The 70,408-nt window shown below is 45.4% G+C and overlaps 3 protein-coding genes across 3 annotated transcripts in view; 2 read left to right on the top strand and 1 right to left on the bottom strand.

Annotated features, from left to right (window-relative positions):
* Nucleotides 1–7,890, top strand: part of PROSER3 (proline and serine rich 3) — a 10,386-nt gene extending 2,496 nt beyond the window's left edge. Inside the window, exons 5-12 of the mRNA XM_070949892.1 lie at nt 706–767; nt 1,600–1,679; nt 1,819–1,952; nt 3,122–3,309; nt 4,489–4,992; nt 5,704–5,875; nt 6,749–6,830; nt 7,549–7,890. Of these exons, the coding sequence (XP_070805993.1) occupies nt 706–767; nt 1,600–1,679; nt 1,819–1,952; nt 3,122–3,309; nt 4,489–4,992; nt 5,704–5,875; nt 6,749–6,830; nt 7,549–7,615 (1,289 nt within the window). The 3' untranslated portion in view covers nt 7,616–7,890. The remainder of the gene's footprint in view (nt 1–705; nt 768–1,599; nt 1,680–1,818; nt 1,953–3,121; nt 3,310–4,488; nt 4,993–5,703; nt 5,876–6,748; nt 6,831–7,548) is intronic.
* Nucleotides 7,891–22,027: 14,137 nt separating this feature from the next.
* ARHGAP33 (Rho GTPase activating protein 33) lies at nt 22,028–52,909 on the top strand. The gene is made up of 22 exons (XM_070950034.1): nt 22,028–22,039; nt 23,190–23,284; nt 24,454–24,538; nt 24,704–24,787; nt 26,118–26,255; nt 27,998–28,090; nt 29,609–29,731; nt 31,453–31,530; nt 32,877–32,943; nt 34,709–34,768; nt 35,481–35,630; nt 36,479–36,581; nt 38,163–38,307; nt 40,859–40,941; nt 41,098–41,205; nt 42,407–42,552; nt 45,029–45,218; nt 46,813–46,958; nt 47,733–47,807; nt 48,937–49,485; nt 50,984–51,342; nt 51,726–52,909. The coding sequence occupies exons 1-22, from the start codon at nt 22,028–22,030 to the stop codon at nt 52,836–52,838; spliced, it is 4,002 nt and encodes a 1,333-aa protein (XP_070806135.1). The 3' UTR covers nt 52,839–52,909.
* A 6,328-nt stretch (nt 52,910–59,237) lies between these two features.
* Nucleotides 59,238–66,164, bottom strand: UPK1A (uroplakin 1A). The gene is made up of 7 exons (XM_070949842.1): nt 66,102–66,164; nt 64,408–64,608; nt 63,846–63,920; nt 62,574–62,681; nt 60,750–60,929; nt 60,542–60,625; nt 59,238–59,282 (listed from the first exon to the last, which is right to left on the bottom strand). Exons 1-7 carry the CDS (start codon nt 66,162–66,164, stop codon nt 59,238–59,240), a joined length of 756 nt encoding a protein of 251 aa, XP_070805943.1.
* Between the last annotated feature and the right edge of the window lie 4,244 nt (nt 66,165–70,408).

Here is a 70,408-nt window from a genome sequence, read left to right as displayed (position 1 = left end):
GTGACTTTTAACACAATGTGTGAATACAGTTCTTAGGGACACAGAGCTTTTGTCAGACCAAGGCAAAGTCTGAGTTTTCTTGTGGAAATAAAAGTTGCATTAAGCACAGGGATGGTGGCAATAGATGGGAAGAACTTTTCATTTGGAAGTTTATAAATATGGCTGTAGGCACACAGGGTCATGTTATCCTTGGGCAACCTCTACTTTCCAGTTCCCAGTTGGGAGACATGAAGTATTGTTAACAATTCTTAGCAAGTGTGGATAATGAACAGCCTTGTCAAGAGGACAACAAGTACTGCATTGTCTTCATCCACTTTGTAACTATTGGGCATTGGTATTAGGTTTTTTTTTAATAAAAGTAATAGTGAAGGGATCCTGAGAATGGCAAGAGACTTGGATAATGTTCTTGGTTCCTGAATGTTTTATGCATCCTAGCATTTCCTGCAAGTGGTCTGTTCATAGAGTTTTTGTAGACCTGCTGGAAAGGCGTGTAGGTGATAACTGTGGTTCAGAGGGAACTCTGCAGCTCCATATTTCCATCACATCTGATGCAAATATCAAGAATTTCCTAACCCATTGAAGCATCCTGTGATTTGTTTTTTTTTCCTTCTTCTTTGTATGTAAAATATTTTGAAAAGTTATTCCTTTAGAAAGATGATTGCTTTATATAAATCCTTCACTTTTAATGGAGACGTCTCTTTGCAGATAACAGCCAGAGTGAAGTGAGGTCGTCTCTTTTCAGTCCCATCCTGACTCAAACTGCCTTGGTGAGTAACAAGATATTCTCCTAGACAAGAGGCAGAAAGTAACACAACTCTGCTGGCTTCTTTCTTTTCTGTTTTTCCAGCTTATGGGTAGCCTTGGGCCCAGAGAGTTGAGAAAGCTGTATTTGACAGTGGGGACCAATCCTTATCCGCCATAAAGCTCAGCCTACATGAATGACGTTGAGTTGAGGTGGCTTCTGAGCCTTGCCTCCTTCAGACTGTGAGAATAAAAGAGAATGTGCCCATCTTTGCGGCCCTGAGCTTCTTTAAGGGAGGCCAGAATAGAACTGCAGTCGATACATTCATCAGATACATCTGATGAAATGTGGCTGCATAGGCTTTGTCAAATACATACTCTGAGTAATTGCTCTGCTCTAGGTAGAGAAAAATGTAAGATGTGTTACAGTGTTTCATTAGATTTCTCGAGTTTCGTTCCCCCACTCGCTTCCTTGTCTTTTTATCAAGGACTTAAGAACTTTTAGAAATTCTGAATTTCCAGAGGAGGGAAATCTTGCTTTAAAAATGTTCACCTACAATGAGCAGCAGACAACTTTTCATTGCCTCTGTCTCAGGAGTTTTCTGTTACTGATGACCTTATCTCCTCCCCCTCCCCCCCCCTTCTGCCTTTACCTTCTGCCTACATGAGAGTTACTTTCCATGGTCACATTGCATAGTACCGCCATCTCCCTCCATCCCCCAATAATTTACATATTTTGCATTGGTGTGCATTTCCAAAGATGTCAAAAATTCCACTCTTCTCCATCTGGCAAAATCTTGGCATGCTTTCCCCCATAGAGTTCTCTTTCTTTACACTTTCTTTATACGTTCTTTGCAGGGAGAAATGCAAGCCGCTTCCGCATTTGACGCTGAGACAGTGAGCCTGCAGGAAAGAGCAGCTAGGGTCATAAGCAGAAGGTACTGGCCTGATTTATATTTTGTCCATCACCCGATAGACCAATGCCATTTTCCAGTTCTGTTTGGGGTCTCAGGAAATTGATATTCCCCTCTTTCCTTCCTAACGAGATGCCTTTTTCAATCTGTCTTCTGCTTATAGCATCTCACCACTGAGTAGTTTCAGGCCTGTAAGCTCTGAGGGGTTTGATTCTACTGCTACGTCCACCAACCCAAATAGCACCCCAGACTTGCCTCAACATGCTCTACAACATCCTGCAGCACACCAAGTCAAAGGTAGGGCGAGATCTGTGATCTAGAATGATTCCCCCCCCCAAGAGGTATTTATAAGTTTGTCTATATAAGGGAGGCCATGAGAGGGTGTCTCTCTCTCTCTCTTCATGTATCAGTCTCCTCGTTGTGTTCTATCTGCATTGCAGTTCTCTGTGTAGAGCTGAAGAGTGATTGCTTGCCTGGTATGTGCCTACCATGTGAATATGTATATAGAAGTCTTGTATATAAACCACTGTTTGTAAGACAAACCTCTGTGTCCTGTATTTTGCTCCTGGGTTGTCTCAAAATAGTAGTCATGCTGTAAACACTCTGGCAGGTCTAAGTGAAAGAAATGGCTAAAGAGTGAAAGGGGAATGGGAGAACCATGTTCAATCAGAAAAGATCTATGTAAATTTATTTATGAAAATGAATCTGTAACGAAGGGAAAAAATGCAGGACGTAGATAAAAGATGGGGGATTCAGGGCCTGGAAACCTTAAATCTGAGAAGGATTTGAATGTGGTCATTGATAACAAGTTGAACTTGAAACAGCTGCTAGATGAGGTATTGCATTTCTGGGCTGCATTAGAAAGAGAATGATATCAGAGATCTCAGAATAATTATTTCTTTCTACTTGGCATTGGTTAAACTACACCTGGAGTTGTATCTGATTCTGGGTCCACCTTTCCAGGAGATATTGCCAGGTTAGGCAGAGTTCACAAGAGGGAAGTGATTTAATGACATGTCTGGTAAAGATAGGGTGAAGGAATTTGGCATGTTCAATCCCAAAAGAAGGTATAATAGCCATATTCGGGTGCATAAAGAGAAGTCAGAGGGAAGATGATCAAGAATCACATTCCATGTTTACAGAAACTAGGAGCAGAAATAAAGGGACACAATTTTCAGTAACCATAATTTTGCTTAAATATAAGGAAAAATTCCTGATGGTAACATCGGTATAGCAATGGGACAGTGCACCTATAGAGGCTGTGTATTCATCATCTCTGAAGATCATTACAAAGAGGTGGACAACCATTTCTCTTGCTTGGTTTCCCTGAACTTTGTAGATGATTAGACAAGATGAACCTATTGGCCCCTTTTAACTCTACAATTATATGAGACGTTCATGAACCACTCATATAGCTCTTTTGCACGGATGACTTCCAATTCATAACAATGTCTTTTTTTTTCCAGAAAGCTTAGTTCTTCCTTATCATACCACTCCAAGTTCTAATAGAGCCCACTCTTTAAAACCAGAAGATGACATTCTATTCCAGTGGCGCCTGCGACGGAAGATGGAGGAAGCAAGCAAAGTCGTTGCTGCAATGCCTCCTGAAGTTTGGAGGAATCTGTGCTTCCAACCAACCTGTGCCTCTGGAAAAGTAAGGATTTGAAATCAATTAGTGGAATACGTGTAGATTTGGAACTGATGGAATGAAGAGAGGCTTTCTTTCCAGAGGCTGTTTCATTCCATTGAATTGAAGATTTTGAATTGACTGCTGTACAAGCATATGCAAAAGAAACATCTTCATAAAATACCTATTTCTGCAAACCGCACACATGCATCCACCTCCACATCAGTGGTGGGTTGCTACCGGTTCTCCCCAGTTCTTGTGAACCGGTAGTGGAAATTTTGAGTAGTTCGGAGAACCGGTAAATACCACCTCTGCCTGGCCCCGCCCCCAATCTATTCGCTGCCTCCAAGTCCCAGCTGATTGGCTAGAAGGAAAAAAACTGTTTAAACTCTTGCCATGGCACTTCAAAGGGCCGCCCTACAGCTGATCAGTGTTAAAAGGCAGTGTGGTGGTAGACCAGTGCAAACAAATGGGTAGACCAAAAACAAATGGGTAGACCAGTACAGCTCTGCAAGCAGTTAAAAGTCTGGTAGACCAGTACCTCTGCTAAATCCTAAGGAATTGTCACATGACCATCAAACCATGCCCACAAAATAAGCCACGCCCACAGAACCGGTAGTAAAAAAATTTAGAACCCACACCTGCTCCACATATACTCTCCGGCCCAAGAACGTTTAATTTTCATGAATGTTTTAGCAAGCAGCCTAGGTTATGTTTTATCTGAAAGTCAGCAGCGGAATTTAGCCCTGTGTTGCATGTCAAGAAAATTGACAGGGCAAATACAGAATGCTCCATTAAGGGAAAGAACATGGTGTTATGGCTCCTGATAACTTTTGGACTGCTTTCTTTCATCTTTGTGTAACTTCATGGCAAAAGAGGCATATAAGATATCTGATTTTGGTTCAAAATTAACCAGATGTTTATAATGAATATTTCAAATAATGCATATATTGGTAAAATGACTTCTGTATGAGTCAGTGAAGACATATATTAGTTAAAATGGCTTACGGCAATTACATCATAGTAGTATTTAACTTTCTTGTGTAGTAAAACTCAACATCAATGTTAACAAAGGAGACAACAGCTGTGCTGATGAAGGAATTCGAAGGAATTCTTGGTTTATTCTCGCAATAGGCACTTCTTCATTGCGTGCTAGGAACTGAAGGCCAGAAATGCTCTTAAATATTTTTTTATTCCACCTTGCAGATGGAAAGAGAAGTTCTGAAGTCAACTGAGCCAACCCCTCGGAGGGACACAGACCAAAAAGTGTTGTCAACTTCCGAGCCCCACCTAGATATTAAATATACCCAGAGTCAGTGCCATCCTTGCTCCTGTGCAGGCATGCTGAGGAATGGAGTCACTTCTGGGCAGCGTATTGAAATCATTTCCCCCAGTAATGGGATAGTGGTAACTGGAGGTTCTGAAGGCAGAGATGAGCCAATTGTGAAGGATCCGACCCCACAAAAAGACCATATTCCTAATTACCTGGAAACATCTCCCTCAAGACCTGCAAAAGCCAATGAGTCTTTGGGCCGGACAACTTCACGTCATGTTCAACAGGCAGCTCCATCTGACCAGGGAATGCACCTGAAACTCAGCAGAAGATCAGGGCTTTGCAGAGACAAGCAGAGTCAAGCAAAACCAATTCCAGACCCCAGACAGTCAACACGCAGCCCCACAAAGCATTCAGTTCAACATGTACTATCAGAGGTACAATCCCTAATCCATCCATCTGGCTGATTGTTATCACAGAACAGTTCAGTGGCATTAGCAATAGTGTTTAGATTTATATACCGCCCCATAGTGCTTCATAGTTTACAATGTCAGCCTATTGCCCGCAACAATCTGGGTCCTCATTTTACCGACCTCGGAAGGATGGAAGGCTAAGTCAACCTTGAGCCAGTTAGGATCGAACTCCTGGCTGTGGGCAGAGTTTGCCTGCAATATTGTATTCTAACCACTGCGCCACCTCATAAATAGAACTGCAGTGCTTCAGATTCAAAATGTACGGGCCTTCATGAAGTGCTGCATATATGTTTTTAAAGTAGCCGTGTCTTCCTGGGATCATCAAGGTGGCCAACTGAATAATACTGAATTGTAAAGATCCCATGTCATTGGGTGTTTTAGAACAATGATTTAAGATTATGTTCCAAGGAAAGAAGTTATTGCCTCTCTTCTCCAATCTTGGGGCCTTAAGTTCATTAGATTGGCCAGTGTGCAACCCAAATACACTGGACTCGTCTAGTTGGCCTCTTGGCCTGATCCCACAGAAACACTATTGTTTACCTTTGAAAGGAAGGCAACAGGATTCGTAAGAGCATTAAGCAGGTCAGCTTTAGCCTCTTTCGTGTCTACTTTCCTACTCGGGTCCTGAGAACAGAAGGCAGTTTGAACGGGCTTCCTTTTTTCTGTCTTGCCCAGGTAGTTGCCGAAAGGCTTTTCTCCCCACCTGATTCTCCAGCTCTTCCTCGGGACAAACCAAAGAGAAGCTCAAGAACTTTGGGTCCAGAGGAGGCTATTCCAAAGAACGCTGTCACTCCCACCCATCCCCAACTCCTGAGCATGGCTGCTCAACTGCTGGAGCAGGCTGAAGGTATAGTAGAATCCACGGGGACAGGACAGGTGGCTCGAATATCATGGGGATCTTCATCGCAGCAGCCGTTTTGAGAAGGGGGATTACACTGCATTTTGCTGTGCATTTCTAAGTGCAATTTTATTCTTCCCACTTGGGGAGTTTTTCCATCAAGCTGGGATGTGGGTCAAGGTTCTGATTCCCTTGTTGGCTGTCCCGGGGCACGAGGGTAGAGTGCGATCGCTCTGCAGTGCTTCTCTTGGGCAAGGGGTGATTTTAATTTGAACTCTACAACTTAAGTTAATCATACTTGGGAAGAAATAAGGATCTAGTTGGAAATGAGATGACGAACACATGAAAGAGGCATGATACAAACAAACCGTGTCATGTTGCATAGCTGTAGCATGTATGTTTTATTTTACTGGCTTGCTCTGCAATCTGACTGCATTCCTAGTTGGCATAGCCCTGATCCAAGCAGGAAGCTGTTGAAAGCTCCAACCGTAGTGGCTGGATGCTGCTCCATGGTTATTTTAATAGGAACCCTTTCAGCATGTGTCATTCCCTTGCTAGCCAGCGCAGATGGGAACAGAGCCAAAGGCACCGGTCACGTTCAATTAAGAGACAGAAAGGTTTGTGAGATCTGGACAGTGGAAGGGGAAAGGGGGGGAGAAGGAAGTCAAGACGAAGGCTGCAGCAGTTGAAGAATTCTGTATTTGTGAGGGAGTGAAAAAAAAGAGATCCTAAGAAATTGGGCTTAAAGGATACAATGGCGTCCCTAGGAACAGAAATATGGCTTGGCTTTAATGGGGACAGTTAGTGGTGGAATTTAACAGAAGTGGCTTAAAATAAAAGAGATGGTTAAAATAACAGAGATGCTATTTTTCTTTTGTGTAGACTCAGATGGCTTGGAATTTGAAGACGACCCTCTGTTACAAGTGTTGAGAGGTCAGAGGGAATCGTTGCGCAACGAGCTTCGGTAAGTAGCCATCCTTCCCCAAATGCTTGGAGGATTTGGGATGGTGACTTCTTCAGAGGTGCTTCTAGCAACTGTTTAGTCATTAAATGGAATCTGCCTCTCCTTAGTTTCATCAGACCTTCTAATATTGTAACACACAGTGATCGTTATCCATTCCCCTCTAGTACTTTTCTGGGTATTGACAGGAAGGTGTGTATTTAATTCTGAAAAAGCTGCAAGAAGCATCTTACAGGACTGAGTGAATTCAGCTTGATCATCTGACTATAGGGGTTTTCTTTTTTTGGTAGTGCTGTTTAAAATTCAAATTCCTAGGCCTCCTATATAAAATGGAAAGCATGCTCTGAGTGCCAGAGTACAGTATTTAAAAATTCAGAGTTTTAACTGCCAGCTTATTTTTAAAATGTTCAGTAAAGTTTGTCATCTTGCTTGTTCTGGAAAAGGAGAACAAATTTTGCAAACCATGTAAATTTGTCTAATGTACATGCATCTCTTGCTTAAGCTTTGTTGGTTTTTCTCTAGAACCCAGGGTGGGAATGCTCATTGCTTTCTTGTGGGTGCAGTTGCATTGCTCCCTGCTTCTCAACCGTGGTTCCATTCAAGATCTATCGGATTCTGCTGGCTATTGTTTTCTGCTGTTAACTCTGGTTTCATGTTTTATGTTGCTCTGGTGCCCTCTGGCCCTGAAAGTGGCATGCATTTATGTTTCATTTGCTTGCAGAGCTGTGGATTTCCAGATCACTCAGATGGAAAGTAACTCCTTTGATCAGGGCGTCTCTCACCGATGACCACCTCCTGTGCTTTCTTTGTTGAAAGGTGGTTTAAGGTCCCTCCCTCAAGGCATTGCTCGAGCCCAGCATTATCGGGCACTTCAGGATGAATTCAGTCAAAGGGTTTTGAAGGTGCTTTTTATTTATTTATTTTATTAACTCTAGTGGTTTTTGATGTCTGCCTGCCCTTAGCAGGCCAGCATTTTCCTAGAAGATATTTTGGGATTGCAGAATAGCCAAGCGATGATGTGTAGGGATGCCTCCACTTTATATTCAGTGTGCTGTTTCCATGGTTTCGGTGTATATTTCACATTGCATTTAAAATAAATGTGTATTTTTGGATCAAAACAAATTGTGATAATTTGCAGTGTACTCTAGCCAGATACATTGCGTCTAATGAAAAGTGGATCAATGGAGTTCAAACTCATTTGTCTCAGAGAAATGGGAATGAATATTTCCTTGTACAAAGAACAAAGGGAATCTTTTTGGGAAGGGGGAAAAGAGTATTTGTTTTGGAACAGAAAAGAAGGCTAAAGATCTCACCCTCGAACCCAAATTAAGTTTAGCTTGTTCCTTTTTTTTAATTCCATCTTTTCAGTTGATAGTCCATCAAACATCAAAATATTTTCAAAAATCCATAAAACCCGTTATGACATCTTTTAGTAAAATAATTAAACCTGCTGGGAAACCAATATGAGATCAAAAACAGTACCAGAATTCAAGTTGGAGAAGACAGGAAAATAAACAGATGAACAGAATCTACAAAGGAAAATAAATACAGGCCAGCTTCAGTCTGAGAAGGATGTCTCACACAGTTATGGGTCTTTTAGTTACGGGGTCATGATTCTTGCCTGCCAAACTTATTTATATATAAAAAAATTGTTAATTGTCTTGAGCATTGGGTGGGAAACAAATTTCCAAAATGCAGGTTCAAGCCCACAAGTCAGATTTCTAGATACTTTTGCAACTACTGATTTATTGAACGTACCTTACCCAACGATATGCAAGTTAACTTCAGTTGCATTCAAGTGTGAACTGCTTCTATTGTTTTTCTAGACTTTCTCCTTTTATAGCTTACTCAACTGTCCTCATACAATTTTTTAAAAAATTGTTTTATTGCAAATAAACCCGCTTTAAATAGTTGGATCCCTGTTTGGAGATTATGTCAGCAGTCAAAAAGTGACTTCTGCCCAGTAAAGGTAGTCCTCAAGTTACAAACAGTTCACTTAGTGACCCTTGAAAGTGATAACATCCAAAAAGTATCTTATTAACATTTTTCACACTTACAACCAACATCATCCATTTGATTTTGTATTCAAGTGAGGACTTGAAGTTAGATGTCTCAATCTCAATGCTCCTGGACTATGTTGCATTCCTGAAAAAGGATCCTTTCAGTATCAAGCAGATTTGGAAAAGAAGGAAGAAATGGGCTGAAAGATGAGTTTCAGTTGTGCCGTTTCACGTGTGTGTGTGTGTGTGTGTGTACAAAGTTTAGGCTACTCGCATCATCTTCTCCCCTTCTGTTCAATCCTGTCTGATTTTCGAAGATTGGATAAGTCCCTGCAATTTTCTTGGCAAGGTTTTTCAGAAGTGGTTGGCCATTGTTTCCTTCCTAGGGCTGAGAGAAAGTGCCTGGCTCAAGGTCACCCAGCCGGCTTCATGCCCAATCACCCATCATGTGCCAAATTCCAATTTATAGAAACTACCGCTACGGGATGATTTATAGACCAGGACCTTCGGAAAGTAACATTCTTGCTACTCTTGTTGAGAGTAAATGACAACATTGTCCTTTTGCAAACCAAGCACTTTTCTCACTGGATACAGAAAATCTGGAAAATAGCTTTGATAGGAAAAATTGATTGACCATAGAAGAGCATTAAAAGAACCCAGAGAGGCTAAGATGGTTCCAGTGCATTAGCCACAGCAACAGAAAGTTGCTCATGTGTATCCCACAGATGAAATTCTGGGAGAGTGTTTTTGATGATCGAGAGAATATAAATAACAGGATAAGACAGACCTTCTGAGACAGCAAGAAATTCTGTTTGGTTCCTTGAGATGGAGGTTGGGGCCATTTCTGAGCAAAACTTGGATGTTGATCATTTCCTGAGTGTAACACTGCGGTACGAATCAAGCCTAATTTTGTTGGAATAAGAAGGTAGAAAAAAATAAGAGAGATAGGTGAATGGGGATCCCAGGATGGTACAGGTGGGTCCTTGGCTTACAACCATTCATTTGGTGACTGTTCAAAGTGACAACAGCACAAAAAAAGTAACTTATGACCGTTTTTCATACTTATGACCGTTGCAGCATCCCCATGGTCATGTGATCAAAATTCAAACACTTGGCAATTGAGTCATATTTATGACGGTTGCAATGTTCCGAACTCAGGTGATCATTTTTTTCTGACAAGCAAAGTCAACGAAGAAGGCAGATTCACTTAATAACCATGTTACTAATTTAAGAAATGCAGTGATTCCCTTAACAACTGTGGCAAGAAAGGTCACCAAATGGGGCAAAACTCACCGAACAGTCTTGCTTAGCAACAGAAACGTTGCGCTCAATTGTGGTCATCAGTCGAGGACTTAAGCTGTACCGATCAAAGAGAATATTTGCAGCTCAAGATTAATCTGTGGGGTCCTTGGTGCTCTCTGAGCTTGGTGGTTTTCTTGCAGACATTTTTTTTATTATTTTTTTTAAAATTTGATTTATATGCCGCCCTTCTCCGGAGACTCAGGGCGGTTTACAGTGCGTTAAGCAATAGCCTTCATCCTTTTGTATATTTATACAAAGTCAGCTTATTGCCCCCACAACTGGGTCCTCAATTTACCTACCTTAGAAAGGATGGAAGGCTGAGTCAACCTTGAGCCTGGCAAGATTCGAACTTACTTTAATTGCAGACAGCTGGTGTTAAATTACAGTGCTTTTGTCTGCAGAGCTATCCAGGCTCTGGATTTCATTTTCAATGTAAGTATTATCAACACTAGTAGTGGTGCCCCCTTCTAGCACTGAGGTTGTTACCTGTTATTTTGCACTAACTGCATCAGAAAGAGTGGGAGAGGTGATTGCTGATTAATAGGGCTCCCTCAATGCATTCCTGAAGGGACGTGGTGGCTCATTGGCTAAGACACTGAGCTTGTTGATCAAAAGGTCGGCAGTTCATAGGTTCGAATCCCAAGTGCCACGTAATGGGGTGAACTCCCGTTACTTGTCCCAGCTTCTGCCAACCTAGCAGTTTGAAAGCACGTAAAAAATGCAAGTAGAAAAATAGGGACCACCTTTGGTGGGAAGGTAACAGCGTTCCGTGCGCCTTTGGCGTTTAGTCATGTCGGCCACATGACCACGGAGACGTCTTCGGACAGCGCTGGCTCTTCAGCTTAGAAACAGAGATGAGCACCGCCCCCTAGAGTCGGGAACGACTAGCACGTATGTGCAAGGGGAACCTTTACCTAATGCATTCCTGAATCTCAATTGACCTCCCTGTGAGCTACCTGGGAGGATCCATGCTTCAGACGATACAGCTGGGACCCGTATTGAGAAATAACTTATTCCGTTAGGTACTGGAATCTCACTATGTCAGTCTACCTTGGCGTGACCCACTTGTGATGACAGCCACATCAGCTTGTGTTAGGACAGGATTACACCAACGCACAAAGCATTCATTCATGGATATTAAAGATTTGGAAAATGATCTTCTAAACTTCTGTAAGAACGATGGTCCTTCTGGCCTTCGTAGGATATTTTTGATGCGTACCGAGAGAAGACAGGGGGAGGGGCTTTGGGTTCAAATTGGCAGCTTGATCCCAGTTAGCTTGTTCTCTCCTGTTCCTTCAATAGTTAGGAAGGAAAGTTTTTCAGTCCCTCTCTTCCTGAATTCCAGAGGTGATGGACTTTGCTCCACATAATCCCCAACTAGCCATTAGGCTTTTGGGAGTTAGTGCCCATCACATCTGGAGAGTGACCTTTGGGCGTGAGAAGGGGCGAGGGCTTCTGTGCCTCCGTCAATACCTCTGAATTGTTTTGTCTTATTCCTGGGTAATCACCCAGGCTTGTTTTTTGTATGTGGACCTACAAAAATGAAGAGTTTGGAGGCAGGGATGGGTGTGGATAATGGGGGACACAACCTATTCCTAACGGGGCCTGCCTCCACCCAGGTGAGAACTCTTCTGGGGAGCAACACCAGCGCTTTCAGCTCTTTCCTAATACAGCCACTACCAGCCCTAGAAAAGGGAGGTGGCTGATTTACACAAGGACCGGGGAATGTGGGAAGAAAGAATAAATACATTTTTTTTTAAAATATGTGCTAAAAAGGAGGAGGGAAGTGAATTCTCCCCAGACGCTGGGCTTCTACAGGGCACGGCGGGCGGGCATCAGCGCGAATGAACTGGACCGAGGACCTGGCAAATATCGGTGCCTCCGGTCTCCGGGGGTGGGGTGGGTTGGGGGGGGGCAGTAGAGAAAGTGTCGATATAATGAACATTTGAGGGAGGGAAAGTGCTCAAGGTTGCTTCTGGGAGCTGCGGTGGGGGGGGGGGGGCAGATACAGAGTTGCCGGCTGCGCTAACAGAAGCCCCTTTGTGCAGCCCCTTCCAGCTGCTTCGCCGGCCGCCCCTTTTGTTTTTTATATTTTATATACCTCGATCTGTAGATTTATATCGATACTTTGCAAAAAAAAAAAACAAAAAAAAACAACCCTTTCCCCCAGGGGTGGTGGGGGGCGATTGCACTAATAAGCAAGAGCTGGTGTTGCATGGGGGGGGGAGGGAGGGGGGTGCAGAAGGAACGATCTGCTTCCCCCACTATCTCCACCTTCCCGGCCGCGCCGCTACTGCCGCCGCCTTCTTCGTGGGCCTCGGCTCGCATCCCCTTTTGTTGCAAGCGACCGATCGATCCCCGCTACTACTACTACTCCGCCGCCGCCGAAGCCTCCTCCTCTCCTCCGCCGCCTCCTCCTCCTCCGCTGCTCTTTCTCCCGAAGGCTGAGCCCGCCCCCGCAGCCAGCCAGCCAGCCAGCCAGCGAGAAAGCGAAGGCAACGAGCGAAGCAGGCACGAGTGCGCCATCCCACGCCACCTCGCCTCTCGCCTCGCCTCCGCTCGCCCGGCTGCCTCGCCGCCTCGGGGGCCGGCTGGAGACCAGGAAAGGAGGACGGGCCAGCAGCATCCGAGGGGCCGGGCCGGAGCGGATCGGGTGGCGGCAGCGGCGGCGTCGGAGTCGAACGGCTGCGCTGCGCCCTCCCCTATTGTCTCCGCTCCGGCTCGGGACTGGCTCGGGCGGCCGTCGGCGCGGCACAGCGGGCTCGCGGCGCCATGGTGGTGAGTGAAGGCTCGGGGTGGGCAGGGCAGGAGGGGTCTCGTCTGTCGGTCCGCCCGGCTGCCTGCCTGTCTGCGGGGGAAGAAGGGGAGGGGGCGACGGCGGGGGCGGTGGGCAAGCCCGGCTCTCTCCAGCTGCCGCGACATGCACCTGTTACCATCGAAACCCAGAAGGGGCGCCCCGCGCGACCCAACCCCGGCCGCCGCCGCCGCTGCCTCGGCTGCCTCCCCACTCTCGCGCGTGGTTGCATAAGCGGCCAGAGATGAAAGTCTCCGCCAACCTCAACCTCAGACCCTGCCTCCTCCGGACCCCCCCTCAGGTCAGGAGTCCGGGGAGGGGTGCGGGGAGGGGTTTAATTCCGAGGGGATTTCTCCCCCCCCAACCCCTCCCCGAATCGCCGATGCTTTTTCTTCCCCCCCCCCCCAGCTCCAGGCATAAGGAAAAAGTCTTTGAAGTCGTAAGATCTGGGCGGTGAACGGTTTGGATGTCCTCAGCAGACCCCAACAACCCCCACAAGGCTCAAATGGCTCTGCCCAGGAAACATTTTTTCAAATTATTATTATTTTTTTTTTTTAAAAAAAAGGTCCCTCTGGGACATCTCCAAGCCCTCCTTACCCTGGGTTAGATCGGATGTACCTATGGTAAATATTAGATGTCACCCACATTATCTTTTCTTCACTTTACATAAGCTCAGTTCTTGGGAAGCTGTTAAGATGAGTTCCCAGGGCCTGGTCAGCTGGATTTGCACTCTAAGAAGCAAAAAAAAAAAAAGGCAGAAGTAGGCCATGGAAGAGGAGAAATGGAAATGTCAGTGATGCCAAGTGGAATATTATCCTATTTTCTGGCTGGAGACTTTCTTCCAGTGTGTTATCTTCAAAACCAACAGGCAAAGTTTCCTGATATTTGGGGGTTGATAGAAACACCCAATATAAAAAAGGCACTTCCTTCCATCTACCTTAACCCAAACAGGTCCAAAGGCCACATTTTTGTTCTCTTCCCATTCTGGTGAATCACCTCCCATCATCCACAGCTGAGTGGTAATGGCTTATGAGAGCTGGAATCTAATACTTAAAGAAATCTGACATAACGCTGGCTCACATATCCTATTCAGTGCTATTTTGCTTTAGTTATGGTTGTTGAATAAGCCTCGGTAGCTTCAACACATGGGCTAAGCTAAAGCCATAAACCATGATTTGTAAACATCAGTAGCTGGATATATGTAACCTACATTAAACCAGTCATATAATGGTTTTAGAGTGATAGATGAATCTATTTATTCATATCTTGTTCTATGTATACTTTGGCTGAGTGGACAGGAATAATAGTGGGTTTTTTTTTAATCTGTCCAAAACGAAAGTAAAACATGGCTTAAGATAGGCTTGGTTTCACAGGCTGTCCTCCTACTATTCAACTAATCAAACAAGTTTTGCAGGTTTTTTTGAAATAGATCCAAAAAACTGTAAAGCTTTCCCCCCCCCACCAGCTATGACGCATGTATATATCATAAGGAAGGGTCATTTTCTTGAATTTTTTTCAGAACTGTCCACCCTCGTAACTACTTAGCTTTATTCTTTTGAGCAAAGTGATATTCTCAGCTATCCTTACGATTGTTCCTATGCTTTCTCAATGCAACCCCCCCTTGCCCTACTCCCTTTGTTCCTATCCTATCCCCTTAGAAATAATGTCCCCCCCACCGCATAAATGTGAACCCACATAAAAAGGTTAATGTCATGTTTCATATTTATTCTAAAGCAGGAACAACATCCTCTATTCCTGCATATATATGCACAGTGAAAATGCAAATGTTGTAAAACAAACAAACAAAGCCTTGCTTAAGATCTAGGTCAGTGTTTCTCAATCTTAGCAACTTAAGTTGTGTGGACTTCAGCTCCCAGAATTCCCCAGCCAGCATAGTGAGAATTCTGGGTGTTGAAATCCACACATCTTCAAACTGTTGAGTGTTTGTCTGGTGTTAAGAAACACTGGTCTAGGTGCAGAAGACAATGGCAATGAGGTTCAGTGGTAACTGGGATCATTCCTAGAGTAGCCTTACCATTGATTGATTGATTGATTGGTTCGATTTATATGCCGCCCTTTTCCGGAGACTCAGGGAAGCTTACAATACTTTAAGCAATAGCCTTCATACTTTTGTATATACCTGCTTAGTAGGGCTTTCGCCCCCCCCCCCCAAACAAAGTCAACTTATTGCCCCTATAAATCGGGTCCTCATTTTACCTACCTCGAAAGGATAGAAGGCTGAGTCAACCTTGAGCCTGGTGAGATTTGAACTTGCAGTAATTGCAGGCAGCTGGTGTTACTTAACAGTGCTTTAGTCTGCTGCGCCGCCAAGGCTCTTGGTGCTCCATTGAGATGGGCAGCAGCTTACTCATTATATGTGGGTGCATTTGTATTCCTTATGTTGGAGCCAAACAACCAAACCTATGTTCACTAAATTAACATTAATCTCCCCCTCCAAAAAACCCCAAACAAACCATAATGGACCATTTTGGCCTACTCCCCTTAAAGTAAGAGCCATTGGCCAGTAAAGTCAGTATAAAACAAATAGGCCTATGGGCCACCTCTAGACGAGATGGGCAGCACATAAATCTAATGAATAAACAAACAAACTTGGCTACAAGGTAAGCAAGCTCTTTTTGGTTAACCTTGGCTGTTCTAGTTACATGTTGAATGCCATATTCTGACAACCAATGCTGCTCAAATCTTAGGCCCATCGGGAAGGTGCAAAGAAGAAATGGATGTCCTGACCTGAACAATTAGGATAGGAAAAAAAATGTGCCTCTTATTTTATCATTGTTCAGTATTTTGCAAGCTTTCCTAGAAATGTGCACCTGATAGTTACATCGATTTGAAATGACAGGTTTTTAGATAGCATAGAGAGACCATAAATACTTTCTTTCCCAACTGTGAGAGATGGAGAAAGATACCCAAGTGATAAATTTTGCACTGCTTTTTAGAAACCTTGGTTGAAAAATTCAGCTTCTTAGTTTGGGTGAAAGGGTGATGATCATATCAGAATATCGTTGTATGTTGCCCACGTGAGAGTAAGTTAACCTAGTACTAAGGATAGAAGAGAATAATTGTAACTCAGGGTAGAACTTGTGGCGTTCTTGGTGCTATCTGAGCCTGGGATTTTTTTTTTTGCAGACATTTCATTACCCATCAGTGCAACATTAGTAATTTACTACTCTTCACTCCTTATTGTTTTGGTTAGTTCCATCACTGACTTGTACAGCATCTAATGGGGTGGGCACTTATTTTCAACATAATGGATGCTTTTGGTTTGTGGTGTCCTTTGGGTTATGTTGCGCCAATTAAACCTAATAATTCTGCTATCTTTTGGACTGTGAGCCTTTGGTTAACTGTTGTGAATGTTAATTTCAGCACAAGTGGGAGCTGTAATAAAAATGTTATAGTGTTCAGTATACTAGCCAGGTAGCCAATTAAGTGTGACCTTTTCGTTGTTGTGTCATTACTTCCTATTCCTTGGTTTTCTATCCTATTGTAGGAAACATTATTCTGTGGTCACTAAGCATGACGCTTCAACAGGATTGAATTGTTCTATTGGGTTCTCTCTCAATCTCTCTCTTCCCACAATTGTTACCATTCTCCACACCTATGTTAAGCTCTATTATAGTAGAGGATTTTTAAAATTTTGCTTTCATACAGATTGGTCCTCTGGGAATTAACTAGAATTGGGCAACTTACAGATTTCCAGATTTAACCCACTGATGGCGAACCTTTTATGCACCGAGTGCCCAAAGTGTGCATGCACGCCCAAACTGCAAGGCGCGGGTGCATGCACAGACACCCTACCCAAACTGCATGCATGCCCCCCTGCGCATGCACAGCAGAGACCAGCTGGCTGGCGGGAGGCACATGCACATGTGCGGCAGAGAACCCGAAACAGAGTTGGGGCGATGGCGCGCGTGCCCACAGAAAGGGCTCTGTGTGCCACCTCTGGCACGTGTGCCACAGGTTCGCCACCACTGACTTAACCATTCACTCTACTGATTGACTTAGATCAGGGGTCTGCAACCTTAAACACTCAAAGAGCCATTTGGACCTGTTTCCCACAGAAAAGAAAACACCGGGAGCCACAAAACCCTTCCCATGCCTGACTATTTCTTGAGCGGCCACAAAACTAGCATATGAAGTTGAATTAAACGTTCTGTTTTCTTCTGAAACTTTTCTTTTCTTGGATTTTCTTGGTTGGCCTACCAGGAGTTGAAAAGCTCGATAAATTGTGGGCCGGTGGGTGTCGCACATTGGCGGTTGTGACGCATATTTTGAGTGACAGGGAGTCACAGCAGAGGGGTGAAAGAGCCACATGCGGCTCACTTAACAACAACAATGCAGAGTTTGGAAAAGAAAGGAGCCCTAGGTAGTTTAAATTACTTCAAAGACATTTGAGTATAGTGTGAATTTTTGCAAAGACTTTATGAAATGCTTTTTTTAAAAAAAAAATTACACCTCTTATGGACAATATCCAGAATGTGATGAATGTTGACAATCGCAGTTGGTTCTTCTACATAGAGTAAATACTCACAGCCTCGGCTACACATGTCACATGTGAACATTGACAGTCCTCTATAGCTTTCCAGATAACATTTTTTATTGCCAGCTTCAGCTAAGACTTGACTTACCCCAACCTTCTAGTTGATGGGAGAAACCAGGTGCTGATGTTAGGTGCAATCAGTTTCTAGCTTTTCACAATCTGTAATGAAAAGCTCCATGGGGGGTTTGAGATATTGCTTTAGAAAATTGATGATGGAGCAAGATTAGATATTAAATGCAGAACAAGTCAGAGAGCTACTTTCTGTGAAAAGGCACACAGTAGGGAAAAACAATTTTAGGAAGAAATGATTGCTTTTTTGAAGATCGATAGTGGCCTTGCTTATCAGTTTGGGGCATAATTTTATGGGTAGCAGCAAATAAAGGGAAGTCGCCACATGCTACGCAACAGCGGCATTTAAGAGGCAGTTCCTTTTTCAATATCCACACCAGATTTCCAAATAGTACACAACATTTGTTGCAATGCCTGAGGAAATAAGCTTATTGTTGGAGTTTTCATGTAGCAACATGGCTTGCGAAGGATTAAGGCAAAGAAACTCAAGAGTTTTGATTAACAAAAAGGTTGAGAATATAACTCAAGAATTCCAGCAAGAACTCTATTTTCAGATGAGAAATCTATATATAGATAGTTCTCGACTTACAACAGTTCATTTAGTTGACAATAGCACTGAAAAAAGTGACTTATGACCATTTTTCACACTTACGACCTTTGTAGCGCCCCCTGATTATGGAGTCAAAATTCAGATGCTTGGCAACTGGTACATACTTACGACCATTGCTGTGTTCCAAAGTCATGTGATTTACCTTTTGCAACCTTTTGACAAAATCAATGGGGAAGCCAGACCCACTTAACAACCGTGTTACTAATTTAACAATCTCAGTGATTCACTTAACAAATAAGGCAAATAAGGTCGTAAAATGGGACAAAACTCACTTAACAAATGTCTCACTCAACGACAGAAATTCTGGGCTCAATTGTGGTCGTAAATCGAGGACTACCTGTATAGGCAATTTAAAGTGGCAAGATTCTGGGTTTTTTCTGCATTTTTTGATGTATAAGGGTTGAGTCTTTAGGAAAGATGGTGAAAGGCATCAAGTATCTGTTCTATATTTACTAGATATTTTAACAATTTGCATATTATGCTTATGATCCAATGTCGACTTCTAAGTATAAATCAGGAGTTTGTAAATGGAAACTCTCAGTGATTCATTTAAGATCCTTAAATGAATTGAATTGCATTAATGTATTGATTTGGCTAAATTTACAGAGATTTGGGCTCAATTGCTCATTAGTTATAGCACTTATTGGGTGATCTTGGCCAGAAAGCATATCTCAGCGTATTTCCATGCTCTGTAAATGTATTTGTTTATTTTCTGTTTAATATCTTGTAAACATGTGTGAGCAAGATACCAACATTCCCCAGTTCTATTTTCAGCAGCTCCTATGGAAACATGATTATTATTTAAAAGTCTTCTCCTCAAATTTTTTAGCTTTGCTAAAAGTGGATTCTTAGCATGGCTTATGAGGCAAATTAAATTAGTGTAAACAATTTTTAAAAATTACTGTAAAGAAGTAATTAGCGGACAGAGCAAATCCAATTTTCACCTGTTGCTCCAGAGATGTCAAACAGCATCAGGTGGATTTGAGGATAGAATTCCAGACTTGGCTATTTCCTTCCAAACAACCCTAAACATATCCTAAATTCATGCATCGTACTAAATTATAATGTGAATTTCGTGGTTCTGACTTGAGGTAGATACTTAACATGTAGTGTGGCTTATAAACAATGGGGTCTATAAACCAATTGCAGTTGTCCAATAAACTATATGTAGCAACTCCCTTCCCCCCTTTTTTTTCCTTGGGGGGGTGGCAGATGGACTTTTGCCTGCTTGATTGGAAACTGGGATGATTTGGAGGGATAGTTCGTTTCCTTTCAAGTTCCATTCTCTTCGTCAACTAACAGGGCCCTGTAGACACATCTGCCTAGTCTTTGAAGGCCAAGTTGGAGGATGGTTTTTGTTCTCTGACCACGCTCCCAGGAAAGGAAAATTAGAGGGAGAAGGGGAAAAAAATTATTCCATTACATTGCAGGTTCTTTTCATGACAATAACGTTGAATAGCTTAATTAATAGTGATCCACTGAAAATTTCAAAGCCACTTTGAGTCAGAAACCCTACCTACATCATCCAACAGGTCTGCCGGCTCATATCATGGCCTCCAGGGTGGTGGATATTTTGTCCCACTTTTGGAGAAGGTCTCCACCCAAAAACAACTCCTTGTGCTGCTTCCTCTTCACTCAGGTGCTTCTCTCCCATAGAAGTAAATGTGCAGTTCCATAGGATAGATGGTAATTCCTTATCTCGTCTAGTCCTGGCCTTTTAGAGCAGTCAGCTTAATCCAATTAGGTGTTTTGAGTCACAATTCCTATGTATCACCTGCCCAAATTGGGCATGATGTGAGTTGGAACTCAAGATGTCTTAAGGATGCTCAGGAACAGAAAACCAGTTTAAGGTTGGAAGAACAAAACCAGTTCCTGGAGCACTGTATGACTTGAAGATCCTATAGATTTTGGGTCTGTGCTTAAACATCTAAAAGGTTTAAGACCCAGATGGTGGCCTCAGAAAGCGTTCTTTTTCTCCAGAAATGCGTAGTAAATACAACACAGGAGGTGACATCAACACGCTTCACCACATAACCCACTAACAGCCTGGAAGGAGGAGCTGGGGAATGGCAATACCAATAGACACATGATTTTGCAAACCTATGATTTAGAAAGAAGAAGGAAGCGTTGGTTTGAAGTTTGCACAGCGATCTGTCAATTTCCAGTTATACCGTGGTTTACATTAGCAACAAATATAGTTTTTGTATCATGAAAGGAATGGCTGTGCTCTTTGATCCCCACTTTAAACGGAAGTTTTTCTTCAGTTATTAGCACTTTAGCAGTTCATCAGACTCCGCAAAGTGGGAGGAGATGCAGAGATGGCGAGAAACTTGGAGACAAGCTCTGCAAGGAAGAATTGGAGGGTAGAGTTAAGCATCAATTTGACAGGTGGTTTCAGCCATATGTTGGTTACTCATAATTCATTTTATTTGGTTTTACTTCAGGATAAGCCTGGTTTCAGGATAGAGTGTTTTGATTTAAGATGTAGAACACTTTATTGATTATCCAATGTATCTCATTGTAGAGCAAAATATTTTACAGCGGTGTTTCTCAACCTTGGGAACTTTAGGATATGTGGACGTCAACTGCCAGAATTCTCCAGGCAGCATTGGATTTTGGGAGTTGAAGTCCACATATTTTAAAAGTTCCCAAGGTCGAGAAACACTGTTTTACATGATAGTAGACTAATAGAATAACAGAATGACAGTTGGAAGGGACCTTGGAGGTCTTCTAGTCCAACCCCATGCTTAAGCAGGAATCCCTAGGAGGCTTCAGACAAATGGTTGTCCAATCTCTTCTTAAAAACCTCCAGTGTTGGAGCACCCACAACTTCTGGAAGCAAGACTCGCCACAAGAATCTCAAAGCAGTCTCCGCAATTGTTTTTATTGGGTATAACAACGGATTGTACAGTATCAGAGACTAAATTGATTTTGAACCTAATAACAGAGCCTTGATAGTACAAGGGTTTAGTGCACCCTGTTATTAACACAGCTGCCTGCAATTTCTGCTGGTTCGAATCTCTCCAAGGCTCAAGGTTGACTCAGCCTTCCATCCTTTCTAAGGTAGGTGAAATGAGGACCCAGTTTGTGGGGGCAATAAGCTGACTTTGTATAAGATATACAAAAGAATGAAGGCTATTGCTTAAAGCATTGTAAGCCGCCCTGAGTCTCCGGAGAAGGGCGGCATATAAATCAAATTAAAAAAAAAAAAAAAAAAAAAAACAGCAGCAAGACTGTTGATAGCGCAACATTGGAAGAAAGACTTCTTGCCTACTATTGAGGAGTGGATATTGAAAGTTGCTAATTTAGCTGAAATGGCAAAAATTTCAGCATATCTGAAGGATTATACTCAAGAAAGATATATGTTGGAATGGAGCAGATGGATTGATTATATTCAAAATAAGTATCAGACTAGAAAATATCAAATAGCTTATGAGTGAATGTTAAATCTTAAAATTATGTTACTTATGGTGGAGTTAAGGTGTCAAGGGGGGGGGTTGTTAGTTTAATTGTTAATTGAAATACCTTGTATTTTGCTGTGGGAAGTCGGGGAGGGGGGGACGGGTTGGTGGGGGTGGGTGGGTGGGAAAAGGGGTTGGGGAAAATTGTTGTTTTTCTTTAAAAAACTTTTCAATAAAAAAAAAAAGAATCTCAAAGCAGGAATTGCAGAAGTTGGATTTTAAAGGAGTAGATCTCCTGCAGGACGAGATCACCTTTCAACTCTTAGGATTCTGTTCAAGACAAATTGTGAGCTTATCCACAGTACCATTGGAATCAAAATGATACTATTGTAGTATTGTATTCCTCTTGCTGGTTCTCTTCCATTTATAGTTTATTGGAGGACACCTATATATCTTCTCTTACGCTATGCAGAAGTCAGTAAGCAAATCAGCTACTATTGGGTATAATTGTTGGCGCAGTGGTTAGAGTGCAGTACTGCAGGCTACTTCTGCTGATTGCCGGCTGCCTCCAATTTGGCAGTTCAAATCTCACCAGGTTCAGGTTCAAGGTTGACTCAGCTTTCCATCCTTCCAAGGTTGGTAATATGAGGACCCAGATTGTTGGGGGCAATAGGATGATGATGTAAACCGCTTAGAGAGGGCTGTAAAACACTGTGAAGCGGTATATAAGTCTAAGTGCTATTGCTACACTGGGAAGTACCAGCATTAGAAACCATCCTTGCATTGCAAAGCTCACTGCGTTTTGAGCCATCCTCTTTCCTTCAACCTCGCCTCCCTCACAGGGTTCTTACAAGGACAAAAGGCGGGGTGGGTGGTATCCATATTTTTTGTGCCACTGAGTTCTTTAGAGGATGGTTTGAGATAATTGTGACGTTAATAATTTTAGTAGTTAGCTTTCCCTGGAGGTATATTCTGCTAATTAAATATACATTCTTGTCTGTCAGAAACACTTGAATTGGACGCTGCACCACACAGCATAAACTTTTTCTTTTTTGCTGTAACGCATTTACTCTTTAAGGTGTTTAAAATAACTTTTTCCTGTTTGCAGCAGTTTATGACCAGAGATATCTAGAATAATTAACGCCTTTTCCTTAATCTTCCCTGAAGCAGATTTTGAACATTTAAAAAAAATCCCAAACAAAGACATGGTCTAATTGCTTTTGATGCAGGATGGCAACATTGGAATTGGATTTTTGCATTTTTGGAGGCTGTTTGGAAGAGAAAGAAAGAGAGAGAGTGGATGTGTCAGATAAATGTATTTCTTCCTGTGCAGCCACTCAAGACTTTCTGGAACATATTTGAGGAGTGGAGAGGGGGAAGGGAAGAAAGGGAAATTCTGTTGCATAAGCGGAAGTCTACTCATACCCACATCTGATAACAATCCTTGGGATTAGCTTCTTGAGCCCCCATGAAATTTCTCTGACAGCTATTTCTCCTCTTGGTTGGTGTGTGGAAATGGAGCACAACAGTTGAGCAAAGACAAGTGACCTCCGGAAAACGTTTCTGACCCACCCGGCATGTGATAAATTAAATTTGTGCAAACTTTGCTTGTTTTTTTAACCGTGCAGGCTCGGAGCACAGACAGCATTGATGCAACAGGCGAGGGACAAGTCCGTAATTTGGGCAACGCCACCAGTAACCTCAAGGGAAAACCAATCAAGAGGTAACTCGGAGGCAGAGGAAGTGCTGGGGAGCATGGGCTTGTGATGTGCGAGCAAATTGAGTTTTGTCAGCTCCTCCCAGCTGGAGGGCTTTTAACATCTCCCTCCAAAGATAATCTGCAGTTATTTCCTCTTTCTGTTCTTAATGGATTTGCCACAGTAGAAAGAAAAATAGAAGTGGTAGCAAAATATAGAAGAGTCGTAAAATTTAGTTTAGTTCAGTTTACTCTACTTTATTGTCGTTGCACCTCGTACAATGAAGGTGCAGTAAATTCAAATGCTCTCTATGGTGCAGCGGTAAAAGGTCACCAACAGTTTTTCATTCAGCTGTTGTTTCCTGAGAAGTCTCAGATAGTATAATCTCTAGTATAATAAATGAAGGGTGCAATCTTGCTGATATTTAGTACAAGACATGAGTGTGTCTTTGTGACCACGTCATAAAGTCTGAAAATATCTTGATGATGAAGAAGGCTTCTCCAGGCATCCAGCATCCCCAAACTTGGGGCCTTCCAAATGTCTTGGGACTTTCTTCAGAATTCCTGGCCAGCATGCTAGGACTTCTGGGTCTTGCAGCCTCATCTGGAGGTTCCAGGAGGCAGAAGACTAAGGGTGAAATCCAGCAGGTTCTAACAGGTTCTGGTGAACCAGTAGCGGAAATTTTGAGCAGTTCAGAGAACCGGCAAATTCCACTTCTGGCTGGCCCCAGAGTGGAGTGGGAATGGAGATTTTGCAATATCCTTTCCCCAGGAGGGGAAGGAATGGAAATTTTGCAATATCCTTCCCCTGCCACGCCCAATAAGCCACGCCCATAGAACCAGTAGGGAAAAATTTTGATTTCACCCCTGCAGAAGACTGGTCCAATCAAGCAGTGGAATTAAAATGGAGATAAATACAAAGCAATTAAGGAGAGAGAGAGGCTCAAGAGTTCACAGTAAGGCTGGGCTTAGAGTGATTGCTTTTAATATTTTCTCTAAGATAGAGACGGAGAGGTTATGCTTCCCAGAAGCCCTAACCAGCATGACCAATGATGAAGGGATGCTGATAGTTGCACAATTTCACAGTTTCTTCACCTTGGCCATGGATCATAACGCTTTGGCTTCCTGATGAGATGGAAAATTTGGAATTTTCAATTTCCTCAATTCATTTCCCGCACCTTTTCCTTGCTCTGCAGGCTTTCCATTACACGAGGCCATTTTCCCAAGCTGACCGAATGTGCCCATTTCCACTATGAGGCCGTGGACTTTGGACACATCCAGGTGTGTGAATGCATTCCCCAACCCTTTCCTTTTCCAAGGACATGGATATTCCTTGGAGCTTGGATGTCTTTGGCAAAAAGGGCATTTAGCAGCATATAGGTGTAATGATGTTAAAATTGAAATATATCCTATAACTGTTTTTTTTTGTTTGTTTGCTCTTTCCAGCTTCAGTTTGCTCCTGATCAAAATGAAAACCTCAACAATTTGGAAGAGGGCAGCCTTTTATTCCCTGTTCAGGTTACCTGTCAGGTGAGAGACAAAAACGGTAGGCAAAACCTGTTGAGTTAGTTTCTTAGAGTTACACTCTTCTCATCTAATGCAGGGTTTTCGACTGATTAGTTGCTACTAATCCAAGAAGGAAAGATTACACATATAATTAACTACTGTGCAAATTACCGAAACTCTGCTATAGATATAAGGCCTGGTCCAGTGTAAGGCTATTTATTTATTTGTGAGATTACTATGCCACTGTTTCTGTAGAAGATCAAAGCTGTGTACGAAGGGCTCCTCCCTCTTATTTTCTTCAGCCATTTGTTCACCATAATATAACTATGAGATACGTTGGGCTGAGAGAGAGAATCGCTAACTCAAAAGGCAACTGGACTTCGTTTTTCCTTGAAGAGGTTTTGCTTCGCATCTGTTGTGGTCCACCAACAGCCTGTGGAGCTGGCGGCAGAGTCGGACAGTGAGGAGGCTGGGGAGGAACATGGGCCAGTCCTGGAGGCTGGGGAAGGCCCGGACAAGGGCTCTACGTCGGAGGCAGAGAAAGGGCCATCTAGGAGGTATATGCTACCTCCGGAGCCTCCAGAGTTGGACCTCAGCAAGGCAGAGGAACAGGGGGAGCCTGTTCCTAGTGTGTATGTGCAGAGCTGCCAGAAGACAAGAACAGTTAAAACAAAAGGGACGACTTGGGAATAGGGCTTGGTGATGATTGGCCCCTCCCATAAGACTTAAAGGAGGAGCAAAGGCATGTGGGCCTTTGCAGGAAGCAACATTGTTAATTCTGTGCAGTTTAAAGTCTGAAGCTCTGTTTGATTCCGGACTCAGTGTGGCTTTGCCAATTAGGTCTTTGGCAGCGTGTCAAGGGAGATAAAGGTGGGTGATTATCAGCCTTATCCTGAAGGATTCTTTACAATTATTTGGGACTCATCTGTGAATGAACTGTTAAAATAAAACAGGTTTTTGGAACTACTGGTGTGTTTTATTGAGTCAGGAAGCCTAGGTCAGAACAGCAGATTCCTCAGTTCTGTCAGTCAGAACTGAAGAAGCTTCTTGGATGAGAAGCGGAATGTCTTCAAGGAAAAACAAAGTCCAGCTGCCTTTTGAAAAAGCACCTTTGGGACAACCATGACGTGGATGACTGAGAATCTCCATAGACATTTGACTAACTCAAAGTTTCCATGGCTGAAGCTGGACTCAAACCTTGTGTCTCGTGATCTGAAATCACCTACCACACCTTGGTCTCATAAGAACTAAATGCATTTATACGTGTTGGATTTGACATACAAATTGGCATAGTGTTGATAGGCTTCAGTCTCACTGATAAAGCCACTTACAACGTTTCCTTATTTTGGTCCAGGGGAAAAGCTGGCAGGTACATCGCAGCTATGAGGAATTCCGCACCTTGGATGCTCACCTACATTGCTGTATCTTTGACCGGCGTTTCTCTCAGCTTCCTGAATTGCCACCCCTCAGCCACGTGCAAGCTCATCCTGAGGTGACTGTCTGGGAACCATTTTGCAATTTGTGTGTGTGTAAGGGAACACTTTCTGTGGCCAGCTAATACTTCCCAATCATTGGGTTGACCCAGAGGTGGGGTTCATTTACCTTCGCTACCGGTTCGCAAATGTGAGTGCATCTCACAGCCTCCAAAACGTGGCTAAAAAAGACAGCATTACCTCCGGACAGGTGGGCGGGGCCTACTGCAGTCGGCGCTAGCGGTTCACCCGAACCGGACAGAACCGGCTGAATCCCACCACTGGGGTTGACCTTTAAGTTCAGCAAAGATGAAGGTTGCTCAACCTCTTCAGGTTTGTTGCTTGGGAGCAACCGTAATATGTCATCTTGTATGATGAATAATGGAAGAATAATCAGAATGGTCTCCTATTACACTAAGAGCATCAACTTTTCTGTCAAAAGTTTGGAGGAAAAACCTCACCTGGAATACAGGAATGGGTTGTAGCTTAGAAGTTGCATAAATTGCAGCCAGAAGATGTTTGATATTGTCATTTGAGAGGTTCAAATGGAAGGTCATTTGAAAGCCATCTACAAGATTCTAGAACAGTGATGGCTAACCTTTTTGCCATCACGTGCCAGGAGGGTGTGTGTGTGTGCGTGTGTATGTGCCCACACCCATAATTCTATGTGCCCTGTCCCCACGCATGTGTACACAACCCTCCCCGCTTCCCCTGCTCCTGGCACGCGATGGCACAGTAGGCCCATTTTTTACTCTCCCCAGCCTCCAGAGACTTTCTAGGAGTCTGGGGAGGGCAAAAATGGCCTTCCCCATTCACCCGGAGGCCCCCTGGAGGCAAAAATGGCCCATTTGCCAACTTCTGGTTCCAGAAGTTGGCAAATGGGCTGTTTCTGGGGCCTCCGGGGATGGTGGTGAAGGCCGTTTTCACCCTCCCCAGACTCCTAGAAAGGCTCTGGAGGCTGGGGAGAGAGAAAAACAGGCCTCCCCCTACCCCAAGGTTCTCCGGAGGCAGGAAACAGCCTGTTTCCCTATTTCTGGTGAGGCACGCGTGCCATAGGTTCGCCATCACGGGTTCTAGAACATTGTTTCTCACCTTCAGGAATATTAAGATATATGGATTTCAATTCCCAGAACCTCTTGCACTGCATGCTGTCTGAGGAATTCTGGGAATTGAAGTCCTCACTTCTTAAAAGTTACTGACCTTGAGAAATACAGCTCTAGAAAATAATTGCTATTCAGAGTAGACATTCCTGGATAAGATGAACTGCTGTGAAGAAGTTTTCCAAATGGGGAGGTTTCCCAACTTCTCTCTCAATCTGTTGTTGGTTCTTCTTGAGATTTGAATTTGGAAAAGACTATAGCTATTTATGAGGGACGCGGTGGCTCAGTGGCTATGACGCTGAGCTTGTCGATTGAAAGGTCGGCAGTTCAGCAGTTCGAATCCCTAGTGCCGTGTAACGGGATGAGCTCCCGTTCCTTGTCCCAGCTTCTGCCAACCTAGCAGTTTGAAACCACGTAAAAAATGCAAGTAGAAAAATAGGGAACACCTTTGGTGGGAAGGTAACAGTGTTCTGTGCGCCTTTTGCGTTGAGTCATACTGGCCACATGATCATGGAGACGTCTGTGGACAGCGCTGGCTCTTCGGCTTAGAAATGGAGATGAGCACCGCCCCCTAGAGTCGTGAACGACTAGCACATATGTGCGAGGGAAACCTTTATCTTTACCTTATAGCTATTTATATTGTTTATTTCTCTCCTTTACAGCTCCTGGTGCCCATGCTTTCACAGTATCTTGAGAAGCTTTCTGCTATTGTGGATAGCAATATCAATTGCAGCCCAGTTCTCACCTGGATGGAGGTGAGACCCCAGTGAATGTTTTGTTGGCTGGAAGCCGGCAAATTAAAGATAGGGGGTAGGGAGTGGGGAAGGGAGAGCGATAGAAAACATGGCAACTTACTTATTTATTTTATTAAATTTATATAGCTACCCAATTCTATAGCAACTGTTGTAGTAATATAAAACTACTACTTCAGTACAATATAATACAATACAATGGCTACTTCAGCTTCAACCGGAATAATACACGAGCACACAATAGATACAAACTCAAGGTAAACTGCTCCTAACTCAATTGCAGAAAATACAACTAATTAATTAATTAATTAATTTTACATTGCCGCCTATTCGCCCATGGCAACTCAATATTCTGGCGACAGAATATAAAAAATACATTTAAAAAACAGTAAAAATAATAATCAAATAAATTAGTGTAATAAAATCATCCTCCCACCTCCTGCCCCAGCGACACAAGAGCCATTTAATGGGCTCCATCCTGCTCTTGGTTCCCCAACGAGGCCTACTCGACAGCAAAGCCTTTACTTACACTGTCTGCGAATGATGTAAGAAGTTTTTCAATGCATCTGTTGAACACCAGATTGTAGAAGGTGCCTTTGTGTATGAAAAGTATTGTGGAAAAACTTGAGGAGGACATTATTGCCAACCTGTAGATGTTTTTAGGGATAGCATCAGTGATGGGATTCAAATAATTTAACAACCGGTTCTCTGCCCTAATGACCAGCGGGATGGGCGTGGCCATGGTGGGCATGGCCAGAGGGCGTGTCAGGCAGCACTTGGCCCGTTGCACCCCCCTGGGAGCAAAAACGGGCCGCGGGAGGGACGCGTCCACCTGCGTCCTGTTTTGGGCCTAGTAGACCTCTCTGCAATCTCCTGGGAGAGAAAACGGGCCGCGGAGGGGGGCATCGCACTCGCATGCATCCCGTTTTGGAGGGTGTTTGGAGGGGTTTAGGAGGCCTCCCTGCACTTACCTGGGAGCCAAAAGGGGGTGCATGGGGACTCCTGGAAGGGGCGAGACGGAGAGGGACAGGGCCACCCAGCAATTTAACTATCGGTTCGCCCAAACTGGCCCGAACGGGCTGAATCCCACCATTGGGTAGCATAGTTGAGCTGAACTCCTATCTTGAAAAGCAAAGTTATCCTGCCAGAAAATAGATGACAATCCTACACTTATTCTACAACCCAATTTTAGAGGCCTGAAATCCAAAGGACATTTTAAAGCTGAATCCCATTAAGTTGCCTATCCCAAAGGTGCTTTTTTTAAAGGGTCCACTGGACTTTCTGGTTTTTCTTTGAAGACATTTTGCTTCTCATCCAAGAAGCTTCTTCAGCTCTGACTGAATGGTAGTGGGGAATGGAAGGATTTATATTCCTTGCAGACAGCTGGTCATTTGCATCCTTTTAGCGAGACGTTAAAGCCACCTGGAAGTTTATCTATGTCGTCAAAGTCACCTGAGTGCAAATGGGTGTGGAGAATCTCCACAGACATTAAGTGGCCTACTTCCGGTTGTTTTATTTCAGATTGATAATCACGGCAACCGACTCTTGGTAAATGAAGAAGCTTCTATCAATGTCCCTGCCATTGCAGCTGCTCACGTGGTTAAACGTTACACGGCACAGGCCTGTGATGAGCTCTCTTTCGAGGTGAGCCTTGCCAGCAACAACATGTTACTTTTATCAACTTACCTTTGTAGGTTCATGTCTCTCTAAGCTTCAGGGGTGGGCTTCAGATCCTTTAGTAACGGGTTCGCGGCCCTGTTGCTGGGTGGGCATGGCCATGGTGGGAGTGGCCTAGTCAGCCGCCTGCACCATGGTGGGGGATTGTGGGGATTTCGCCCTCCCCAGGCTCTGGGGGCTTTTCTCGAGCCTCCGGGAGGGCAAAAACAGCTACCCTTGGGGTCCAGAGACCCTCCAGAGGTCAGAAACAGGCCCGTTTCCGGAATTCCAGAACCTCCTGTAGGCCTGTTTTTTCCCCTCCCAGACCCTCTGCGCGGCCCCTGCACTTACCTGGAATGATGAATGGGCCACGTTGCGGCTCAGGGGAGGGGGGGAGGGGGGCGTGGCCAGCCAGGGGTGGCATTTGGGGGATTGCTATGCCCCGGCGATCCTTGCCTAGAGGAACCCTGCCGAACTCCCAGGAGCCCACCCCTGCTAATCTTGTTAGGCAAAGTACAGTTCCATCTCTGTTCCTAGATTAAAAAAAACTATTTGGAAATCTATTTTCTGTTCTTTAGCAAAAAGAAAGCAATACCCTGGCCTAGTGCAAAGTTTCTCAACTTTAGCAGTTTTAAGATATGTGACTGGCTGGGGAATTCTGGGAATTGAAATCCACATATCTTAAAATTGCTAAGACTGAGAAACACTGCCCTAGTGCACTGCTTTTCAAAAGATGCACTGGTAGTCCTCAACCTAAGACCATAATTGACCCTGAAATTATGGTTCTAAATCGTTGGAGTCATTCAGCGGGTCACCTGATTTTATTACATTGTTTTGCAGTGGTTGTTAATTGAATGCCTTGGTTTTTAAGCCATCTTACTCAATGGGTGTTTTTTCCGGAAACTGGAAGAAAATACCAGTCACTGGCAAAAAAGTCAAAAAATATGTGACTGTGGAAACTGCAAATGGCCATAAAGGTGAGCCAGTTGCCAAGTGCCCAAAAATGCAATTACATAACCACAGTGAATGTGTGGTTGTCGTAACTTCAAAATCAGACCTGCAAGTAGCTTTTGGCAGGTCCTTCGTAACTTCAAATGGTCACTAAGTGACTAGTTGTAAATCAAGATCTATCTGTAGATGATTTTCCTTATTTGATGTGTTGGCAATAAACTAATATCCATCCATGTGATGTTGAATCTCTCTGCATGGTATATACCGTATTTTTCAGAGTATAAGACGCACCTTTCCCCCCCCCCCAAAAGGGGGTGAAAATTTAGGTGCATCTTATACACCGAATGTAGCCCCGCCCACCCACTCGCCCCCATCTTTTGGCCTCTGCTTCCCAGCAGTTTATCTCCTTGCAGCAAGCAGCAAGAAGAAACAGCTCGTTTCAGCTTCAGCACAGCCTAATTAGCACAAGTTGATTGTCCGTTTTGCGCGGGCCTCTGCTGCTTGCTGCAAGGAGGTAAATTGCTGGGAGCAGATTTCTTTTTTTTCTTGTGCTAATCAAGCTATGCTGAAAACGAAAACGAAAGTAAAGTAGGCTGTTTGCTGTTTGCTGCAATGAGGCAAAATTGCTGGGAGGCAGAGACAGATTTCTTTTTTTTTTTTGTTTTCCTCACCAAAAAAGGTAGGTGCGTCTTATAGTCCGGAGTGTCTTATACTCTGAAAATACGGTAATCCTTTTTTAAAAAATCTGTTTATCGTAGGTTGGAGACATCATTTCCGTGATTGACATGCCCCCCAAAGAGGACAGGAGCTGGTGGCGTGGGAAGCATGCATTCCAGGTTAGACTTGATGAACAAAGTGGCTCTGTAAATGAAGCTGGGATGTTCAACCAGCATTCATGCATTTCACACCCACTTGGGCTTGAATGGTGGTTCCCAATGTGGTTAACTTCCAAGGGTATGGATTTCGGGCACTGAATCCTGCAGCCAGCATGGCTGGATTGGAAAACAGTGGACAAGAACTGCCATGTTCACATTTTATCTGGAATAGAATAGGCCAATTATGACAGAGAATCAGCAGGATTCTGAACCTTTTCTCCTACTCATCGCTTTCCCTTAGACCTTTCTCCTGCTTGCTGTTATACGAATTCCTTTGGAAGGAAGGAATCAGTGGGAATCATTTGATAACTCTAAAATATTTCAGCACAAATGAAACTGATTTTTTTTTTCTGAAAGCGCAATTTTCCTTTCCAGTTTTAGCACTGTGCTCTTTTCCCAGTCTTTTAATTAAAGCTGAAATCGTTTTAGTCTCCAGTCTCTTAGTTAATGTGAAACACGTTTTAGTCTCCTTTAAAAACAATCACCATCATTTAACGACCCCTTAATCCCTTGCGGGATGGAGTCTGGGCAACTGAATGGAGCTAGCAAAGTGTTTTAATGCAGAGTTTTGTTCAGCAAATATATTCTCATTTGGCCAGAGAGAGAAATATCTGCTGCTATCTAGGATCAAACTCACAGCCTCCTGATTGTGAGGTGAGAGCTCCACCTCTAGGCCACTGCACCACTCTTATCCTTTAAAAACCAATGATTAAATGAATTGTTAAGCGGTATTGAAAAAAGTGTTGATCAGTGCATAATCAGTACAGTATATGTTTAAAATAGGATCTGGCTGGATTTGTTCCTGTGGAAGTTCTTGCTTATTCACAAAGAAGGAGTGTAAATAGGGACAGAGTTGAGTTATTCCCATACAGGTAATCCTCAATTTATGGCCGGAATTGGGACTGGAACTTCCATTGCTAAGGGATGCTGCTGTTAAGTGAATCCTGCCCAGTTATACAACCTTTTTTTAACCATTGGTTGGTAAGTGAATCAACGTGGTTGTTAAGCAAATCTGGCTTCTCCCATTGACATTGTTTATTGGAAGCTCCCAGGAGGGTTTTAAATGGCAACCAGTGACTTATGACACTACAGCCATCATAAATACATGCCAGTTGCCAAGCACCTGAATTGTGATTGTGTGACTGTGGAGATGCTGCAGTTGGTCATAAGTGTGAGAACTGATTGTCAGTCACACTTTATTATGCAGTTGTAAGTTTGAACAGTCGTTAAGCGAATGGTTAAGAGTTGAGGACTTCCTGTAATGGTGGGGCTTTGTACCTAGAGGGATTTTGTATTTTTTTTTCCAGGTGGGTTTCTTTCCCAGCGAATGTGTGGAACTATTCTCAGAACGTCCTAGTCCAGGAGTCAAACCAGGTGAGTGCCTCCTGTGCTCTGGACTTCCTGCATCAATCTAAGGCAGGGATCTGCAACCTTAAACACTCAAAGAGCCATTTGGACCCGTTTCCTACAGAAGGGGAAAAAAAAAAAACAGGAGCCACAAAACCTAGCTGGGCGTGGTCAACTCCATATCACTCACTCCCACCCAGTCACATGACCCCCCCTAGCCACACCTACCCAGCCAGTCATTAGGGCAGAGAACTAGTTGTTAAAAAACACCGGGAACCACAAAACCCCTTTCTCTCTTTCTCCCTCCCTCCCTCTCTTCCCCGCTCTCTCTGTATCTCTGTATGTCTCTCTCTCTGCCCCTCTTTTTCTTCCCCTCTGTCCCCTTCCCTCTGTATCTCTCTCTCCCCCCTCCCTCTCTCTCTCCCCCCTCTCTCTGTATCTCTCTCTCTCTGTATCTATGTCTCTTTCTCCCCCTCTCTCTTTCTCCCCCCTCTCTCTGTATCTCTCGGATTTCCAAGGCCAGACGAGTGACTGGAAGGGGAGGGTGAGGGGTAGGGCCAGCCAATGATGGTACAGGGAGCCGCAGCAGAGGACCCAAAGAGCCGCGGGTTGCTGACACCCAATCTAAGGCAAGGGTATCAAACTCAATTTCATTGTGGTTGACCTCGGGGTGCCGGGTGGGTGTGGCTGACTGGGTGGATGTGGCCAACTAGGTGGGCGTTGCCAGCTTGATGTCATTCACTGGGTGTGGCTGACTGGATGGGCATGGCCGAGTGGGTGGGCGTGGCCAACTTGATGCCACTCCCCAAACTGCTGGCATGTTTACTCTTTGCACTGGGTAGACCGGGCCGAAGCCAGGCTGGTCCGATGTTTCCTCTTCACATTGGGTACACTAGGCTGAAGCAATGAGGGCTGGCCCTTTACATTTTCCAGGACAGCCCCGCAGGCTGGATCCGACCACATCAGCTCACGGGCCTTGTGTTTGACACCCATGAACTAAGGGAATGAACTAAATGGTCTACAGTCCCTTTTCATCCTCCTATCTACCAATGGAGTAATTTATAGTTTATCCCTTGATAAAGCAGATGACCCTATGGAGAACGCTACATAAAGCAGTAGCCGCCGTGGAAAAGTTCTCCCTTGGGGTTCTCTAGTTTGAGGTGGTGGAAAGATCTGAAGAAGAACATAGGATCTTGGAATTCAAGAGCCTGTAAGTGGTCATTTTAGATCACAAAGACCTACTGTCAGCTTTGGAAGCCATATTAGCACCAGAAGCTTCCACGCTGCCAACTTCTTGCGCTTGGGAAAGTAGGAGGGGGGATTCAGGAGACCAATTGTAGTTAGACGTAATAGCATTCTTCCCTTCAGTCAAGGTCATGGTGTTTCTGCATCTGGAGGAGGAGTGGTTTCAATGATGGCTCAGGTTGGGACGGATGATGATTGGGCCTTGTGACGGACTGATGGGTGCAGGGGCTGGATTTGGGGTTTTGATTTACTGAGGGAAAACCCAGAACTCTCAGATTCGGGGTTTCCCAGATGTGCCAGTTTACCTACTCTAATAAATGGGAACTTTGAGAAATGCCTGCCTTGGAGGTCTTAATTGGAGTTGGGGTTTTCTGGAATGCTGACACCTACGCTTTGATTAGTGTCTATGGAGATTCTCAGTCATCCAGGTCATGGTTATCCCCAAGGTGTTTCCTTGGTTTTCTTATCCTTTTCCGCCCAACCTGGTCATGTGGATTTTTTTCTTCTCTCTGAATTTTTGTGACTTTCTTTGTCTCTCCCTGTGTAGATGCAGAGGGGACAAGCTGTGTCCTTCCCAGGACTCCTGGCCTCCTGTCCCCAACCTCAGGTAAATTACAATCTAAAAATAGGGGAAGATGGGAGCTACCGTATTTTTTGGACTATAAGATGCACCTGAGTATAAGACGCAAGATTTTGAAGAGGTAAACAAGAAAAAATAAGTTTTTGCCCTCCCTGGCTCCCAGGAGCACTCTGCAGGCCTCCCAAACCCTCTGCACGTCCTGTTTTCCTGGTGGCTGGGGAGGGCAAAAATGTGACACGTGGGGGGTTTGGGAGGCCAAAAACGGGCCCGATTTTTGCAAAAATGGGGCCTGCAGAGGGTTTGGGAGGCCTGCAGAGTGCTCCTGGGGGCTGGGGAGGGCAAAAACGCCTCCGTTTTTGCGAAAAATGGGCCCATTTTCGCGAAAAATGGGCCTGTTTTGGCCTCCCAAACCCCCTACACATTGCGTTTTTGCCCTCCCCAGCCCCCAGGAGCACTCTGCAGACCTCCCAAGCCCTCTGCAGGCCCTGTTTTTGCAAAAAACAGGCCTGATTTTGGCAAAAATGGGACGCGCGGGGTAGGGTTTTGTGAGGCCAAAAATGGCTATATTCGGTGTATAAAACGCACCAACATTTCCACCATCTTTTGGGGGGGGGGAAGTGTGTCTTATACTCCAAAAAGTATGGTAATTGTCAGCTGGGAGGAATGCTGATTGTAAAGTTTGTCTCCTGCTCCAAAGCTCAATTCCTGGCCATCCTCCCTATTTTTCGTTCTCTTCCAGTGTCTAAGAAACATGGCAAGCTCATTGGGTTCCTTCGTACTTTCATGAAGTCTAGGCCCAGTAAACAGCGCCTGAAGCAGCGGGGAATCCTCAGGGAGAGGGTTTTTGGCTGTGATTTAGGAGAACACCTTAAAAACTCAGGCAGTGATGGTAAGTTGGCTCTTCTGTAGTGGCTACACCAATAACCACCAACCTTTTGGGAGCTACGGACTGGTTCAGTGGAGAGCGGTTTTTCCGTGGACCGGTGGGGGGTGGGCATCGTTTCACACTCTGCCTGAATCCTGTGCATGCACAAATGGGGCTTTGCTTGCTTACGTGGCCCTGTTCCTGGCAGGCCGCGGACGGACCGATGCTGGTCCGTGGACCAGGGGTTGGAGACCCCTCTTTACAGGATGATTACAACTCTAGAGGCTGCATTCATACCCCATGCTTGGCTATTTTTAACATTGGTTCATGTTATTTTGTGACTTAGTATATGTTGCATGAATCCAGTCTGTTGGAGTTAATTAATAGTTGAGTGTTTTGCAAAAATTCAGGGGATCAACTAATCATCAAGAGCATGTCTGTATGTGTGTTCTTCTTCTTCTTCTTCTTCTTCTTCTTCTTCTTCTTCTTCTTCTTCTTCTTCTTCTTCTTCTTCTTCTTCTTCTTCTTCCTCCTCCTCCTCCTCCTCCTCCTCCTCCTCCTCCTCCTCCTCCTCCTCCTCCTCCTCCTCCTCCTCCTCCTCCTCCTCTTGCTTTCAACAACATCATCATCATCCTGAGTCAATCCATTGCAGGATGAATCCCTCTTCACGGAAGGTTATTTAGAAGTGTGTGGGTGTGTGATTACACATTTTGAAAGGTACACATATGTTCATGCACGTACACATTCTCTCCCTCTCAGACCCCCTGCCATATTCCCAAATGATGTAATATCATTAGAAACATTACTCTTCCATTGTCTTGTTTTTTTCTAAGAATTATGAAAATTTATATGACATTTTTTTATTATGTCAGTCCCCCAGGTATTACGTTCTTGTTCCGATTTCATCGAAAAACATGGCGTCGTGGATGGCATTTACCGTCTCTCTGGTGTCTCCTCCAACATCCAGCGTTTGCGGTGAGTGTAGACCATGGGAAGAACAAAAGAGAGAACTTGTAAACAGCAGGGCAGAGAACAACTAACAATACATATGTGATGGGGAGATTTGCCTATGCATATGCCTCATACCTGCCTCTTTTGTTGCAAAGTCCCACCCATATTTTGTGGCAGTGGTGAAATGAAATTTTTTTTTACTACCGGTTCTCTGGGCGTGGCGTGGCTTGGTGGGCGTGGCAGGGGAAGGATACTCCAAAATCTCCATTCCCACCCCACTCCAGGGGAAGGATACTGCAAAACCTCCATTCCCTCCCCACTCTGGGGCCAGCCAGAGGTGGTATTTGCTGGTTCTCCGAACTGCTCAAAATTTCCGCTACCGATTCTCCAGAACCTGTCAGAACTTGCTGGATTTCACCCCTGTTTTGTGCTATACATAAATTAAATGTGAGTGGGTATCTCGCCACGTACTATACATCACAGATGAACAGCCTAAAATCTACTTTGTGGCTCCTTTCCAACCAGAATGTCTGAAACTTCCCATTTGAGGCAAAGTCCAAGAAAAATGGTAGCATCTATTCTCTGATAAGATTCACCATCTTTTTCTTCCAAAATTCAGGAAAAACTAGGTTTTTTTAGTCTGGTGGTAAGGGTGCTGGTCTAAGAACCAGGAGACTGTGACTTCTAGTCCCACGTTAGGCATGAAAGCTGGCAGGGTGATTAGGGTCAGTCACCAGGAGACTGTCATGTCTAGTCCTGCCTTACTCATGAAAGCTGGTTGGATGACTTTGGGCCAATTACCAGGATATGGTGAGTTCTAGTTCCCCCCCCCTTAGGCTTGAAAGCTGGTTGGATAATTTTGAACCAATCACCAGGACACAGTGTGTTCTAGTCCCACCTTAGGCATGAAAGCTGGTTGGATGACTTTGAGCCAATCACCAGGCTACAGTGAGTTCTAGTTCCCCCTTAGGCATGAAAACTGCTTGGATGACTTTCGGCAAGTCACTCTCTCCCGGTCCAAATAACCTCACAGGGTGGTTGTTATGGGGAAAATAGGAGGAGGAAGGTATATTAGGTATATTCACCACCTTGAGTTATTCATAAAAACAATAATAAAGGCAGGATCAAAAATCAAATAAATAAAAACTAGAAAAATCCTAATAGCATAGACCAGGGGTGTCAAATTCGATTTCTTTTGAGCGCCGCATCATTGTGTTTGACCTTGGGGGGCGAGGGGGGGCGTGGCCAGCTCAACATCACTCGTGTCGGGGGCCCCTGTGGTTGCCCGAGCACTCTCCCAGTGAAAACGGAGCTCAGGAGGGCCGCCTGCTTTGCTGGCAGAGGCACCACGGGCTGGTCTTTTGCTGTTTTCCAGGGCAGCCCCGCAGGCCAGATCTAAGCACCCGGCAGGTTGGATCTAAACCCTGGGCATTGAGTTTGACACCCCTGGCATAGACCATGATCCCACCTGCTTTGTATCATTGAGGTGCCTACTGTTGTCTTTCTACCAGAAAAGTTTCTCCACTGGAGTCCTCCCTGGATGTAACAATGAATCCATGCAGCCTATCCTGCTCCTTGATGAATTCTCTTTGTCTCTGTCCCCAGGCATGAATTCGATAGCGAGCGGGTACCTGAGCTCTCCAAAGATGTTTACTTGCAAGACATCCATTCCGTCAGCTCTCTCTGCAAGCTCTACTTCCGGGAATTACCGAACCCTCTGCTCACCTATCAGCTCTACAACAAATTTGCGGTAGGTTTAAAAAAAACAAACATTAGAGAAGATTCCCTTGTAGCGCTCGCTTCCCATGAGCTGTACCTTAGCAGCTCACCCTCCTGTGCGTCCGGTTGAAGGGAAGCTGCTTCTTCATTGCATTGAGTTTCATGTGCCTTTCGTGGAGGGTTCAGTTGTGCGAAAATATGTCCTTTTTTTTTTTAATTGGGGAACATTTTGCATGTGCCTTTGATTTTACTTACTCAGTGAGAGAGTAAGAAAGATGTTCTCAGTGTAGAACATCTCCTTATTTATTGTAATTGTTGATCTTCCTTCCTTCCTTCCTTCCTTCCTTCCTTCCTTCCTTCCTTCCTTCCTTCCTTCCTTCCTTCCTCTCTCTTTGTTTCTTTTTTCCTCTCTCTCTTTTTTCTCCTCCTCCTCTTCTTCTCCATCCATCCATCCATCCATCCATCCATCCATCCATCCAATATTACTCTGAAAAAATTGGTAACAATAGACACCTTTCTTAAAAGCTACCCAAATGATAACAAGAAATGCAAGGTGGATCCTTGGGGGTCATAAGTTAATCTTGGTGCCACAAACTGAAAAGCTCCATTCCTTTATCAATAAGACAACCCAGAGGAAGGTGCAAATTAAATTGGTTAACAACACCCACCAATGAATCCACATTTAACGTCAATAAGAAGACTCCCCCCCACCCCCCACTACTCATGTGACTTTTATTACCTATCTTAGGGAGCCTGTCATTTCTCCACACCTTCTAGTGACTCCTGTGTGCACCTACTGGAGATGCAAATGATGAAGAGAGCATTGGAACCACATACTCAACAACAACCTGAGCTGCGCAGCCATTTTTAGGCGGAACAGTGGAAGTGGGAATTGTAGAACAAAGAGAGGGAGAGGGAGGAGGTGGAAGAATGGAGTACAATTACATTGCCCTCCCACGGTTGTGATGCCCACATAACAAGCAGCAATTTCTCCTGCTCTATTATTCTTTTGTATTACCTGCTCTTTGTGTGGTGCTATTTTAAGCTGAGTTAACTCCAATTGCCCTCCCCTTTTCGTTTCCTCCTTCCTTTCCATTCTCTTTGAACTATATTTCTTTTACTTTGGTGGCATTCATAAAGAGGCCATCTTGCAAAACCCAGAAGTTCAATTTTATTGCTCAAGGATAGTCTTTGGAGCACCTGCTCCTTCTCATCATGTTTCAGACCCCTTTTCTGAACTTTCACTTTCATTGAAACAAAGGAAACGTCATTCCCCTTCGTGGCTCCATTAAACATAGCAGCTGGCAGTTACAGGCAAAGAAGAACCTTAGTTAGGCTTTAGGGAAAAGTGAAGACTCTTTTGAGTTGGACTCAAGTCTTTGTGAGTCCATGGACGTGTCCATTTTGATTTCTTTTCACTGTAGTTAGAGTTGGAAAAAAGTTTCCTGAAAAAAGTTGCCATTTTGTTCTTCTGCCCCATTCAGGTTTTAATCCTAGTAATTTTTGATAGTCTCCCAGCCAAATATTTGTCAAATCCAGGTGTCTGCAACCAGTGGGGAAATCTAAAATTTGTTACTACCGGTTTGTGGCCGTGGCTTGGTGGTGGTGGAGTAATGTGACTGAGTGGGCGTGGCCAATTTTTTTTTTTTACACTTTTAAAACCATTTTTTCTACAACCTCTTTGGCGAAGAGGTTGTAAAAAAAATGCTTTCAAAAGGCTCTGACGATCCCAGCTGAATTGCCTGATCGGCAGAGAGTTTTTTAAAAACCCTTGGATCGTCAGAGGCATTTAAAAGAAAAAAAGCCTCTGATGATCGCACGGCTCAGCTGGGCATGGAGGGGGCGGGCAGGGATTTTTGCTACCGGTTCTCCGAACCACCCGCCTCCATTGCTACCAGATCGGGCAATCCGGTCCGAACCAGGAGCATTTCACCCCTGTCTCCAATCTTAAACACTCAAAGAGCCATTTGGACCCCTTTCCCACAGAAAAGAAAACCTATCCTTGCTCTTCCCCGTTCCCTCTTTCCCCTCCCTACTCACTGCTCCTCTATTTACTTTTGTATTTTGTATTTTATAATATAACTCAATAGCTCTCACAGAGAGGGCCTCCTCAGGGTGCCGTCAGCCAGACAATGTCGGCTGGCGACCTCCAGGGGGAGAGCCTTCTCTGTGATGGCGCTAAGCCTCTGGAACGATCTACCCCCAGAGATACGAGTGATCCCAGACCTCCGGACTTTTCGTCGGGCCATTAAAACCTATTTCTTTCAGTTAGCCAGGCTGGCCTGATTTTATATTGGTTTTTAAAATTGATACTGATTTTAATTGAAATGTTTTAAATTATGGGCCAAACTTTTATTTAATTATTTTAAAATTATTTTAACCTTTGTGTACAAATGTTTTATTTTTGGCTGTTCACCGCCCTGAGTCCGAAAGGAGAAGGGCGGTATAGAAATTTAAATAATAAAATAATAAATAAATAATAATAAAAAATGCTTACAATCCATAGAACTTATAAACATCCTGACAGTGACATGTCTCCTTCAATTCTCTCTTTTCTTTTTCCCCCCCTCCCCTTTTTATAGGAGGCTGTCTCAGTTTCTGGGAACGAAGAGCGCTTAGTGAGGGTACATGATGTGATCCAGCAATTACCCCCACCGCATTACCGGTAGGTATTGTTTGGGGACATGGATAAATGCCCAGAGAATGGGATGAAATGGTTTGGGGAGGTGTTGGATGGAGGAGAAGCCACTGAAGGGTGGGAAGAGGGCTCAGGGTGTTGACGGAGACTCTCCCTGTAGCAGCTTCTGCTCTGTCCCAACAGGACTCTGGAATTCCTGCTACGGCATCTGGCACGCATGGCTATGCACAGTCAAAACACCAGCATGCACATCCGCAACTTAGCCATCGTTTGGGCACCCAACCTGCTGCGGTGAGACGCCCAGACCAATGGCCCTGCCCTGGCGCTCCCTCCGCGACTCTGCCTTGCACCATCTTCACTGGCCTCTGCGCCGTTCTCCAGATAGTCTTTGAGTCACCATCAGCCATTCTTCCCTTGCACTAACCCTTAACCCTCGGTGCTAACACGGTAACGTGTCGCTCAGCCTTTCTGCTGGAGTTGCAATTTGACCAAGCAGCCATTTTGGAAGAGAAGCCTTTTCGCAGGCTTTCAAAGCATCTTCTGCAACTCTGTCCTGCATCAGGACAGGTTGGAAATCAGCGGAGCGGGTTTCCTGCCATTTTTAGAACGTGTTTGATTTATAATAAGGTTAGGGTGGCTTAAAAAAAAAACCCAGCCCCACCCCACCACCAAACTTGAAAAAATGTTTCAGAAAACCTTGGTTCCACTGATTTCTGTAATGTGGTCCTAGCCACATTATTATCATCACTGCTGCTTCCCCTGTAACATCGATCGCTCTCCTCAAAAGTTGTTTGTTCTAACGAATCTTGAAAGCATTTCATTTTTCCCATCTGCCTGCCTTATTCTGCCCGTTCTACCGTTTTTACCAGTGGTGGAATTCAAATAATTTAACAACCGGTTCTCTGCACTAATGACCAGCTGGGTAGGCGTGGCTTGGTGGTCATGTGACCATGTGGGCATGGCCAACTCGATGTCACTCACGTCGTTGGGCGCTTCGCCTTAGCTGTTACAATGTAATAAGGGTTAACCGGAGAGGCAGTTTCTGTAAGTAGGGCAATGAAGATTAGGCTAGAAACAAGACCAGAATATTTCTTTCCTGCCTTCCTTACAGGATTAGCCCCGTAAAGTGGAAAAAAACAAAATAAGATTTCTTCCAACAACCGGTTCTCCGAACTGCTTAGAAAGTTAACAACTGGTTCTCCCGAATAGGTGCGAACTGGCTGAATCCCACCACTGGTTTTTACCCATAATGCCCCTTCATCCTCATTTTCTCATAACCCCCCATGGTGTGCTGCTCCGTCTGCACCCATGAGGGTCTTCAGTCATGATGCTTTTTTGGATTTGGGATGCCCTTCCTGCTGTCACAGGGCTATGTTGTGTGTCCCCTTTATGCCATAAAGATGGCTTCCTGAGCCTTGACTATCATTTTCTTCCTATCTGAGCCTTTCTGTTGTCTGATGAGGCTAATCATCCGTTCCCCTTTTAATGCCAGGTCGATGGCTCTGGAGTCAGTCGCACAGTGTGGAGCCGATGCCTTTCAGGAAGTCCGAGTTCAGTCCCTCGTGGTCGAATTCCTCCTCACCAATGTTCAGGTTCTCTTCAGTGACACCTTCACCTCCATCGGCAAGGACAGCACAGGTACCTCAAGAAATGGGCGAATACTTCCAAGGTTGCTTAGAACTCTTCTAGCAACTCCATGATGTGACCTAGCCTTACTGAGTCATTACACAATTAGTCCCAAAAAACCTATTTTATTGTAACAGCTGAGAATTACGTTCTTACGTTCATTCCCAGCTGAGTCCCAGTTAGTTGCAAAACAAGTCCTTCAGAAGAAGTCCTTCGGGATAATCACCAACCTTTATCTTCTTTGACATCATGCCAAAGGCTTTACTTGGCAAAGCCCCACAAAGTTCAGAAACAAACAAGAGATGCCGACTGGAAACAGAGTTAGCAACGTTGCTTTCCTGCAAAAGGCCCAAGTGCCTTTGTTTCTCTTTTAAGCCTTATGGGAGGGGCCAATCATCTCCTGGCCTTACTCCCGAGTCGTCCCTTTTGCTTTAGCTGCTCTTGCCTTCTGGCAGCTCTGCGCATGCATGCACTAGGAACAGGCTCCTCCTGTTCCTCTGCCTCTCTGCTGTCCGACTCTGGGGGCTCCGGAGTCCGTACATCACTCCCAGGTGGCCCTGGCCCCATCTCTGCCTCCAACGCGGAGCCCTCATCCGGGCCTTCCCCAGACTCCAGGACTGGCCCACGTTCCTCCCCAGCCTCCTCATGTCCGACTACGCTGCCAGCTCCGCACGCTGCTGGCAGACCACAACACCCCACAGCACAGTTTCTCAACCTTGGTAACTGTGGACCAGAGTTCCCCACTGCCAGCATGCTGCTCAGGGGATTCTGGGAGTTGAACTCCACACATCTCAATATTGCTAAGGCTGAGAAACACTCTTCTAGAGCTTTGTGAATTGCTTTCAAATTATCTGCCACTTAAACCTTTCAAATGATAATACTAAGGATGTTCTGGCTGCAATTCATGCAGCTTCTATGCTGTTCTGACCTAGGCTTCCCAAAAGCACGAAGCTGACTCCTCATCCCGATAAAACCCCTTTTATTTAGTTTAAAGGGAATTCCTCTCCAGCAAAAGTTTCGGCCAACAGTCTTTCAAGAGATTTCACAACTACAAACCTTTATCAGGCTTGGAGAGCTGCCAGGCCAATATCTTCCAAACGCCACGCTGTGGCAGACAATACTTGGCAAGAGGTCAGGAACAAATCTTCACTCTAATGAATTGAACTAATTGCCTCCTGCAAACGCCCCTCCCCTTTCGCTCCTCTTTATTCCCTATGGGAGGGGCCATTCACTGTGCACCTGTGGCTTTACTCCTGAGTCGACCCTTGTTCCTTAGCTGTTCCCTTCTCCTGGCAGCTCTGCACATGCGCATACTGGGAACAGGCTCCAGCTGTTCTTCTCCCCACTGACATCTGACTCCGAAGGCAACTGATAACTGTCAGACGGCCCTGGGCCCCTCTCTGCCTCCGATGCAGAGCACTCATCAGAGCCTTCCCCAGACTCCAGGACTGGCCCATGTTCCTCCCCAACCTCCTCACTGTCTGAGTCTGCTACCAGCTCCGCAGGCCGCTGGCGGGCCACAATACTAGCTGCAGCTTCTAAGATGCAACCTACGATTAAACAAATGCATCTGGTCCAGTGTTAAGTCATGTGCTAGTCTTCATTTTCCTCTTAGGAACCAAGGCAGGTTGTTTTTTAAATCGGCAGATGCTTACTCATTTCTGCGTGTTTCACTTTTCTGTTTTTAAACTCATGAAACATTTAAAAAAATACTTGGCAAATTATTCAAGATTTTTTTTTAAAGGGAGAGAGAGGGATGTGTTAGCGACAACACATGAATCAGCCAATGATTTCACAAGTGGCCTTTCCATCATCCCAATTAAAAGATGGTACGGGTAGTCCTCGATTTATGACCACAATTGAGCCCCACATTTCTGTTAAGTGAGACCTTTGTGAAGTGAGTTTTGCCCCGTTTTACAACCTTTCTTGCCGCAGTTGTTAAGGGAACCACTGCCGTTGATAAGTTAGTAACCCGGTTGTTAAGTGAATCTGGCTTCCCCGTTGGCTTTGCCCATCAGAAGGCCACAAAAGGGGATCACATGACCTTGGGACACAGCAACGGTCATAAGTATGAACCAGTTGCCAAGCGTCTGAATTTGAATCACATGATCATGGGGATGCTGCACTGAGGGATGCGGTGGCTAAAGACGCTGAGCTTGTCGATCGAAAGTTCAGCGGTTCGACTCCCTAGTACCACGTAATGGGGCGAGCTCCCGTTACTTGTCCCATCTTCTGCCAACCTAGCAGTTCGAAAGCAGGTAAAAAAATGCAAGTAGAAAAATAGGGGCCATCTTTGGTGGGAAGGTAACAGCGTTCCGTGCACCTTTGGCATTTAGTCATGCCGGCCATATGACCATGGAGACGTCATCGGACAGCGCTGGCGCTTTGGCTTTGAAACGGAGATGAGCACCACCACCTAGAGTCGGGAACGACTAGCACACATGTGCCAGGGGAACCTTTATCTTTACTATCCCGTTTCCTCTAACAGGACGTTGCTTCCTTTCTCGACCCAAATCCCAGTTGGTCAGCTGCCCTTCCACCCGCTTGTTATCTCTCGAAGAAGCCCAAGCACGCACCCAGGCCCTCTGCAAGATCACCAAGCTAGAAGCCAGACGTGGATCTCCAGATCCACAGGACCAAGGGAAATTCTCTGCTGTTTTGGGATCACCTAATACCAGGTAAGTGCTGTATCCATGGACCGAGACACTGAACCTCTAGATCAGAACTGGAGGAACTATGACCCTTTTATGCAAGGGTGGACTTCAAAAATTTTATCAAGGAGTTCTCTGTCCAGTTGCTGGATGGGCGTGGCCATGGTGGGCGTGGCGTCAGCCTCCTGCACAGCCTCCTCCCTCCTGGGGAGGGGACTTTTTTGCCCTCTCTGGGCTTCGGAGGCTTTTCTCGTGCCTCCAGGAGGGCAAAAACGGCCTCCCCAGGTTCTGGAGGCCGGAAACGGGCCCAAACATCCATAGACCTGTTTTTCACCCTCCCCAAGCCTCTGCGCGCGCCCTGCACTGACCTGCATCCAAAACAGGCTGCGTGGGGACTCCTGGGTGGGGCTGGGTGGGGCCAGTCAGGAGTGGGATTTGGGGGTTCTCCGAACAGCACAGAATCTTAGGTAGAGGTTCTCCCGAACCCCTGTGAACCCCCAGCAGCCCAACCCTGCTTTTATGACTTATGGACTTCAACTCCCAGAATTCCTGAGCCAGCTGGCTCGGGAATTCTGGGAGTTGAAGTCCATAAGGGGCCATAGTTCCCCACCCCTGCTCTAGATACTAGGAGCTGGAGAAGATTTTAAAGATTAAAGTACAATTGAACCCAGAGATGCTTCTTTGGAGACTAATGAATAGGCAGCTAGAAAAATAAATGGAACTTTGTTCTTGTCTATGACAACTGCAGTGAGATTATTGTATCCTCCAAAGTGGGGAAGTTTGACCACAATAGAGGAATGGTTGGTGAAGAGGATGGAGCTAGCAGAGATGGTTCAATTGACATCTTTGATTAGAGAAAGAACAATATCTACATTTATGACTGACTGGAAAACTCTTTATAGACTCTTCGCATGAAACAGAAAAAAATGCACCTATGATTTGTGGTTTTGATGATTAGAAAAAATATATTTAACGGAAAAAGTGAGTTAAGAATAAGAGATAATTTTTTTAAAAAAATTTTTTTTTGATTTATATGCCGCCCTTCTCCGGAGACTCAGGGCGGCTTACAAGGCGTTAAGCAATAGCCTTCATTCTTTTGTATATTTTATACAAAGTCAGCTTATTGCCCCCACAAACCGGGTCCTCATTTTACCTACCTTAGAAAGGATGGAAGGCTGAGTCGACCTTGACCCTGGTGAGAATTAAACTCGCAGTAATTGCAGGCAGAACATATTGTATATTTGCTGTAAAGAAAATTGGAAACTTTTTTCCTATTGTTCTCTCTTGTTTCCTTTTTCTTTCTTTGTTTTCCTCATGTCCGTATTAGTTTTTATTAGTTTTCAGTGTGCTTTGTGCAACTTGTCATAAAATTTATATTAAAAAGTAGAAACTAGGTGCTGGGAATGAATTACAGTTAATTGTTTATTAATATTTGCTCTTGAAAGAATATGGTGATTATGGTGAAAACAGAGCTCGGGAGCTGGCACGAGTGACACTGAGCTGGCCATGCCCATCCTGGCCACACCCACCACAGCCCCCAAAGGTCAAACACAACCCCGATGTGGCCCTCAATGAAATCAAGTTTGATACCCCTGCTCTAAGATGACCTCTCACTTTATAGGCAAAAGACAGAAAACAATGGCAAGCTGAGGAAAATATCTGGACCTAGTTGGAAGACGTTCTTTGCCATCGGCAAGGCCCCCGTCCCGTTCCGCAAAAAATCACATCGCTTGGGAGAGCTTTTCGGACTTGGAGAATCTTTACCAGGTAGGAAAACTACACGCCGTTTGTTTGTTTTTTATCACGCTTAACATCACAAACACATACGTATTTCCGGAGCAAATATGGGAATTTATGGCCTACTAAGTGTGGCTCAACTACGACTCCCAGAATCTCTGTGGGTTTCACGTGTTGTGTCAATTTACTCATTATGGCAGAGTTTTGATATGAGCAGAATGCGACAGAACCAGATGAGCAGTATATTCCGTTACCTTTGTCCGTATATTAAATAGGCAAGATGACCCCCAAATGGGGTCAGAGTTGGCTTGCTGCCAGGGTTCTGAAGGATGCCCTAATTAAATCATGAGCTTCAAGCCAAGCTTCAAAAGAAATCCAGTTATTTATTAGGAGCTTCATGTTGTCACATTCCCAAATGAAGCCAACTCTGACCCTACGTAATTTACGGCCCCAATCATGACCCTGTTTCCCCCCCTCCCCCCAGGGTGTGTCATCAATCACATTCGCCAACGGAGCAATTTTGCGGGTTGTAGAGATCACTCCCCTCTAGCCGCTGTGGGTAACCCTGGGAGACAGCCTTGAGAATGATATGTCTGGAATGTGCTCCTGTCTTTGGCTGCCATGCTGCTTTGTCGGTTTCCCATCCCCCTTGCCTATGGCAACTCGAGAGTAGGCCAGGTATCCTTTGCAAATAGACATAAGATTTTTGTTCCATGGATTCAAGGTCAAGGAGAGATTGCAGATTTGTGACCTTTTTTAAGAGGGATAACGCTCATCTATTTCCTTTGTCCTCTTTCTCTGTAGGGAGCCGTGGTGAGACGGTCACCTTGCGATCCGCCAAAAGTGAAGAATCTCTAACATCTCAGGCTAGTCTAACAGGTAAAATGGCCCCTTTGTCTGCTGACCCCCCCCCCCCTGGTGATTTTGCTCTTATCAAAATGGATTGCATGAACTTAAGGTGATCCTCCCAAAACATTGCTTCAAAGCGCTTGTTTCCCAAGTGTAGTGACTTCTAGACAAGTAGGGCTTCAGTTCCCAGCATTTCATAGCCAGCAAGGTCATCGCTGACAGTTCCAGGAGTTGATGTCCAGTTAGCTGGAACTTGTCAAGGTTCTGAGAAAGCTGCCTTGGGACAACTGCAGATTTTCTGAATTTTCTCATTGCTCTTAATTACCTGGGTTTGGCATTAAACTAGATGTGTAAGAAGCCAGATGTTAGAGTGATTTCATCACCTGTTACCTGATCAGGTTAGGCATTAACCTTAAGACCCTCTGAATGTGAAGGATGTTCTTTATTGAGTTATAACTCCTGCAGTGAGAATACAGACACCACCATCTTTTTCTGAAGCTCCTTTAGGGTAGGGTAGGATAGGATAGGGTAGGGTAGGATAGTAGAGTAGAGTAGAGTAGAGTAGAGTAGAGTAGAGTAGAGTAGAGTAGAGTAGAGGAATAGAATAATAGAATAATAGAATAGAATAGAATAGGAGAGGAGAGGAGAGGAGAGGAGAGGAGAGGAGAGGAGAGGAGAGCTAACCTTGGCAACTTTAAGCCTGGAGGACTTCAACTCCCAGAATTCCTCAGCCAGTTTGCTGGCTGGGGAATTCTGGGAGTTGAAATCCTCCAGGCTTAAAGTTGCCAAGTTTGGAGACCCCTGGAGTAGAGTAGAGTAGAGTAGACGACTAGACTAGACTAGACTAGACTAGACTAGACTAGACTAGACTAGACTAGAATAAGAGCTGGAAGGGACCTTGGAGGTCTTCTAATCCACCCCCCCTGCTCAAGCAGGAGAACCTATACCTTTTCAGATAACTGAATGCATGCAGTTAGACAAGAATCTGCTAAGCACCGACTGCCTTCTACTAAAATCTGAGTCCATGCAAGCAACCTGTTCTTCAGAGACAGAAATATTTTCTTCACACTGTTGACTCTTGGACATCTAGCATGTTGAATAAACAGTTTGGAGAACTTTGATCCATGTCGTTTCTTTTTTTTTTTTTTTTGGCCCTTAGGTCTCCCCAAATTGCCTTCCCTGAGACGTCCACATTCCAGCAGCGATGCTTTCCCTACCCTCAAACAATGCCACTCATGTTCTTCTCTGGGTTCCTCTGTGTCCGGCCACGGTGAAGGCTTGGCCACTGGGGCAGACGATGTGGCTTCCCGTCGGCGTTCCTCTTGGCTGGAAGGTGACTCAGAGCTGGACTCGGAGTTGGAATTAAGTCCTCCCGGACTTCGTGGTCTGGACTTTGACCCTCTAACTTACCAGTGTAGCCCTCCTGTGCAGCAGCCATCCCTCTCGGACGACTCCAGCTCAGCGAGTCCTGTTGCGGCTCTCTCGCCCTGCTCACATCCCACCGTCGGCCAAGATGCATCAGAAACGTCTGTTTCCTTGCCTGATAAAGTGCTGGAGATGTTTGCTGGTGGGGAGTCCAGAGGGTTGAGCTCCCCTCCTCATATGATCTCCATGCTCCTGAGTACGGCAGGTGGACAACTCAGCAACTCTTGTGAACGGGAAGTCCGTGGCAAGATTTCTCAAGCCCAAGATCATTTGTCTCCACCCAGTAAGTACTTTTTGACGTTCTTCACTGTTATTGCTGTTGTTACACTTAACACAAAGAGCGGGTAGAATAAAACGTAACTTCTGCCTATAGGCAGACTGCAGTTCCCCAAAGGTTTGTTTTCCCATCCCCAGAGTTCCAGGGATTGCTAAAATGTCCTACAGATTATCAGTGAAAAAAAAAACCCTTTTGGAATGAACACACTACATACTTCCCTTTCCCCTGTCATCAGTATCTTCCCAAATTCTAGTCCTGCTATTTTTGGGATGCTCCCTAGGGTTGGGGATGGGTGGGTGAGCAGGCTATGGCCTCAAGAGTTTGCTGAATTGAAACATCCAGCAGTCTGTGCTGAGGGGTGCTAGGAATGTAACAGAGCAGTGGTGGGTTCCTCCCGGTTCGGCCCAGTTCTCGCGAGCCGGTAGTGGTGACGATATGACGTCACCGAATCGGTTCTGCCCCCTGCCCACCCCCCACTCCTCGCACCCACCCCCCACCCCCCACGTTATTCTTACCTTTTATTTGGCCCACCCCCAATCTATTGCTGCCTCCTGAGTCCCAGCTGATGGCTAGAGGGAAAAAAAGCTGTTTAAACTCTTGCCGTGGGGCTTCAAAGGGCCGCCCTACAGCTGATCAGTGTTAAAAGAAAACAAATGAGTAGACCAGTGCCTGCAAAAAATAAATGGTTAGATTGGTACAGCTCTGCAAGCAGTTAAAAGCCTGGTAGACCAGTACCTCTGCTAAATCCAAAATAATTGTCACATGACCATCAAGCTACGCCCACAAAATAAGCCATGCCCACAGAACCGGTAGTAAAAAATTCTAGAACCCACCCCTGATCTGGAGGATCATCATTTCCCCAACTCTGATGAAGTTTCCAGCATTCCAGCCTAGATTAATAATAATTTATTAAGTAATTAAAAAAAACTTTATTATTACGTTATTAAGTAATAAAAAGTGTGTTATCTGGAGGGCCATTGTTTTCCCAACTCTGATGAGTCTCCCAGCCCTCCAGTCTAGATTAACAATATTTATTAAGTAATTAAAAAAAACTAGATTAAGCTTGCACTTAGTTCTCCTTCCTACAAAGTTGGAGTTCCCGTTTTCTAATGCAAGGGGGTGCAATAGCTCAGCAGTTATAGATGCTGAGCTTGTCAGCTGGAAAGCTTGTCAGCTGGAAAGCTGACAGCCAGGTTCGACATCTGAGCACCACGTGACGGGTAAGTTCCCCTTCTTGCTTCTGCCCTCCTAGCAGTTGGAAAACATGCAAATGTGAGTAGATCAACAGGTACCACTTTGCTGGGAAGGTAACAGCATTCCATGTGCCTCGGTGTATAATCCTGCTGGCCACATGACCACGGAAGGATCTTCAGACAATTCTGGCTGAGAAACGGAGTTGAGCACCGCCTCCCTAGAGTGGGAGACAACTGGACAGGGGAAACCTTTGCCTTTATTTTTATCCTAATGCAATCCTTATGCTGCCCTCTTTCTTTTCCCAATTCAGGTCCGAAGTCTGAAACCGCTCCCGTGTCTCCTGGTGCATTGTCCCTGCTGCGACATATCCCGCCTCCTCCTCCACCCAAAAACCCGGCTCGCCTGATGGCGCTGGCACTGGCTGAGAGTGCGCACCAGGCAACCTTGCAGCAAAAGCGACAGGCCAGCCTGAAGCAGCGGGAACCCCGGACGCATTTCCGGCGCTCCCTGTCACTGGAGTGCAAGGCAGGGGAGCTGACGAGCGGCGCACAAGCGCTCTACTCCATGGTGCGGCCGAGCCCCAAGGCGCCTGGCCTCTCCCCTCTCCAGGCGCAGGCCAGGGGCAGGAGCATCGGCAGCCAAAGCCGCAACCTAAAGGGAGGCAGCCAGGTGAGGGATCAACTCACGAAGGGCTGGGACCGAGCTGGGATAACTTTGCCATTAGGCAGGGTGCAGATTTTGGAATATTTCTAGAAGGATTTTTTTCCCCTCCTCCCGGTTATTCTTTGCTGCAATTTTCCCGCTATGTTGCGATCTGGACCAAAAGATAAAAGAATACGATAAAGAGCCCCAACTTGTCCTGAGCTTCCTCGCGATCAAGAGGAAACCCGTCCTGGCTCTTCTGGCCCACTTGATGGAGAGATTTTAGCTACAGGAGGAGGATGGGATGGAGTAGAACAGGAAGGGGACGAAGGGAGGGACGAGGGTGGGAGGTGTTTGCCTGCTTGAAATGCCTTCTTGCTGCTCATTCAGTTTGCCTTGTTTCTCTGCAGGTGCCTCTCAGCCAATCTTCTCCCTTGGGTAGCTCGGATTCCTTTTCCCCTTACAGGAGGTTCCTCGCTGAGCTAGACCCGAGAGACCCTCAGGCACTTCCCTTCTCGGATCCCTACCACCTGTCCTCCCCATCTCCCGCCTACGGTTTGCATCCCCCACCCCTGTCTGTCCCCTATCCAGCTTTCCGCCAGCCTCAAGATGCCTTTCCTTCCTCCAGCCCTTCGGCTGCCCCGCCTAAACCCCCTCCCCCTCCCCACTTTCCCATAATGACCAGTCACTTGCCTCTCAAAACGAAGTCCTCCACTTTTCAGCCCTGCCTCACGGACCATCATCTCCGGCACCACAGCCACTTCCCAGCCTCTTCTCGCCTGGGGGTCAATGGGAGTCCCCCTTCTCAGCTGGAGCATGAGAACCTCTATTACGAGATTGTGGGGGAGCCTCCTGCCTATCCCGGCCTGGCACGCCCGTGGCCCTCTTGTCCACCCCCCGAGTATCTGGCCACTTTCAATGCCTCCTACGGGGTCTTTGAGAGGCCCTGGCGCCAGACCCATCTTCCCCCGGCTGCCTCCTCTCTTCAGCCCATCTTAAAGAATTCCCAGCTGCAAATCCAGTCGATACCACCCGCGGTCACCCGTCAGGAGCCCATCTACGTCAACGTGCCCTTCCCCGAGCCCCCGTTGGTCAGCCCCACGCCGTCCCCTCCCCCCGAAGCAGCCCATCCCCGTAGTCATTCGGACCCGGGAGCTCCTCAGGCTTTGCCCCAGCCCAGCAGACCTCCCCTGCCTCAGAAGCAGAAGCTGGCTTGGGGTTACACACCTTCAGGGCAACACCGCCAACTGATGGACGTTTTGCCTTGCAGTCGTGCCGTGTGGCAGTTCTACCGCCCGCCCTCTGCCTGTTGGGGTCATCCCTCTTACGGTCCGGAACCCATTATCACCTACGATGGGGCCGCCCCCCACGTGGGGAGCCAGGCCTCGGCACCCTTGCAGAAGCTGGATGAATCTTCCCCACAGTACGGCAATGTGGAAAGGAGAGAGGGCTCTCCATCCGGGTGCTACCTCGGACCCAGCTGGACAGTGTATGCCGAGGGCCAGACGCACAGCTACTGCTGAGGGACACGCGGTGAGCAGATGCACAGTTTGGATCCTCGGGGCTGGGCTCCGGGTTTCTCTCCTTTCCTCTTCCTTGCCAGTATTCATGGAATTACATGGTATGGATTGCTGTGAAAAAAATAAAAGACTTCGGAAGGATCTATCCGACTGGGTTACTCAGAGGTCGCGTCTTCGGCTCCCGCGTCGGGCATTGTGCCTGCCTCGTTTGGAGAACCTCTTTAAAGTTTGGAGAGCACACGAATCTTTCAAGGCAGGTCCTATGATCCCTGCAGGAGGTTTCTCTCCAGAAAATCAGCATGGACATCACACCGAAGAACTCAGCATGGCATCATTTCAGCCTTTGGGGGCACCGTAATGCCTCTGCCAGTTCCATTGTGTGTCCCATCCTTCCTGTTTCGGTTACGCCCCGTGTTGCTTTGTTCCACCTTGCCCTCTTTCCAACCATGGACTTGTAACTTCAGAGGAGAGGGTTTGCTTCCAATGGGATGACTGCAGCTGATTCCTTCTGGATTACATCATTTCGACCGCTTTGGCAACATGAATCACAATAGGATGCTTGGAATCCAGCCAGGGCTGCTAACCGTGTTCACGTCATGTGCGCTGAACTGACACAGAGAGGCGCTGTTGACCGTGTTTTGCTCACCGCTGGGGAAGACTGCAGGCTTTGGAGGGGAAGAGAGTGAGCGAGCCGTTAACAACTACCGGAAACCCTTGTTCCTCTTCTCTTCCAGCATTCAAACCAAAATAGTTCTAACTTGTCATAAGCATCCCTTTTAACCCAATTAAAATATTAACCACCTTCCCCTGCTGGTTTTCCCAGAGATCAAGCCAATTCCTGGAAGAAAGCCATCTCCTGGGCTGGAACATAGATGTCCAAGGAAAAGTATAAGATGCCCCCAAGGAAGGCAGACGGGCACATTCGCAAGCTCCTTTTACAAGAGCACACACTCTTCGTGTGAGGTTGCAGCTAGGCAAGCGTGGCATGTTGAGAAAAAGCTAGGGGGAGCATGTTGGTCTCGTGCATTTCTGTATTTATTTAGGATTTCGGAATGGGTGTGTGTGTGTTTTACAAAAGGACCGAGGGGTGTGTGGGGGAGGGGAGAGGATACATACGGTACGTGCCTAGCATGGGAGGGCTCTGTGTGACTAAGCTGCAGGCTTGATGTGTGCTTGAGAGCGGGATTCATGTCTACTTGATATGTACATTCATGTCTGGAGTTGGCGCATGTGTGAGCGTGCGTGTCTGTGAAAGTGATTGTGCATGTTCCACAAGACAGTATTTTAGATAATACGGGGTAGGAGGAAGGGAGAGGCCTTTATGCCGCCTTCCTCTTGAGCAGTCGTTGGGGACCAGATTCGGTGGGGTTTCTCAACTTTGGTGATTTTAAGATAGCACCAGTAGCAGTAGCACTTAGACTTATATACCGCTTTACAGTGCTTTATTACAGCCCTCTCTAAGCGGTTTACAGAGTCAGCCTGTTGCCCCCAACAATCCTCATTTTTACCCACCTCGGAAGGATGGAAGGCTGAGTCAACCTTGAGCCTGGTGAGATTTGAACTCCCAAATTTCAGGCAGTCAGCAGAAGTAGCCTGCAGTACTGCACTCTAACCACTGCGCCACCCGTGGCTCATGTTTAAGATGCATATGCTGGCTGAGGAATTCTGGGAGTTGAAGTCCACGCGTCTTAAAAAGTCACCAAAGCTGAGAAACCCTGAACTGGGGAAAGAAGAAAATCTTCCCCACCCACCCACCCTCCGGTATCTCTAGCATCCCCCCCTCCTCCCCAAAGCACTTTTCTTAGGCTCCTTTTCAAATTATTATATTGTCAGATTTCTCTTGAAAAAAAAAAGTGGGGGGAGGGAAGAAACAAAAGAAGCAACAATGGATAATGCATTGTGGAGAAGGAAATATATATATATTTCCTGAATGCAGTCCAGGTTTTAATTCAAGCACTTTGGGATCCTATTGCTTTCAGAGAGAGCCAAGCACAAATTTTAAGTCTCTTTCCCCTGAAATCCATAGCCTGCTCCTGGGCACGCTTGCTTGGATGTCAGCCCCACAAAGGAATGCAAGACTGATGCCTAGGTTTGTGCACAACAAGACGACAGCCTTAATTGCGTTATTTTGAAGCTTCCCGTGGGATCTTTTTTTGGGGGGTGTGGGGTGTGGGAAAAGGGGTTGAATTCCTCCAGAGTTTGGGATCTTGGCCACCCCAGCTGGCTGGCACTCTCGTGTGGCAAGATCTAAAAGGTTCTTACTACAGACGTTCCCGGCTTAACAAGAACTTTATTCATCTCTCCATCCGAAGGATATGCAATTGAATCCGACATCTTCAACTCCTCCGATAAAACAGCTTTCGGCGTAGAAATGTCTCGACCTACGCTAAGAGTTTTAGATCTGGGATTGATTCCCTCCTCCAGTTCCACATCTGGGTTTAAACACAGAAATTGCACTAGCTTGACCACTTTTTGTAACGAAACGAAACAAAAATACCACCATGGTAAAAACAAAACAAACAAAAAAAAACCTTCCCAGTTGTTCCACATTTTCAATAGCTTATATAGCTTGTTTTTCCAGGAACTTGAAAAAACATTGGAAGCTGTTTCTCTTGTGGTTTTGCAAAGACACACTGGGGGTGGGAAAAGGGGCTTAATGATCCATGAAAGAAAATAATGATGTTGGAACTTAATCTGTGTTGTTGTTGGTTGGTTCAGGCTGGGGAGACAGAGCAACCTTGGGGATGGTTAACTTATCGTTAGTTCTACGTAAGGTTTAATGTCCCAAGATCTGGAGAGCAGCCAGGTTCACAAGTAAATTCTGGCCATCCTAAACGAACCTTGAAATGATCTGAAAATAGATGTAGGTTTCTACCCGCTTTCTACTACAATGTAATAATTATGGGCGTGCTAAAGGGATTGCCAAACACTTTTCTTTCAATTTCATGAACTTCTAGCACTTGGCTAGGCATTTCCACCTGAATATCACCAAACGTTGGATATTTTACAAGATCGTTCCATCAACACTTATTTGACCAGAGAGATTTAAGATACATATTTTGCAGTTCCGACATTATGTGCGACTGGATTCGAAGCATAAATGCAGCTTGTGGGAGGCTCTTTTAATGCTTTTGACTACAGAGATAGTCCTCGAGTTACGTCTACAATTGGAACCAGAGCTTTGGCCGCTAATGATGCAGTAGTTAAGTGAATCATGTGACTGGACCCAAATTAACCATTTTTGCTATTGTTAAGCAAATCAGAAAGTCATTAACGTGAATCGTGCGGGCAGGATCTAGCTGGGAAGCTTGTAAATTGCAGTCACATAACAAGATGCAACCATTCTAAGTGTGAGCTGGTTGCCAAGCAACCAGATCACAAGCATGAAGCAATCATCGCAGGGATGATGTACCGGTAGTCCTCAACTGTTCAGAGTTACAACGGCACTGAAAACGGCGACTTACGACCATTTTTCACTCTTAACAACCGTTGTGGCGTCCTCGTCACGTGATCAAAATTCAGAGGCTTGGCAACTGAGTCATATTTATGATGGCTGCAGTGTCCCCGGGGTCATGCGGTCCCCTTTTTGTGACTTTCTGGCAAGCAATGTCAATGGGGGAAGCCGGATTCACTTAACAACCCTGTTACTAAATTAACCACAGAAGCGATTCGCTTAACAAACGTCGCAAGAAAGGTCGTAAAATGGGGCAAAATTCACAGAAGCACGTGTCTCTCTGAACAACAGTGATGCTGTGCTCCTTTGTGGCTGTAAATCGGGGATTATTTAACAGTGATGGAACGGTCATAACTTTGAGAGTGGGTGGTAAGTCACTTTTATCGTGTCGATTGTAACTTTAAACGGTCGTTAAATGAATGGCTGTCAGCCGAGGACTACGTGCAAAGCACGGTGCAGCTCAAGAGGACTCCGATCTGGGAATCTGAATAGAACTGGTTCCATGCTGATCATTTTTTCCCCCCGGCAGGTTAGCTCTGTCTCTACCCATTGCACAAAATTGGATGTTAGATTTCTGAGATGGAAGAATGGGCCATTCCTGCAGCCTGCAGTTGATTTTTGAATCTTCCTTGACTGGGCAGATTGTGATGCTTTGTTCTTAACCATGTGTGTTTTCCCCTCTGCAATTTATGCAGGAGCACCAAACCATCCTATTTGCAGCTGTAGCTTAAGTGGCCACAGTTGCCCCTCGCACGCCGTGGCTTCCTGCCACCTTATTCTGCCGCATGTGGGCCAGCCACGGCTTTACACGATGCCTCCATGAGAGAGGCAGTACTTCGAACGGGAAGCAGATGACGTGACCGTCCCGTGTTCCCCCGATACTGTGAAGCGATCACTGCCATACTGGCATGTCTTATCTATATGTGCCTGTGTTTTTTTTAACAGCCCATGTTTCCTTGTTGCCTCTGATGTGCTGCAGTTCTTCTTTTTTGGATATAAGTTGACTTCCCTTTTTTTCTGGGATTCTTGTACTAAATGGCTTAATTCCAACCAATTAACAAATAAAGGCAAACTGGCAAGCTTGGGTCTGTGGTCTCTCACTGTTGGCAGAGGTGAAACGGGATGAAAATTTATGTATTTATACATCATATGTAAAAAAACAGCCAACAGACCACTTGGTTTGTTCCTCATTTAGTATTTGTATGAGTAATTCTTGGATCTCACCTCTGCTTAGGAGTTGAGCCATTTGATCTGAATGGCCTTTACAGGGGAGATTAGTTGCTGTCCTGGAGTAGGCACACCAGACAGGAAGCTAAACTATGTTGTCTTTCTAGCAAGTGCTAAGAAACTGCTGTACTAGTTATAAATTCCTTCTGTGTCCAATCATACTTGACCAATAAGAGTCTATTCCTATTCCTAATCCTAATCCTATTCTATCCCATCTCCTCCTCCTCCTCCTCCTCCTCCTCCTCCTCCTCCTCCTCCTCCTCCTCCTCCTCCTCCTCCTCCTCCTCCTCCTCTACTACTACTGCTTCTGCTTCTGCTTCTGCTTCTGCTTCTGCTTCTGCTTCTGCTTCTACTTCTACTTCTACTTCTGTGCGAGTCATGGGTCCACTAGAGACTAGATTCTTTGATGAGACTTCTCTACACAGTTGGCTACGTGATTGGTAACACCAATGAGTTTTAGCCACAGTTAAAAGTGCATATAGTCCAGGCTATGGTTTTCTCAGTTGCAATGTTTGGCTGTGAAAGTTGGATCATAAGGAAGGCTGAGCAGCACAGAATTGAGGCCTTTGAACTCGGGTGCTGGAGAAGACTCGGGCGAGTCCCTTGGACTGCAAGGCGATCCAACCAGTCAATCCTAGAGGAGATCAACCCTGACTGTTTTTTAGAAGGCCAGATCTTGAAGATGAAACTGAAATACTTTGGCCACCTAATGAGAAGGAAGGACTCACTGGAGAAGAGCCTAATGCTGGGAACAATTGAGGGCAAAAGAAGAAGGGGACAGCAGAGAATGAGGTGGCTGGATGGAGTCACTGAAGCAGTCGGCGTGAGCTTAAATGGACTTCAGAGGATGGTAGAGGACAGGAAGGCCTGGAGGAACCTTGTCACGATGGGTCGGAAACGACTTCGCAACTAACAACAACAACAAAAGATAGGACAGATGGACAGCCATGCATGGATGAACAGAGGACAGAAAGTTGGACAGGCCGATGGATGAACAGATGGACAGACAGGACAGAAAGATGGATAAATGGACAGACTGATCTACCTTGAGCACCAGCCTGACCTCTCCTTGCCAATCCATTCCAATCTGTTGGGACTGGGACTGGGACTATTCCCAGTACAGTATTGGGAATTATCTAACATATGAAAAATGCTCCATGTCTGAATAATTTTCTAGGTCAATGCAGGGTGAGTTTTTATGCCATTTAAACCTTTGTAAATCCCACTGGCTTAGTTATATATGTAGAGAGAGGGGTGGAGAAGGAAAAAGAGAGAGAGAGAGAGGGAGATTATAGGATTTTGCTTTTTATCATTGCGATCCTATTTTTAGAAACCCAAATTGAATTGTCAGATTGAGTTGATTTGAATTCCTGGGGCATTCTTGGTGAATACACACAGCTCAGACACAGATCAAGTTCCTTACAGAATTTCACAAAATTCTTTTTAAAAAAATCTCACACCTATCAGATAACATTTACTATACATTTTTTTAAAAAAAAGGTTTTATTAAAGTAATTGAGATGATTTTTCCAGAGATGCCCAATAAACCTCTACACCCAAAGCAATCTTAGAGGAGTAGCCATGACTTGGAGAACATGTTATAGTATAGAGGGAATCCATAGAGGGAGATTTTTTTTCTCACTCCTCAAGGAAGGGCTTCATCCCTTTGCTCATCTTCTTCCTCTTCTTAGGAAAAATTCCACTTACTTGGCTGGAATTGTTCACATTGTGGTGTAATGGTATATAGCCAGAAGAACGATAGGACACTGGGGGAAAAAAAACACAATAATACTCTTTTATTCCAAGCCCCTATTTAATTTTTTGTAATGGTGTGGTTCCCTTTTCTCATCCTGAGTAAAGGTAAAGATTTCCCTTGCACATATGTGCTAGTCGTTCCCAACTCTAGCGGGTGGTGCTCGTCTCCATTTCAAAGCCAAAGAGGCAGAGGTGTCCGAAGACGTCCCTGTGATCATGTGGCTGGCATGAATAAACACCAAAGGCACACGGAATGCTGTTACCTTCCCACCAAAGGTGGTCCTTATTTTTCTACTTGCATTTTTTACGTGCTTTTGAACTTCTAGGTTGGCAGAAGCTGGGACAAGTAACGGGAGCTCGCCCCGTTAGGCGGCATTAGGGATTCAAACTGCTGATCGACAAGCTCAGTGTCTTAGCCATTGATCCACCACATCCCCTTCTGAGTACCTCAAGCGAAATTATCTGTCGCATCCCACCACCACCTCTTGTTTGATTTTATCCTCACACACTCATGCAGCATAAGGACTGGAAGGAACCTTAGAGCTCAACCGATCCAATCCCTTGCCAAGGGTAAGCAACCACAACCTAAATTAAAGTTGGTTTTGAAATGGAAAACACACCAATTTAGGAAAGACTTCTAAAAGCATTGCTTATTTGATGGCCTATGGATGAATTGGGATTATATTCTATGAGTTTGTAGGCACACTGAAGAATTGTAGGCCAAATATATCTAAGGAATACTAGGTTGAGACAGCTTGGCTCGAAGGCACGTCAACTAGATGTTGTCTAACAAGCAGAAATATGCACTACATATCAGTTCTTGAAGATCTGCATCATCAGACCTACTGATGATGCTACTGAGTTGGGTAATGAAATGTCTGCAAACAAACGACCAAGCTCAGAGAGCACCAAGGACTCCACTGTTCAATCCCAAAACTACATATATTGTCTTCTATTGAAGTTCTTGAAGAGTAGCACCAGGAGGGGACTATTGTCCTCTAGCCCTGCTGATGAGTTTCCTATGAACACTTGGTTGGTCCTTGTGGAAACTGGGATACTGAAGATGTTTTTGAGGACAGATAAGAGTGGAGTACATTCAGGATAAACTTCACGGATAAGCAGAACTTCAGAATGATGGTCTCTCAATTTTCAAGCTACAACCTTTCCTCAATCTCTTGAGTTCTTAAGCCATCACTCCTATAGTTCCCACCAGAAAATTTTGGAATTGCAGCCCCAACACATCAAAACAAGCCTTTCTGCTATGACTTACTGTGAACATAAGAATGGCAAAGCCAAACCAGGAGACGCCCCAGGCGTAGCTCTGTACTGCGTGCTTAATGTGTTCAAAGCAGCCCTGAGAAGGGAAGAACAAAGCAGTGAGATTGCCTTGAAGAGAGGAGCGGCCGACGGTACCAATATCCCCAAGAAGGCCCAAAACGGCAGGTAAACATCAGGACAAAGATGGAAGACTTTGGTACCTGAGTGTTGATGTAATCAATGTGCCCCAATCTGCAGCCCTCCTCATTGACGATGATAAAGTTTCGATCACGTTTGCAGCAGTAGAATGGCCAAGGTGCCACTGCTTCAGAGTATCGACTTCGGAATACAGAGGTATAGTTTACCCAGTCCAAGGGGTCATTGGCACCGCAGCACTGTTGCTAAAAGTGAACAGGTGAAAAGAAAGATCATATACAGTATTTATTTATTTTTTAATTTGATTTATATGCCGCCCTTCTCCGGAGACTCAGGGCGGCTTACAATGCGTTAAGCAATAGCCTTCATACTTTTGTATATTTTATACAAAGTCAGCTTATTGCCCCCACAAACTGGGTCCTCATTTCACCTACCTTAGAAAGGATGGAAGGCTGAGTCAACCTTGAGCCTTGGAGAGATTTGAACCAGCAGTAATTGCAGGCAGCTGTGTTAATAACAGGGTGCTTATTGCGAAGAGCCACATTATAAAGCAGGGGTCACCAACCTTACGGACCTCAGGGACCACTAAATTCATAATTTTAAATCCCGTGGACCACTAATATGGTCTACTTAATGACCGGCTGGGTGGGCGTGGCTGGTGGGCATGTGACTGGGTGGGCATGGCCAACTTGATGTCACTTGCATCAAGGCCTCTACTCACCCCTCCCCTTCTAGCCACTCCTTGCCTGCCTGCCCGGGCTCCTTAGGGCCCCAACAGGAAGCAGTTGTTGGAGCTAAACAGCCACTAAGAGCAAGAGTTGGCAAAACAGCTGGCTCAGTTCAAATTGGATCTGACCGAGAAGGAGGCTCAGCAGAAGCACTTCACTGAGGACTACAAGCATAGGTTTTCCAAGCAGAGGGAAGACCTGTGGGAGTGCAAGGCCAGGTACCGATGCCTGGAGACTCAGTGGACTCAGATGGTCAGCCAGTTCCAGGCCATGATGCAGTCCCACTGGAACAAGGCCCTCCGGCTCTTCGCCATCAGCGGTGCTTCCCTCCAGTCTTTGCCCAAAGCCCCGCACCAGGAGGCTGAAGCAGATCTCAAGTTAGAATTTCTGCCCCCCTCTGACCCACACTAAAAGACCCCGAAGGGGGAGTCTCTCTGCAGTAACACAAGCGTTCGTTGCACGTATCCAGCTCAGGGGCCGTAGTTTGAGGATCCTTGATTTAGTGCAATATAAAAAATGCAAATAATTTTTCTGTGGACCACCAACATTTTCTCACGGACCACCAGTTGATGACCACTGTTATAAAGGATATTTTGCTGCCTTTTGGGGTACTTTCTCTTGACTAGACTTTCTGCCACCCAACTCTTCCATTAGAAAGTTAAGACTGATTTGAGTTGCTTCGAATTTCACAGCTTTGAAGCTTATCATTTTTTTGCAAAGAACTGATAGCTGATGAGAACTATTTTTCCCCCCTGGCTGGTAGTTGAGCATAGCTCCTGCTCCATACCTAATGTTGCCTTTCGGTTTCACTCCAATCCTTCCCCTATCTTCAAAGTTCCCAATCACTAAATGTCTATGGAGATTCTCAGTCATCCAGGTCATGGTTGTCCCAAAGGTGCTTTTTCAAGAGGCAACTGGACCTTCTGGTTTTTCTTTTGAGACGTTTCGCTTCTCATCCAAGAAGCTTCTTCGGCTCTGAAGAAGCTCCTTGGATGAGAAGCGAAACGTCTTCAAAGAAAAACCAGAAAGTCCGGTCCCCAGTCCCTAGCATTTTGACTCAGCCTGGCAGCAACGTTGTATGACTTTCACAGTCCCTACACGTATGCATTCTGGAGCTACATCTGGATGATGTATCCTCAAAGACTGGACAATGATATGTACCTCCATCATGAAACGGTCCCACATCCGGGTGAGTTCTCGGCCTTGGTCTGTGTCAGCTGCATAGAAGCCCAGCATCTGTTTGGTTACCAGTTTGGAATTTGATGCTACCTGGGGTGGGGAAGAAGGAGAGAATGTTGGTCAGCTGCATTCCCCAAGCCCAGGTACACAAATATTTCACTTCCAAAGTTTCAGCCTACATAGGCAAACAGATTTCTACATTTCCAAAGACATTTCTCTTTTTGCACTGCAATTCTGGTTTTTCTTTTTTAACTGTGCAATCTATGAAAAAAAAAACCATTCCAAAAAGAGAAGAAAGACCCAAAGGTTTCTAGATTGTTTTGCTTTTTTAGGATGAGACAAAATGACTTTTCCCCCTTCCAGACAGGAGTGATCTGCTGAGGGTTCGTAGGGGTTCGGGAGAACCTCTAGCTAAGATTCTGTGCAGTTTGGAGAACCCTCAAATCCCACTCCTGGCTGGCCCCGCCCCACCCACCCCTCCCCTCCCAGGAGTCCCCACGCAGCCCCTTTTGGATGCAGGTAAGTGCAGGGGTGTGTGCGGAGGCTCAGAGAGGGCGAAAAACGGGCCTACTGGAAATACGGGAAGGCTGGAAATGGGCTCATTTCCAGCCTCCAGAGGGCCTCTGGAGCCTGGGGAGGCTGTTTTCACCCTCCCTAGAGGAAAAACTCTAGAGCCCGGGAGGGCAAAAACATCCCCTCTACCATGGTGCAGGAGGCTGACTAGGCCACGCCTACCATGGTCACGCCCACGCAGCAACCGGGCAGAGAACCCTTTGCTAAAATCTTTGAAGCCCACCCCTGCCTCCAGAAATTATTTTAGTTCTATCTTAATGCCAATTCTGCAACAGAAATGAAAGCTATATGAATCGATGTGAGCTGTAGGATCAAAGGATCCAGATCCTTATATAATAAGCAATTATGGCCTTTCTTGTCTATTTGTGGACAAAGATGTACAAGCTTTCTCCAAGCTTTGGTTATCCTGAAAGTTTTTGAAGAGCAAACAGATCATTTGCTAACATTCCCATATTATGTACCATACAAGCCTACCATAGAGTTAATCAGAGTAATGGGGCTGACAAAGGACAAAAATGAAGCTTCATTAAAATTCCCAGACTGAATTATGTTTTGGGTGGATCATTTCACCATGATAAAAGCAGACATTGGGAAATACTGTGTCCTTCTGTCCCAGTGGAGTGAGCCAAAAATCTTGCTTTTAGAAGACCAAGTTGGGAAGAATGTGCTCCCTGTACTTACGAAATCACGATGTGTGTAGGAGCTGATGCAAGAGGCACATTCAAACAAGTAGACAACCAGGATCAGTACCAGGTACTGAAAAGTAAGAAAATAGAGAATAAGATTCAATGTCAACAACAACAACAACAACCCACCACATCTGGATACATTATTCCCCAGGATATTCACTATGGACTAGAGATAATTATTGTATCCCTTGATTTGTAGATAACGCAGAGGGATAACCAAATCGATATAGAAGAGATTTTGATGAATGTTCAGTATCTACACCATTTTTGAACTGAACTCTAGACAGTATGTAGATTTCTAGAAAGCAAAGTCAATGGGGGGAAGTCAGATTCGCTTAATGACATTGTGATTCACTTAACAACCCCGGTGAGTCACTGAACAACTGCAGCAAAAGTCGTGAACGGGGCAACACTCAAAGCCACGCCCACAAAATAAGCCACGCCCACAGAACGAGTAGTAAAATTTTTTTAGAACCCATCCCTGGTTGAGGACGACTTGTATTGACCTGATTATGTTGAGAAAACGTAGAAGACGGATTCTTCTTGTTACTCACCAACAACGCCATGAGGCGGTTGTCATTCACAAGGCTGATGATGCCAAAGACGCAAACGCAGAAGAAGCAAAACCCAGTGAAAATGGAGATCCAGGCGCCTGCATAGACATCGTCTTTGCCGGTGACCCCCAGGATGGGGTAGACTTTATAGGGATCGGCTGTTACCCAAATAGACTCTGCACAAAGTGCCAGCCCTGAAAGCTGTAGAAACAGAGGAAGGTTCTTAGCCACCAAACTACCAGAAATCAAACCGGGTTCTTTGCCATCGAGCATGTCCAAGGGGAGTCATGCAGTGGGTTGTTTAGTTAGCAATTCAGCTTCCTTTTGTAATCTCCCAGTGCTACAGCCACACCTTTTCAGGGTCCTGTGTAATTTGGGGGGGGGGGGAGGCTCAAGTTGTACATTTTGCATTTCATGTGTTATAGGAACCCCACGATGGTGGTTTATGGGAATGTGGCCAACGATGATTCATTCAACAAAATACAGTGAATGATGTCTGCAACCTTAAACACTCAAAGAGTCATTTGGACCCATTTCCCACAGAAAACACCGGGAGCCACAAAAACTGGCTGGGCGTGGTCAACTCCACATCACTCATTCCCACCCAGTCACATGACCCCCCCTAGCCACGCCTACCCAGTTGGTCATTAGGGCAGAGAATTGGTGGTTAAAAAACACCAGGAACCACAAAACCCTTTTCTCTCATTCTCCCTCTCTCTCCACCTCCTTCTCTCTCTATCTCTCTATGCCTCTCTCTCTCCCCCCCTCTCTGTATCTCTCTCTCTCCCCTCTCCCTCTCTATCTCCCCCTCTGTCTGTATTTCTCTCTCTCTCCCCCTCTCCCTCTCTCTCCCCCTCTCTGTATCTCTTTCTCCCCCTCTCCCTCTCCCCCTCTCTCTGTATCTCTTTCTCCCCCTCTCCCTCTCCCCCTCTCTCTGTATCTCTCTCTTCCCTTCTCTCTCCCTCTCTCTGTATCTCTCTCCTCCCTTCTCTCTCCCTCTCTCTGTATCTCTCTCCCCCCTCTCTGTATCTCTCTCTCCCCTCTCCCTCTCTATCTCCCCCTCTGTCTGTATTTCTCTCTCTCTCCCCCTCTCCCTCTCTCTCCCCCTCTCTGTATCTCTTTCTCCCCCTCTCCCTCTCCCCCTCTCTCTGTATCTCTTTCTCCCCCTCTCCCCCTCCCCCTCTCTCTGTATCTCTCTCTTCCCTTCTCTCTCCCTCTCTCTGTATCTCTCTCCTCCCTTCTCTCTCCCTCTCTCTGTATCTCTCTCCTCCCTCTGTCTCTCTCTCTCTCCCCTCTCTCTGTATCTCTCTCTCTCTCCACCTCTCCCTCTCTATCTCCCCCCTCTCTCCCCTTTCTCTGTATCTCTCTCTCTCTGTATCTATGTCTTTTTCTCCCTCTCTCTCTCCCCCTCTCTGTATCTCTCAGATTTCCAAGGCCAGGCGAGGAGTGACTGGGAGGGGAGGGCAAGGGGTGGGGCTAGCCAATGATCGGACAGGGAGCCGCAGCAGAGGACCCAAAGAGCCGCAGGTTGCTGACACCCAGTTTAAGTCAACATTCCAAAGATGTTTTTTTTTTAAATCAGAAACACAAGCTAGGTCCTTCTATCCCCATCTTATTTTTCAGATACCAAAATCAATACCCAGGAATTTTCCCATTGCCAAGATACATTACTGTATTGCTTGTAGCTCTCTTACCATAATAATAACATTGCCCATCACTAATAGCCCCACAACAAAGGGAGATCTTTTTTCTGCCATGTTTTCCAGGAATGGTTCCTTGGATACCAGTCCTCAAATTCTGCAGAAGGGAAGCAAGCAAGCAAACAAACAAACATAAAACGATTCGCTAAATGAAGGGGGGGAAAATCAGCTTTTCTCAATTCTTTCGCCTTTTTTGGAGTAAAGGGCATTTGCACGAGCCAGGTTCTATAATACCTTCCACATCTGCACTTAATAAAATGTTAATATGTTTTGGTTTGCCAGTTAGCTAACAAGCTGGTTGTTTGTAGTCCAGGTGTTCCATGGCATGTACATTTGTATCAACATATACTTTTTTGTGTGTTTTCTGCAGTACACCAGAAAACACTGCTGATATGCTTAGCTACTTTTTTTGAAAACATGCATTTTAAGCCCGCAACTTCCTAGATACTCCCAGTCTTTTGATTCAACGGCTTGAAATGCTTCAAAGTTTGCACAAGTGAGAAGTATAAGGAGGAGGCAGCATACAAAGTAAAAAGAATGTATTTCAAAAATGCGTTTGGTTCCCGGGCCAACAGGTGCATTGACGGAACTACTCTTCTGCTTTTGACCTCTTCAAAAGATTCCTGAAGGATTGAAGGAATTAATATTGAATGCTTGGGAAAAATAGAGGTGCCGAGGTGGTGCAGTGGTTAGAGTGCAGCACTGCAGGCTACTTCAGCTGACTGCTAGCTGCAGTTCGGCAGTTCAAATCTCACCGGCTCAAGGTTGACTCAGCCTTCCATCCTTTCCGAGGTCGGTACAATGAGGACCCAGATTGTTGGGGGCAATATGCTGAATCTGTAAACCGCTTAGAGAGGGCTGTAAAAGCACTATGAAGCGGTATATAAGTCTAAGTGCTGTTGCTATTGCAACAATATATTCTTTAAAGGTAAAGGTAAAGGTTCCCCTTGCACATATGTGCTAGTCGTTCCCAACTCTAGGGGGCGGTGCTCATCTCCGTTTCAAAGCCGAAGAGCCAGCGCTGTCCGAAGACGTCTCCGTGGTCATGTGGCTGGCATGACTAAATGCCAAAGGCACACGGAACGCTGTTACCTTCCCACCAAAGGTGGTCCCTATTTTTCTACTTGCCTTTTTTAGGTGCTTTTGAACTGCTAGGTTGGCAGAAGCTGGGACAAGTAACGGGAGCTCATCCCGTTATGCGGCACTAGGGATTCGAACCGCTGAACCTCCGATCTGTCGATCGACAAGCTCAGTTTCTTAGCCACTGAGCCACCGCGTCCCCTAATAATATATTGTTTATCATGTATCTTATCTGACCTGAAGAATGAGAATTCACAAGCAATTTAAGGAACCCCATCCCCTCTTTTCCAATCCCCACATTTTCAAGGAAAGTTCTGCTTGCCATTTCTGAAGCCTAGAGGAATATGTTTCATGTGGTCCAAAGCTGAACAAAGGAGGTATTGACATTCAGGTTCCATTAGCTGACTATGGTGAAGTACCATCTGGAATTCCAGAGATATTTATGGTCCAAAATCATTCATAGTAAAGAGCAATCAACATATTTAGTGCTAAGTGAGTTGAGAGAAGGAGCAGTTAAAAGCAGAAGGGAGAAGGGAGAAGAGAAGAAAGAGGAGGAGGAGGAAAAGGAAAAAGGAGGAGGAGGAGAAGCAGAGGGGGAGAAGGAAGCTTCAGAAAAGAGAGAATTCAGAACAGGAAATATTCTGTACCATGGATGTCCAAACTTTTGGCTTGCCTGGGCCACACTGAGTGAAGAGGAATCGTCTTGGGCCATATATAAAATATATAATGTAGTTAATCTATGCATATCACATAATGTTAAAAATTTTACGATCTTGTGAGGCCACATTACTAGCTATCCAGGGCCTCATGCAGTTCATGGGCTGCCTGTTTTGGACAAGCTTGGTCTACACTGTGGCTGACAAACACGTTCAACCATTTGATTCCGTCTTTTTCTGCTTCCCAAACTGGACACGGAATTTATGAATTAAAATACATTGCCATTTCTTTGGGCCTCGGAATTAAAGCAAGGGACAGATGGAAAGAATCAAACAACTGAAACTCTGCTGGGAAAAAGTATCTCTGATCAGGGAGTGGCTGTTCCCGAGTCCTGGTTCTTGCCCAGTTGAACTGACAAAAGGGCAGGTTTAACTTGTCAGGTTGGACATAAGGCTGAGGAGACAGCATAGCAGAGATTCCTGGATGGCCCACATTGCACCATCCAGGGTAGCACTGCAAGGAGAAGGAAAGAAAAACAAGAGCCAGTTTTCTACATCTTAAACCAGTCCTGCCTGGTATGTTTTGCCCCACCTTTCTGAGAAAATACCAAGTTTTCTCTCAGGAGGTGAGCGCTTGCCTATCTACTGATCAGAGTTTGAGAGAAGAACAAATGTGGATTTAGAATTTCCCAAACAGGAATTGGCCTTCGAAGCCAATTAGCAAAGAACACTGTGAATAGCTGCAATTGCTTTATAAGGTACATACAGGGGTGGGCTTCAAAAATTTTAGCAAGGGATTCTCTGCCCGGTTACTGGGTGGGTGTGACCATGGTGGGCGTGGCCTAGTCAGCCTCCTGCACCATGGCAGCGGGGAGGGGGCATTTTTGCCCTCCCCAGACTCTGGAGGCTTTTTTCAATCCTCCGGGAGGGCAAAAATGGCCTCCCCAGGCTCCGTAGGCCCGTCCTGAACTTCCGGTAGGCCCGTTTTTCACCCTCCCCGAGCCTCCGCATGTGCCCTGCACTTACCTGCATCCAAAACGGGCCGCATGGGGACTCCTGGGAGGGGATGGGTAGGGTGGGAAGGGCCAGCCAGGAGTGGGATTTGGGGGTTCTCCAAATTGCACAGAATCTTAGCTAGAGGTTCTCCCGAACCCCTGCAAACCCCCAGCAGCCCACCCCTGGGTACATATCGTATCAATTCCGATGGGCAATTTTCAGCATGTATTACTAGTCTTATTTATTTCACTCAATTAACAGGCTACTCCAATTGCGAACGGCTCTGAGTGGTATAAGCTACATCTCTGTAAATTGAATTAAATACAACAAAAACAAAAAAAAAGAGGTAGTCCTTGATGTATGGCCACCTCTGAGTCCAAAATTTCTGCTGCTAGGGGAGACATGTTTAAATGAATTTTGCCCCATTTTACCACCTTTGCTGCCACAGTGGTTAAGTGAATCACTGCAGGTGTTAAGTTAGTAACATAGTTGTTAAGTGAATCTGGCTTCCCCATGGACTTTGCTTGTCAGAAGGTCACAAAAGGGGAGGGATCACATGACCCCAGGGACACTGCAACCGTCATAAATAGACACCAGTTGCCAAGCGTCTGGATTTTGACCATGTGACCATGGGGAGGCTGCAATGGTTGCAAGTGTGAAAAATGACCATAAATTACTTTTTTTCGGTGCCGTTGTAACTTTGAACGGTCACTAAACGAACGGTTGTAAGTCAAGGACTACCTGTATAATAAAAGATGTTTCTGTAGCAATGAGCACATAGCTCAATTCAATTAAAGCTAAACAGAATTCCCGCCCCCCCACTGCTAACAAGATATGAATTTTATTGGGTAAACCCACCACCCATACCAGGGGTGAAATGTAAAATTTGTTACTACCGGTTCTGTGGGCGTGGCTTGGTGGTGGTGGGGGTAATGTGATGGTGGGCGTGGCCAACTTTTTTTTTTTTAACTTTTCAAAGCAGTTTTTCTAATGCTTTGAAAAGCCTCTCTGATGATCAGGCAACTCAGCTGGGATCCTCAGAGACTTTTCAAAGCATTTTTTTTACCACCTCTTCGGCCAAGAGGTTGCAGAAAAAAATGCTTTGAAAAGCCTCTGACGATCCCAGCTGAGCCGTGCGATCATCAGAGACTTTTTTTTTACTTTTTAAAGCATTTTTTCGTCGGAAGAGGTGGTAGAAAAAATGCTTTTAAAAGTAAAAAAACAAAGCCTCTGATGATTGTGCGGCACAGCTGGGCATGGTGGGGAGTGGGGGCAGGGATTTTTGCTACCGGTTCTCCGAACCACCCGCCGCCATCGCTACCAGATCGGGCGATCTGGTCTGAACTGGGAGCACCGTACCACTCCAAAGATTTCTACCTTGCCCTTTCAATGTGTGTGCTTTGCTGAAGACTAATTACAACATTTAAAATTATTATTAAAAAGGAAAGTCTCCGTTGAGTTAAATTATCCTTCCTTTAAGATCGGATCCATCCTCTATGCCAGGGGTCTCCAACCTTGGCAACTCTAAGCCTGGCGGACTTCAACTCCCAGAATTCCCCAGCCAGCAAA

Source organism: Pituophis catenifer, unplaced genomic scaffold, assembly GCF_029215685.1.
Source record: "Pituophis catenifer annectens isolate HBS135680 unplaced genomic scaffold, rPitCat1.0.hap2 SCAF_9, whole genome shotgun sequence".
NCBI classification, from domain to species: domain Eukaryota; kingdom Metazoa; phylum Chordata; class Lepidosauria; order Squamata; family Colubridae; genus Pituophis; species Pituophis catenifer.
This window is presented reverse-complemented; position numbering and strand designations above follow the sequence as displayed.

What these genes read in the sequence shown, in the direction of transcription:
- ARHGAP33 (XM_070950034.1), top strand. An exon ending in ACGTGCAAGCTCATCCTGAG is followed by an intron (nt 26,256 to 27,997) that starts GTGACTGTCTGG and finishes TCTCCTTTACAG; the next exon opens with CTCCTGGTGCCCATGCTTTC. An exon ending in ACCTAAAGGGAGGCAGCCAG is followed by an intron (nt 51,343 to 51,725) that starts GTGAGGGATCAA and finishes GTTTCTCTGCAG; the next exon opens with GTGCCTCTCAGCCAATCTTC.
- UPK1A (XM_070949842.1), bottom strand. Translation starts at nt 66,164, where the DNA reads ATGGCAGAAAAAAGATCTCCCTTTGTTGTGGGGCTATTAGTGATGGGC. An exon ending in TGGGCAATGTTATTATTATG is followed by an intron (nt 64,609 to 66,101) that starts GTAAGAGAGCTA and finishes CTGTTTCTACAG; the next exon opens with CTTTCAGGGCTGGCACTTTG. An exon ending in TTGCCATTCTTATGTTCACA is followed by an intron (nt 59,283 to 60,541) that starts GTAAGTCATAGC and finishes TTTTTCCCCCAG; the next exon opens with TGTCCTATCGTTCTTCTGGC.